The following is a 72,089-nucleotide window of genomic DNA, read 5'->3' as shown; positions in this document are numbered from 1 at the left end:
AGTCACTGTTTAAAACCCAGACCGGACCGGCCGGTCCAACTAGGAACCGGCCTCAACTCTGGTCTGGGTTAATATAAAACCTGATATTAATTCAAAACCCGTGTTAGACCGCTAGCGGCCTGGATGAATAATGTCAACCGACCGGGCTGGTAAACCTCGTTACTCATTCAAAATCTCAAAATCCCTAAAACCTCTTGAATTTTTGCGCTAAAGTCTAAACTCCACATAGTCTTTGAAATCAACGACGAGACGACACCCTCACTCGAAATCAAATCACTTAAGTTAGATTTCACTGGCCATTACCATTAAGTCAACGATGATTCCATTCGAAGTGAAGGTATTTCTTCCTAGTTCCTTCCTTTGTTTCATGTTTCAGTTTTGCAATTTTTTTCTCAGATCTGAAACTTCTTGTGAAATTTGTTTTTCAATTAGAATTTGTTGTAGTTTTAGCTTATTTAGGAAGGGAAGTACCCTATAAAGAAAGAGAGAACACTTGGTTGGATACTTGGACTGGCACGATTTCATCCAACATTAAAAACAGACTTCAATTATTTTGGCTTTTCGTTTTTTTCCAAGCTTATGCGAGCTCTCATTTTTTTGCAAGATTCAGTGAGGATCCAAAGTTGATGACAAGGTGAGTTTCATTTCCAGGGAAAAATGTCGATCGATCAGAGTGCAAGGCGAACTCTCATTTTTTGTAAGATATTTTCGATTCTATTCAAGAATTCCTGCAATGCTTAAACCAATTATTAATCTATCTCAAGAATATTAAATTCATTTTGTATTAAATTTTCATGTGAAACCAGGAAAATAGAAGGAATAATACTTGTGTATTTCTTGAGATATTGATGAAAAAAAAGTACATATATATATACTTGTTACCCTACTCCATGCTTGTAAACATAATAAACTATAATAATCTAATCTCCTATTCTACAGATTCTTTCCTATTCTACCGATTCATCCCTATTATACAAATTTATTCTTAAACAACTCAACACTCCCCCTTAAGCTGGAGCATATAAATCATATGCAACAAGCTTGCTACAAATAAAACCAATATGAGAACCCCTGAGAGATTTAGTGAGAATATCCGCTAGTTGGTCATTTGAGCTAACATGACTAGTGGTAATACAATCGGACAAAATTTTCTCTCGAATAAAATGACAATCAATTTCTATATGCTTAGTCCTCTCATGAAACACCGGGTTAGAGGTAATATGGAGAGTAGCTTGATTATTGCAAAGTAACTTCATCTGTGATACTTCTGCAAATTTCAATTCTTGGATTAGTTCCTTCAACCAAATGAGCTCACAAGTTGCTAAGGCCATTGCACGATATTCTGCCTCTGCACTTGATCTAACAACAACATCTTGCCTCCTACTTTTCCAAGATACAAGGTTTGTGATAGGAATCAAATTGGATTTAATAGAACTGCTTTATATGAGGGAACAACACCTCCTTAGAGAATTAGAGAACTGAGTTTGATTGGTTATTTTCTTGCCTTTCAAACTATCTCAGGCTCAATATTTATAGCCTTTCATTTACACCATATTCAAAACTTATTGGAAATACAATTAATACTCATAACATAAATAAAGCTAATCACAAGCCTAAAGATATGCAGATGCTAATTATATCCAAACTAGAGGCTTCTTCTCACGCGTTGACCTTCTCTTTCCAAGCATATCTTGTATCTCATCATTTTGTTGTTGCCTAACATTTCCCTCCAGTTCGAAAGAGACATTGTCCTCAAGGTCAAGTACCACAGCACCATAAACATCGCGTAGTAAAGTCACATCCTCCCAAGAGGAATCTTCTAACGGCAAGCCATGCCACTGAATAAGAAATTGTAACACACAAACACCATTCTGCTAAACATGACGCCTAGCTAGAATAGTTGTAGGTAATATTTGTGGCTGCCCTTCAAACTCCAAAGGAGGCAAAGCCAAAGGTTGAATTGTTGGAGTAGCATGACATGGCTTTAAGAGGGAGACATGAAAAATGGGGTGAATTTTTGAGGTGTCAGGGAGCTCTAAATGGTAAGCAACTTTCCCAATACGCTTAATGACTTTGAAATGCCCATAGAAGCGATAGGATAGCTTGGAATAAGACCCACCCTAAACAGAAAATTGCCGATAAGGCTACAATTTAACATACACAAAATCACCCTGGTTGAACTCTAATTCAATTCAACGCTTGTTAGCTTGTCCAATCATGCGAGATTGAACCTTAATTAAGCAACCTATCACGTTTGATCAACTTCAAATTGACAGCTTCAATAGGCTAACTTCCTGGAGTATAAGGTAATACCAACAGTGGATCCTTGCCATATACCAGTTTGAAAGGGGTAGAACCTGTAGTAGTATGAAATGATGAATTGTAGTAAAAGTTAGCCCAAGGAAGGTATTTGACCCACTTTTTCGGATTATCCATGCAAAAACATCGCAAATATTGTTCCAAAAATCTATTAGTTACTTCCGTTTGTCCATCTATTTGCGGATGATATGCAAAACTGTGTCTGAGGGTCGTACCGCTAAGTGCAAAAATTTCTCGCCAAAATTTACTTAAAAAAAAAGGATCGCGGTCACTCACAATTATCTTTGATAATCCATAAAGTTTATAAATCATGTGGACAAAAAGATGAGCTACTTTAGAAGCCGTGAACCCACTACGTAAGGCGCCAAAATGACCATATTTAGATGAACGGTCAACCACCACAAAGATTGTTGAAGAGTCAGAGGATAAAGGAAGTCTAATAATAAAATCCATGGCTATCTCTTCCTAAATTTGTTGGGGAATTGGGAGCGGTTGTAGCAATCCGGCAAGCATCTTTGTTTATGACTTTGCTTGGTGACAATCGTGACACTCACGTACAAATTGTTTAACATCAGTAGCTAGCCTTGGCAAAAAAAAAAAAAAAAAAAAAAAAAAAAAGACGAAGCCAATTTACTTAAAGTTTTATGCACTCCTCCATGTCCTCCCAAATGTGAGGAATGATACTCTTCCAAAAGTTGGTGGTGAAAATTACCCACTGTTGGGACCACTATATGATTATTAAATAACAACAATCCATTACGAATTTCAAAACCCTTTAACAAAGAAGGATTATCCTTAAGCAACTTAAGTTTTTCACTGCAATAGGTGTCATCTTGTAAAGAAGAGCGAATCTGATTAAAAATTTCCAGGATTGGCATTGACAGGGCAAAAAAAGTGTTAGCCTCAACTGGTGCTTCATTTTCAAATTTGCAGGAAAAAGCATCAGCTGCAACATTCTCTTTTCCAGATTTGTAGCTAATTGTAAAATCATACTGTTAGAGTGTTGGGCTCATACGGTGATGTTTTATTATTAAGTGAGACAACGTTGTTTTGAGCCAAGCAAAGACAAATCCTGTCCATTGGCTGGCTGAGCATCCAATGGTGGAAAATCAGTCTGATAGTCAACAGTATAAAAGCATTGCAACAGTCTTTTCTCAACAGTTGGAAACCCTTCTTTCGTGTTTTTCTCTTTTTTTTTTTGTAAAACGAATAGCCTCCATTAGGGTTTGGGTACAGTCTTGATCTGGAATCTGTAACAGGGTGTTTGAGTGGCTGGTTTGCAGGCCATTTGAGGGTACTAGAGTTTGCAGTGTCTTGGGTGTTAGATCTATTTCTCTAGGGTGTTACGGGTTCTAGAAAGATCTGTGTAAGGGTTTGTTCCTTGATTGAGTTGTGTTTCTGTAATCTAAATCAATATAGTGCAACGAGCTTGCTGGTCTCCCGAGCTCAACGTGGACGTACCTTGCTCATATCCGAGCAAGTGAACCACGGTAAATCTTGTTGTTGTGTGTGTGTGAATCCTTTTGTGATTTTGTGCTTGCTTTCTGGTTGATTTGTTCGAGTAGTTACAACAATACCCAAATAGGTTCACCAAATATTTTTGCTGTTCTAGAGTCTTACAACCTGTGAGAGCAAATGGCAGCTGCTTTGTTGGTCTGTCCAAATGATGAATTTACGTCCCAAAAGGTATTATCGCCAATGAATAACAGCTTTGGTAACCGCACATAATTCCCGAACATAGGCAAAAGCACGCTAGAGTTTTGGAGAAAGCAATTAGATGATCATGCTGCATCAGTAATACGCCTACACCACTACTAGAGGCATCTGTTTCCACTACAAATGGAGCTTAAAAATTTGACGGTGCAAAAATCGAAGTGGTGGTCATGGAGAATTTTAATTTTTCAAATGCCTCATGCGCTTCCGTTGACCAACAAAATTTGTCCTTCTGCAATAAGGTTGTGAGTGGAGTGGCAATACTAGCATATGAGCGACGAATCTGCGGTAATATTCGGTCAACCCCAAGAACCCTCTTAATTGCCGTATGGTGGTGGGTGATGGCCAATCCAACATTGCTTTAATTTTGGAGGGATTGGGCTCAACCCCAGTTGCTGAGACAATGTGGCATAAATAATCAATTTTGCTAGCTCCAAAGATACATTTCTTGCGGCTAGCATAAAATATATTATCCCGCAAGCAACGAAGTACTATGGCGAGATGTTCTGCATGCTCTGACAAAGTCTTGCTATAAATCAAGATGTCATCAAAAAATACAGTGACAAATTATCGCAGGAAAGAACTGAAAATTTGATTCATTGTAGCCTAAAAAGTGGCGGGGGCATTGGAAAGTCTGAACGGCATAATGATGAACTCGTAATGACACTCATGAGTCTGGAAAGCTGTCTTTTCATTGTCAGATTCTTTCATTTGAATCTCGTGATAACTTGATCAAAGATCAATTTTAGAGAAGATTTTTGCACCACACAACTCATCCAAAAGTTCATCCACTATTGGGGTTGGAAATTTATCAGGTATGGTGAGATGACTGAGTACTGATAATCCACACATAAACACCATGAACCCTCATGCTTCTTGACTAAGAGAACCAGAGAAGAGAAAAGACTATGGCTGGGTCGAATGAGCCTAGATGACAACATCTCACGCATTAGTTGTTCCAACTCCCCTTTCTAAAAATGGGGGTATCAGTAAGGACGAACACGAATAGGATCAGAACTAGTCCAAAGGGGAATTTGGTGGTCGATTTGATAGGTAGGAGGAAGAGTAGTGGAAGTCTCAAAAACTGATGTATAACAATCCAAAACTTCATGCAAAGGCGGCGGTAACAATGCAATGTGATCTAGTGGTGAAGTGTCAGACTCAGTCTCAAGATTAAACAATTGAAATGATGCCTCAATGGAGTGCGCATGCTGATAATGCTCCAATTGATGAAGATGAATAGGCTCAATAGTAGTTGGTTAGTGTCCCAATAAAGTCATTGTTTGTCCATTCCATGCAAAAGAAAGTGTTAGCTTCTTATAATCCGTTAACACTGGACCCAATGTAGAAAGTCATTGAGCACCTAATACCATATCAGCACCACGAATAGGGAGAACAAAAAAATCAACTGGGAAATAAAGACCTCCCAAATCCAAGGCCACAACTGAACATAAACCCAAACACTACAAGGTATCTCCATTCCCAATCAGGATAGTGAAATTATGAGAAGCAACTATTGGAATGCCCAAATGAAGTGCAACACGTTCTTGTAAGAAATTATGTGTCGAACTGTCATCAATCAGTACCTCAACAGAGTGACCCAATACTGAACCCAAGAGGTGAATAGTAATCGGATGACGTTGACCCATAAGAGCATGAAGGCTTACTTCGACTACGTCTGGGTAGGCTTCCTTAGTAGTATCTTCAAGTGGCGGAGTCATATCATTGGGATCATCATCATCAGCAACCATTAATAAATAAAATTTTACTTTACAGTGATGTCCAAGGGAGAACTGCTCATCGCAATTGTAACAAAGACCCTTATCCCATCGTTCTTGCATTTGAGCAGCCATGAGGCATCAAATAGGCAAGGAAGGTGAGCGATTTATCATTGTATCTGAAGATCAAGGAATAGCAGGTGGTGTGGGTAACAACGGAGGTAATGATAAAGATCGAGTATTCAGAAAACGAGAACCATCCCCAAACCGCCCTACATTTCCATGAAGAGATTGACATAACTCCTTTAATTTATCTTCTTGTAACCGAGCGAGGCCCATTGCATGTTTTAGGGTTCTTGGAGTAAAAGATTGCACTTCGCGCTTCACTTCAAAACACTATCCCAAAATGAAACAGCTTAGGAGAAAAAAATCAAAGAGCCCGGAACCCTAATTCGATAAGGACTCAAAAGCAGTTATATAATGAACAACCCCACCAGTCTAAGTCAATTTTGAAAGCTCACCTTAATAATCCACAAAATCTAAAGGATCAAAGCAATTCAGCAAAGCTTAAAGAAAAGAGCGCCAAGAACTCAACTGACCATTTGTGTGCATCCACCGATACCAAGATAATGCAAGGCCATCCATATGAAAAGAAGCAATTGTCAAGCGTTGCTTATCATGAGTATTATGATAAGTAAAGAATTGCTCTGCTTTGAATTTCCACCCAAATGGATCAGTTCCATCAAAACGCGACACATCCAATCTAAAGGGTTTAAAATGGGACCCTGTTAGTCATTGATGTTGAAAAGGCAGCGGAAAAACAATAAATTAAAACCAAAAATCAATCACTTTCTACGCAGAAATCCGGGTATAGATCAAATTGCTTACAGGTTAATAAACAGAAAATTTGTATAATATAAATCATAGTAAATAATCCATACAAGGATTAAGAACACATTACCAATGTTTGGAGGCTCTGTAATGACTTCTTTCTACTATCATATTCATATAATATATTAATGAAAACACAAGTATACTTATCAAAATAATTGGGCCCAAAAAATTTTCTTTACTTAATTTATACATTCTTTACATAGTACAGTATCATTTGTACAAAAAGACTCTCAAAACAGTGGATAGTGTAGTCAAGTCTCCCCACTTACCGATGTCCATCCAACCACGTCCTCACCTATGTCGTGCAAAAACATAGAAAACAATGGGGTGAGCACAAAGATGCTCAGTAAGTAATCCTTTACTCCGCTATCCCTGTGTATCACATTTCAATTCTTTCCTTACTCTTGCCACTTTCTCATATTCAATCTCTCTTGTTCTTTCTCTGTTTCTACTGTTCTTTTCTTTCTCTCTATTCTCATCAGCTATGAGAGATAGCATGATAACATGTACGGATGAGATTCATATGCACTAATGCAAGGCAATGCATTTTCTTTCTTTTCTTGTCTTTCTCATTCTTATTCTTTATTCTTTTTCATTCGGTTTTTTTTTTTATTCTATCTTGGTTGATGCATGGATTCGGAACCCTTGACCATGTGAGTGTACTCTCTCTCGTGTATAGCTCTCATCCGCATGTATTCTCACGGCTATACAAATTCTTTTTCTCATTCTCATTCCGCTCTCTCAAGGTGGAGACCGCTCTCTCACAACGGTTTATATGCGGGAAATTTCTACACTCACAAGCTCCCCATTGCACAACCTATTATCTTTTCTCTTCTTTAGCACTTTTTATTCATTTTATTCTCTAGTGCTAGTTCTTTCTTTCTCTTTATTCTAAGAGAATTTATTCTTTTCTTTATCTCTATTCTTAGAATGTTTCTTTCTCATTACTCATATTTCTTTCTTTAATGATTACACATATAAACATAAGCATATGGATGGCTCATGCCTAGAATCTTTCTTATATGCACTCATGAAATGCAAATATCCTATGTTGCATAAAGTAAGGTTCTCTACTTCTACTCATGCTTCTCTTAGGCATTTCATCAAACAATATGTGTGCATACATAAACCCTACTCTCACTATAGTTCTACTTCTTTCTTAACCATCCAAAATTGGAGTTCAACCCCTTCAAATTATCACACATCCTGCAAAGAAAACACACTTCAAATATTCCTCTCAAATTCTTCTAATTCTATCCATACTTCTACCAAAATTTATCAACACAATCCACCCTTCTCATGGTGGAAATTTCTCCATAAATCAACATTAAACTCATTCATAAATCCATCAACTCATTTCAAACATAAAAATCCAAGCATTAATCATATATAAAGCTCTACACATCATTCAATCATGCAAATCACAACTTAGGTGGATTTACTTACCTTATACTCAAGTAGAATCCACTTAAGCTCTCTACTCTTAATGGCTTGATGCTTTCTCTTAAACCTTTAAGTGCTTAGGATCAACTTGTATCAACTTCTAGTCAAAAGTCCTCCAAAAATCCTTGGAAAATTGAATGAAAACTTAAGAGAAATGAAGAATGGAAGAGGCGGTGGAGAAGAATGAATGAAAGAGTTTCTAAAGCTAAACCTTTAATATCTCATATTTTCTCCACCCTTTCCCATTTTACCCTTACTCTTTCTTAGGAATTCCACCTTTGCCCTTTAATTCTTTGCAAATGCACCCCCCATTTAAACTATTCTCCAGAAAATTTCCTTACAATTCACTCCCCACTTTTCCTGCTAATTAGGGGTAGAATGGTCATTTTGCCCCTATGGAAAAATATCTAAAAACTTCATTAACCTTTTCAACTAGACCGTCGCCGCGGCGAAGAACTTTCCATCGCCCCGGTGAAGAATTACAAAACCGACACCACAATTACAAAGCCAGCGTTGCCCCGACAAAGACTAAAATTCAAAGATTCACCAAGCCTCAACCAAAATCAGGGCAAACACTTAACCAAACCAACTCATCCATCCAACTAAGGGTCAACCAACTGAAAATAACACCATGCAAGCTCAAATGAGAACAATTCAATAAACATTCAAGCAATACAACACAATTTAACTATGTACCTCAAGTGGGGCGTTACAGGCTCCTCCGAACATCTTTGATTTCGGACACAAACACTGTTCACCGATTACTGTTATCGCCTACTGTTCACCACTTACTATTCACGTGATTCTTCGTTAATCGATCCGATGTGGGATCGCACTCACGGACGTCCACACGAAAATAATCCTAAGAACCGACAATTGTTTTGCTAGAACAATTACCGGCATCAAGAATCAAGAACAATCAAAATTGAAAAATTTTCTTCTTCACTTGAAGAAGAAAACATGAGAAAGAGAGAGAGAGAGAGAGAGAACCTTTAGGGTGGCTAGGGTTTTAATTGAATGAAAAAATTCTCATTGTTTTAATTTTAAGTTGCACTTATATAGAGCAACAATTAAAACCCTATTCCACTTAGGAATAGCCATGGGCTCCAACCCTAGTTCACCCTTGCAACCAAACACACCCTTTATGGTATTTTAATTAATTAATTATTATTATAATTAAAATCAATTAATATATATAATAATATATTAACATTTAATGAATAATAATAATTCATTTAAATATATATACATAGATATATTTAAATATAATCTCACTAATTTAATTTTAATATTAAAATTAAATACAGGCAACAACCTCAGCAAATGTAATTGCACTGTGAGATTACCAAAATACCCTTTCATTCTTAAAGATGAAAATACCCTTCTCACAAATTGATTCTTATATTATCTTCTAAGTGTGTGACCCGTAGGCTCCTCATCATATCGGCAGTGTGTAGTATTGCGATTAACACCAATTAATTGTCTCACTACACACAGACCAAGATTGGCCCCTAGCAAGGCATCATGGCCACTCGATATATTTGGATTCAGCGAAACCGTAGCTTGTTAACGGTTTGGTTACCGTGCAATCAAATCCTTTCATCATCTGTTATCTCATCGAGACTGGGGTACAGAAATAGTGTCAACCTCAAATATCCTCGACATGTTTGTATTCAATTACTAGACTAATGACATGAATATTAAATTGGATTGAGCATCAATTCAATCTCACTGTTACCACAGATTTAGTGTCATTGTCATTTACTGAATTACCCAATGAGATAACTTCTCCCGTACCCAGGAGTGATGAATCCTTTGTCGATCCACCATAGTTTTGATACACTTCTCAATGTAGCCAATCACTACTGTATTGATAGCTCTGAATAGAACTACGTTGGGCTAGTGTCAAACTACACCAATTGGTGTACAAGGCGCTTTAGTGATCTCAAGTCTAAGGATCACATGCACCAGCATCCGTTAGAAGATTTTTTTTCTATAGACACTGGGGTTACCATCCATATGAAATCCTCTGGTGGGTTTGTCCAGTGAACTTGCCTCTAGCAAGCACCCATGTGTTACACCAGGTTGTCAGCAAACAACCTTGACAAGTGAGATCAGTCACTGTCTTTCGACAGGGTCGTTCAACACTATGATAGTCTTACTGTATTATTTGTATCCTTGGTCAGAATAATACAGGGGCTACAGACGTTTCTAGAATGGCCACCATATGTGATCATAGGGTTCTCACTATCAAGATTTGAAACACTTGATACCCTCATCACGATTCTACCATCCTAAGGACATATATCATTACATACATGATATAGAAGAATATGCCTTTTATTGACAAATAAGCATTTATTACAGAGTCAATTTTATAATAATTGATTGGCTCTAAGGCACCTACTCTAACAGACCCATAACCTTGAGATCGCGAAGACAAGCTGTCAGAAGTGTCCTCCCCACCTAACTGATCGTTTTCCCTACTTTTAAGCCATCGATCTTGCTCCGACTTGCCATCAATATTGGCTAATTTCATTGAAATCGCTTAAAGGAGTTCACTAAATTCAGTCAATTGTGCCACTTGAGCCTCAATTTGGGCTCCTTGTTTGGCCATTTGGTCATCAAGAATCTTGAATCGGGTACCCTCTGCCATGGAAATGAAAGAAAGCACCAAATGATAGGAATCAAATTGGATTTAATAGAACTGCTTTATATGAGAGAACAACACCTCCTTAGAGAATTGGAGAATTGAGAAGAGAATTTGATTGATTATTTTCTTGCCTTTCAAACTATTTCAAGCTCAATATTTATATCCTGCCATTTACACCATATTCAAAACTTATTGGAAATACAATTAATACTCATAACATAAATAAAGCTAATCACAAGCCTAAACATATATGGATGCTAATTATAATCCTTGATCCAAACTGGAGGCTTCTTCTCATGCATTGACCTTGTCTTTTCAGGCATATCTCGTATCCCATCACTTTGTTGTTGCCTAACAATTTCCCCCAACAAGAACACAAAAAACCTGAAGTGGAACGTCTATCAGGTGGAGAACCTACCCAATCAACATCAGAATACTCGACAATCTATGTATGACCTCTGTTTTCATATAACAAACCTTTGTCAGGTGCACCTTTGATATGCCTTAGAATTCGAACAACTACATCCCAATGACTATCACATGGAGACTGTAGGAATTGACTAACAACACTGACAGAGAAGGATATATCAAGTCGTGTGATAGTGAGATAATTAAGCTTACCCACCAGTCTTTAGTATTTTCCAAGGTCATCAAGAGGTTTTCCCTGTCTAGGTGAGAGCTTTAAATTAGGATCCATAGGAGAGTCTATCGGTCTACAATCTGACATCCCTGTTTCTTCTAGAATATCCAGTGCATACTCTCTTTGAGAGATAACAATACCAGAGCTGGATTGAGCAACTTCTATGCCAAGGAAGTATCTAAGTAACCCCAAATCTTTGGTTTGAAAGTGGCTGAACAAGTGTTTCTTTAACTTTTCAATACCATTTTATCACTTCCTATAGTGACAATATCATCGACATAGACAACCAGATAGATGCATTGCTCTAGTGATGTATGTTTATAGAAAACTGAATGATCAAACTCCCACTACACCATGCCAAATTCTTGGATGACAGTATTGAAACGTCTAAACCAGACACGAGGAGACTATTTCAAGCCATATAATGAGCGACGAAGTTTACATACTAAGGCAAACTCCCCCTGAGCAACAAAGCTAAGCGGTTGCTCCATATAGATTTCTTCTTGAAGCTCAACAAGAAGAAATGCATTCTTAATGTCCAATTGGTATAGAGGTCACTGTCGGATGGCATCTACAAATAAGAACAAGGGGACAGAAGACATCATAGCCACAGGGGAAAATGTGTCATAATAATCTAACTCATAAGTTTGAGTGTACCCTTTGGCTACCAAACGAGCCTTTAATTGATTAGCCTAGCCCTCCAGACCAATTTTAATAGTATAAATCCAACGACAACCAACAGTCGACTTACATGGAGGCAAAGGAACCAATTCCCAAGCGTTATTATTATCAAGAGCGGTCATCTCTTCCCATTGCCTGACGCCATCCAAGGTCAGTTAATGCCTCATGAACATTGGAAGGAACGAAAATGGATGAAAGTGTGGACACAAAAGCAAAATATGGTGAAGATAAGTGATGATAACTAAGGAAATTATAGATCGGATGAGGGTTGTGAGTGGACCACATACCTTTACGAATGGCAATGGGAAACATTAGGGACAATGTCAGTTCCTATAAGAGGAACAAGAGCACCATCTGCCAAGAGGAGACTCTCCCGTAGGTGAAGAACAATGTGGTACAGGGACAAACTTAGGCAATTGACCAAGAAGGGGAGCAATGTAAGGGACAGGAAGGACCTCAGTTATAGAGTCACGTTCTGGTGGAGATGAAGAGAAGAAGGGAGAAGACTAAAAAAACGTAACATCAGTAGATATGAAATATCGATGTGTTGTGGGAAAGTAACACTTACAACCTTTTTGAAGATGCAAGTAACCTAGGAAAATACATTTGGTAGACTTAGCAGATAGTTTATCTTGACTAGAGGAGAAGACATGGACAAAATAGTGCAACCAAAGACATGGGGAGGAAGAGAGAATAAAGTCTGGTCAGGGAACAAAATAAAATGAGGTACCTTGTTTTGTAGGACAAAAGAAGGTATCTGATTAATCAAGAAACAAGCAGTCAGCACAACATTTGCCTAAAACTGGAAAGGAACCTGATTGTGTAAAAGCAAAGTGTAGGTAGTTTCAATGAGATGTCTATTCTTACGCTCAACAACCCCATTTGCTTGTGGGATATAAGCACAAGATGACTAATGGAGGGTTCCTTGGGAGGACATGAATTTTGTAAAGGGGGCAGAAAAGTATTCACAAGCATTATCACTCCACAACACATGAATAACAGTATTAAATTGTGTCTTAATTTCAACACAAAAAGATTCAAATATGGAAAATAATTCAGAACGAGTTTTTATTAAAAATAACCAAGTGCAACGAGAATAATCGTCAATAAATGTAACAAAATACTGAAAACCCAAAATAGACGAAACACGATAAGGACCCCACACATTTGAATGAACTAACTCAAAATGGGACGCAGCCTGTTTATTGACACGCTTGGGAAATTAACTACAAGAATGTTTCCCAAGTTGACATGACTCACAACTTAAAGACAATAAATTAGATAGACTTGGAATCATCTTTTGAAGCTTCAATAAACTGGGATGACCAAAACGATTATGAAAGAGAACAGAAGATTAAGAAATAGTGCATGCTATAGGGAGAGAAGGTAAATTGAGATGGTAGAGGCCCTGTGACTCATGTCCTATGCCAATCATTTGTCCCGTGTCTCAGTCTTGTATAACAACAGAAGCATTGTCAAAAGTGATAGAACAATTTAAAGACCATATAAGTTTACTGACAAACATAAGATTAAAAGGACAATTAGGAACATAAAGAACAAAGTCTAAGGCCAAGGTAGGAAGTGGGCTTTAACAACTGTTTTGGACCCATTAACCATAGTAACAGATGGCAGAGATGTAGCATTAGTGAGATGAGAAAGTAAATAAGGGTTACCAGAAATATGATCAAAGGCACCAAAATCAAGTACCCAAAGCCTTATAGAGGAAGGTTGAGTGAGGCATGCAATTGAATAACTCGAGTGAGCTATGGAGGCAATAGATGAGGAAGATTGCTTATTTGCTTGATACGTGAGATATTCTTCATAATCAGCACCAATGAGAGTCAACGATGGCTTATTGTGTCCTTTAGAAGATTCTAAAGAAAGATTAGAGTGAGCAGCCTAAACAACATTGGCGGCCCGAGTAGGCGGCCATGCAATTTGTAGCATTTCTCCCTGGTATGCCCCCATCGATTACAATAACTACACTTGGGTCAACCTCCCCTGCCACCATGGTCTCCCTGCTCTTTTCTTAAGTATTTTGAGACTGAGAAGCCAGAACTAAAGAGTCAACAAAGGGAGATCTTGTCACAACACTAGGAGAGGAGACACAAAGTAATCGAGTGAACACTTCAGCAAGAGAAGGCATAGTAGCACTAGCCAAAATCTAATCTCGTACTAGAGTAAAATTAGGGCTGATAGCAGTAAGGGTCAGAACCATGAAAAACTTATATCATCATGCTAGATCTTCTACTATAGACTCACATGTGGTAACAATAAGTTAAATTTTGCCTTAAGAGAGGCCATCCTACAAAGAAATTCTAACATGCTTAGATCCTACTGTTTTAGATTAACCAAGTTGGACACAACAAAATATAACCGTTGGATATCATTAGTATAAAGTAATCTAGCATGACTACACACCTCAACACAAGTTCTGTAAGTTTTATAAATAGGATGAAGTTGAGGGTCAATTGTCTACCGTAATGGACTACATAACAAAGCATCAGCTTTAACCCAAGTAGAATTATTTGTTTTTACATCTACAACCTTAGTGGTCAAATGATCCTCTTAGGCCTTGTCCCATACACCAAAATTCAACAGAGGTAGCCCAAGAGGTATAATTAGCACTCCCCATTAGGGGTGGAAAAAAAAAAACTGAAAACCAGACTGAACCGAAAAACCAGACCAAAAATTCGGTTTTTTTTTTTTTTTCGGTTTCGCTTTGCCATATTTTGTAAACCGAATATTCGGTTTGGTTTTGGTTTTTTGAAATAACAAAAATGGTTAACTGAACCGGGTTTTTAAACCGGTTTAATGAATAAAAAAGTAATTTTATATTTTTCAATTTTTAAAAAATTTATCCCTAGGTCTTCACTAATGCGCATTTTCCAAAATTCAATTTTTTAAAAAATAATTTTATATTTTGCGCATTTTTAAAAAATTTATCCCTAGGTCTTCACTACTGTAATTTTTATTAATACTTGATGTACATTAAAATTATATGAATTCAAATTATTCAATTACAATAAATATAACTTTAATTCAAGTTTTTAAAAAAAAAAAAAAGAACCTGGAAAAAAAAAGGGCCAAAGTGGAGGGTTGACCGAATTGGGCGAACAAATGAAGCCCATATATTTAACCAGTTTAAAACCGGTTAACCGAACCGAATTTTTGGTTCGGTTGTAAACCGGTTTATAACCAAAACCAAACCAGTTTCGGTTCAATTTTTTTTTAAACCGAAAATCGGTTCGGTTCAAGATACCGGTTAACCGGTTTTTTCCACCCTTATCTTACTCCCTATTAATTTATCAGTTGTGATTGGAGGGAGAGATAAAAAGGAGAAAGAACCTGATTTAGAGCTAGATCTGTCCAAAGATGCCATTGTGAGATAAAGGAAACAAATCTGAATAGAAAATGGTGATAGTGACGGAACAACAATAGAATAGTAACGTTGACGGAACAGTAATAGTGATGATGTCGGACGGCAATGGAACTTTAGGGGTTTTACTTGCCTGTGTCGTCTGAGTTCACTGGTGCTGGCGGTGAGATCTCACGCTCGCTAGAGACGGATATCAGAGAAGGAAGCTACCGAGAAAAGGATCGACACGTGGAGGCACATGTAGCGACGAATGGTAAAGGGCTTCTGGGGCTTGCGACGAGAGAGAGATGAGCAGATTGGTGTTGTCAGATCTTTGATCCAACACCAGAAGCAGGAAAGTCTAAGCTTCATCGAAAAATGGACACCGAAAAATACACAGTTTAAAAATTCTGATTTCCCAGCTCTGATACCATGTGAAACCAGGAAAATAGAAGGAATAATACTTGTGTATTTCTTGAGATATTGATGAAACAAAAAAAGTACATCTATATATACTTGTTACACTACTCTATAATTGTAAACATAATAAACTATAATAATCTAATTTCCTATTCTACTAATTCATCCCTATTATACAAAGTTATTCCTTCTACAACTCAACAATTCATAGAGTCATTTGGAGTTGATCTTAGCAAATTTTAAGGATTTTAAGAAAGAATTTAATACACATACCTATATTATCTATGCTAGCGTGTTGTTCATCCCTCTTTCTTTGATAGCATTAGAAATGTCGTCAACATTGGCACATCTCACTGCTTTATAGTCCAGTGAGTCCATTGTGTCTTTACTTGTTTCCTTTTTCTTATCATTACTCTGAAGTCTAAACCTATTTTCTCAACATGTCCCAGTCAATTGCAATCTTTTAAGCAACATCAACCTTCACTCTTTTTTTATTTCGAAATACTGGGATTTATCTCACCAATCACCATATGCATTAGAAAGGAGTAAATGACATATTCCCACACGAGGTTTGGCAAAATTCTAAGTTGGTACCCTTGGTTGCATTTATTCCAAATTCCTACCCTTAAAGTGATGGAAATTATTTTAATATAGCAATAAAAGGGTAAATTGGTGATTTGCAGGAGGTGGCGCACTTTAGCAGATCGTCGCTTCTAACAGTACTCTGGCGCACGTTGTGGCAGCCCCGGATTCGGCACACAGCCCCGGCGACCCCACTCATCTGAAACTGTCCCCCCCCTTAAGGGATTTCTTTCGCCTCCCACACCACTCGAAACCGGGACCAAGGGGCTATAGTCCAACCGGGAGCATGGTGTGTACCATCAGGCTAGCTGGCCTGATGGTACACACCATGCTCCCGGTTGGACTATAGCCCCTTGGTCCCGGTTTCGAGTGGTGTGGGAGGCGAAAGAAATCCCTTAAGGGGGGGAAAGTGTCAGTGAGTGGGGTCGCCGGGGCTGTGTGCCGAATGGGCTGCCACAATAAAAAGGCGCTTTTTATTGTGGCAGCCCCGGATTCGGCAACAGCCCGGCGACCACATCATGAAACTGTCCCCCCCCCTTAAGGGATTCTTTCGCCTCCCGTGGTTCGATCCCATTCCCCAAGGGGCTATAGGTGAATGAGCAATACACGAGTACCATCAGGCTAGATGGCATGTGTCACACACATGCTCCCGGTTGGACTTTAGCCCCTTGGTCCGGTTTCGAGTGGTGTGGGAGGCGAAAGAAATCCCTTAAGGGGGGGGACAGGCCTAGTGAGTGGGGTCCGGGGCTGTGTGCCGAATCCGGGGCTGCCACAATAAAAGGCGCCTTTTTATTGTGGCAGCCCCGGATTCGGCACACAGCCCGGCGACCCACTCACTAGGAACTGTCCCCCCTTAAGGGTTTCTCGCCTCCCACACCACTCGAAACCGGGACCAAGGGGCTATAGTCCAACCGGGAGCAGGTGTGTACCATCAGGCCAGCTGGCCTGATGGTACACACCATGCTCCCGGTTGACTATAGCCCCTTGGTCCCGGTTTGAGTGGTGTGGGAGGGAAAGAAATCCTTAAGGGGGGGGACAGTTCCTAGGAGTGGGGTCGCGGGGCTGTGTGCCGAATCCGGGGCCGATGGTACACACCATGCTCCGGTTGGACTATAGCCCCTTGGTCCGGTTTCGAGTGGTGTGGGAGGCGAAAGAAATCCCTTAAGGGGGGGGACAGTTTCAGATGAGTGGGTCGCGGGGCTGTGTGCCGAATCCGGGGCTGCCACAATAAAAAGGCGCCTTTTATTGTGGCAGCCCGGATTCGGACACAGCCCGGGACCCCATCATGAAACTGTCCCCCCCCTTAAGGGATTTCTTCGCCTCCCCGTGGTTCGATCCCATTCCCCAAGGGGTATAGGTGAATGAGCAATCCCACGAGTACCATCAGGCAGCTGGCCTGATGGTACCGTGGGATTGCATTCACCTATAGCCCCTTGGGGAATGGGATCGAAACACGGGGGAGGCGAAAGAAATCCCTTAGGGGGGGGACAGTTTCAGATGAGTGGGGTCGCCGGGGTGTGGCCGAATCCGGGCGCCACACACGTTAGCAGACGTCACCTCGACATTTTTCTCCCTTTTTCGGCGATTCTTCCACCCAAAATCACCCTTATTCCACCATTTGAACCCCCACCCTCCCCTCTACAAAATCTTACCCTTCACAGTCCCTCATCATCAACAACTGTCAACCATGACAACCGCATCGTGCGACTATTTTTTGCCAGTTTTGGCCTTTTGAGTGGTGGAAACCCCAACCACCACCACCGTTTGACTCCTCGCATCCCCCCTTACAAAACCCCTAACTTTCCTGGCCACAACAGCTCACCGTTTGCCGGCCAAGACAGCTCCAAAAATGCGATGAACACAAACCTTTTAGCTGACAAACGGCGCTAAATGGTTACTGGGGACATAGAGGTTTGTAGAGTTGGAGACGCTAGTTGCAATGGTGGTGTCCAATTAGATTTTTACTGCCAGAATCTGGCGAAGAATAGCGAAACCCTAAACCTAATGGCGTCAGCAATCGGAGGGGCCAATGAATCAGGAACCAGGGGTTTGGACGATGGAGTATGGGGAGGTGATGGAGGTGGCAGGGGGTTCAACATCGTCGAAAAACCCAGATCGGGCAAAAACCGAGAGGGTGCACAATCATTGAGGGTGTTATTTAAGTAATTTGAAAACAAGATGGTTAATGTTATAATTCTACTAATCGGTTAATAAGTAATTTCTATTTATTTGTTAAGGCTATTATGGTAATAACACCCTTGTGAACCTAAAAATTGTTAACAGTATTACTTTAAGGGTGGGAATCTGGAATAAATACAATTAGGGGTACCAACTGAAAATTTTGCCAAACTTCGAGTGGGGATATGTCGTTTACTCCATTAGAAAGTACTTGCTCCTGGCTAACAAATATTTTGTTTGTGGCATTGATTGCTTGCTTATTTTGCATGTGTGCCCACTGATGGCATTTCTTTTGGAATTGTTAATCCGAATTGATTTAATTGTTTAATGGTGAGAGTTGATTAGTATAGTTTGAATGTTGTATATATTTGACAGCAGTGATTTAATTTAAATTTATAATGAAAATGATGACAAAAGGATTATTTAATATCTGCAGTGATGTTGAAATAACAATCAATACACCAGCTTTAATTTATGGGTATTAAAATACCATATGACAAAAAACAGCTAAAAAACTTGAAACATGGCATCCCATGTAATAGGGGAACTAGAGAGAAAAAATGTAAAATTAATCTGTTGGGTTAACACACTTGGACAGAGTATGTTTTTATTTTATACAAATGTATAATAATATCTTTACATACTGAAGTTATTGTTGCCTGTTGAGTATACATCTAAAGTTTCTTTTCCTTGTGTGAGCATGGTTTTTATGTGGGTTCAGATTTTCAGTCCGAGAAGAACTATTTGACAAAGCTTTCAAGTTATGAAATTAAAAAAGAATTGGAGACTATACAGAAACACTTGCAACAAATGATTTTGTTATTAATTATTATGTGGCCACCTTTTTAATTTTGTTATTTAATGTGTATGAGATGCATGATATTGGATTGTTATTGAATGACGTCGTGGAGTTTTAAATTTTCAGGTTTATAATTTTTGTTGCATTGTTGATGTCAGCAGATAACATTACGATCCAACTGATTGGACCCCCCCCCCTCCCCCCCCCCCATAGTCGACTCGGGACTTGGTCAACTGACCGGGTCACCCCTTGGGTTGGGTTTTAAAACAGTGATTGAGACTGAGCAAAACTACAATTATATCAAATCATATTCTAATTACAAAATAATATAATTTAGTATTACCAAATATTACTTCCAATCTTTGCTTGAGCTTTTCTTTTATAGGTTTGTTAGGGTTCATTGTGACAATAAAAATGCATGCAGCACATGGCTTCCATGCAACTGTCATTAATCAAAGACCTGATACATGAACTTCTAGCCCAAGGCTCTGCTTTCGTGCAGCTGTGTCATTAATCGAAGACCTAGTACATGAACTTATAGCCCAAGGCTTACACTCCATTTATAGTCTCAGAACTTTACTCTCGAATGACCTATCTGATTTCATGGGACCCTTATCTATGGCCTTTTACCTTGTTGTTATCATTGTTTTAAAACCCGGACTGGACCGCCTGGTCTAACTAGGACTCGATGGCCTCTTCAGTCTGGTTTAGGTTCTAGGAGGATTTCTACTATATTTCAAATTTATAGGGACTAATTTGTACTTTTTAGTAGGGGTATTCAAAAGAACTGATTGGAACTAGAACCGGCGAGTATCTGGGGTTTGGTTCCGATTCCTATCCGGAACCGACCGTCAACGGGTAGGTTCCGGTTCCAAATTTTTGGAACCGTCACTGTGCAGTTTTGGTTCTAGTTCCCACAGTCAGGAACCAGAACCGAAACCGGAACTAGGACCAGGACGAGACTAATATGAAATAAAATTAAAGAGTGGGGGGTTTCGTAAAAACTTTTTTAGAAAAAGTAATGTGAATACATTTATATTTATATTTCATAACATTTAAAGTAAGTTGGCTTGGCTTTTGAGAATCTACCTTCACAAAGTAATGGAGTTTGTAATTTTATTTTTGTTAACAAGTGCCAGGTGAGGGAGTATTTGTAAGTTTTTAAGGGTTTTTTTGCCATTTTAAAAACTTTTAGAGGGTAATTGTAATTTTACAAGGTACCCAGAACCGAAACTAGAACCATTGTTACAAGTTCTAGTTCTGGGTACCCAAGAACTGGAACCGTCGGTTCTGGTTCCAATTCTGATTCCAAATTTCAAGAAATCGTTAGTTCCGGTTCCAGTTCCGGTTCTTTCAAAAAATGCAAGATACCTAAAACCGAACACCCCTACTTTTTAGAGATGTTTTTGCAATATTTCAAAACTTTAGAGACAATCTTTTAATTTATTTACGCATTTTTTAAATAAATAAAATTTTTAAGGACTAACTTGTAATTTTTAAGGGTATTTTTGCAATATTCAAAACTTTAGCGAAAATCTTGTAACTTAATTAGATATTTTTTAAATAAATTAAAATTTTAGGGGTATTTATAATAACCTAAAATTTAAGGGACGGTATTATAATTTTTTTTAAATATTTTTGCTACTGACATCACCAATCCAATCGGTTGGATCGATCAACCTATGACCCAATCACCTACAAGTCTGGTTTTAAAACAATGGTTGCCATATTACCCCTCTACAATCATTAAAAACAGGTTACAACACCATCCAATAATATGATCTTGACAATAAAACATAAGATTTCATCCAAGTACAATTAATTTGCATTATTCAAATAACTAATACAAATTGAGGGAACAATATTATTTGTAACCATTATAAAAATTAATGAAAAGAACAAATGGAAAATTTTCTTATTTAAAGAGCACAAGAATAACACATTTTATTTCATAAAAACAAAGGAAGGGGATTGATGTAAGTTACACATTTAGGCATTACGTGTCAAATCTCCCTAGCATTCAGCAAGCAAAATAAATAGTTCCTCGTCAGTAATTGCTCCCATCTCCATTGCCCTTTCCAGTGCACTTAGTCCCCCACCATCTTTTATTGATGGACGAGCACCTCTGGATAGTACACAAATCAGAATATTAGGTTTAAAATCTACCAGCGAAATGCAACTGTATTGATTATATGCAAATTAATTGTTCAATTTAGGAAATAGGAATTATTATAAGCTATTTACCTTCTAAGAAGGAGCTTTGCAAATGGATTATTCCCTGTGGAGATACAATGGTGCAAAGCAGTTCTTCCATGGAAATCGCGCAAATTTATGTTGGCACCAAATTGTATCAGAAGTTCAAGCATCACAGGATTGCCAAAATGACATGCCAGATGCAATAATGAACAACCTTGAAGACAAATCCCTGGATCATTGGCATCGGTGATTCTTTGACAAACTGCAGGATCATAATTTTTCCTTTTCGCTTTCTGGCCATCAAATTCTGATTCTTCTGCATCATCGACATGGTGATATAAATCTACACCAACCACATCATCATAGGTGGTATTGATGATATCCACCTCCGATGTCACAATAAGGTGATATACTTCTTGCAAATTTTGAGCCTTAACTGCTTCCCAGATGCTTGTGGCTTGAGATTGATTTTGAGACGCAGTTTTATCTTTGATGACTAGCAATTTCTCTACATACTGGTTAAGAAAAGTAAGCTTTAAATTTAACATCACAGCCTCTCAGAAGATGCAGTTGGTAAAGACTATTTTAAAACTGCACAAGGATTAAAAATGAACAATGCATATAATAATAGTATGTAGACTTGTATATCAACAGGGGATCACAATGCATCTTGAAGGCAAACCGGCATAAGTAATATTTTTATAGGAACAGACAGAAGTAATATTATGAGAGTAATTTCTTCCCAAATAACATGAATGAAAAATAATCTAACATGTCAACCTACAGCTTGATTTATAAAATTAAATACATGACAAAAGTAATATGCTCGAACAAATAGCCATTGAAGATACAAAGGGTATACAATTTTGAAAGGAGATAATTGCTTCTATAATCACATCGCTCATCTTTGTACACTTTGGCCCACTATCAATGTATATATTCATTCTCATATCCCATACCTTCACTTTATCTAAATTGGAATCAAAACTTTAATTTTGAAAGGAATTTGCACCAGTGCGATACATAAGATTACTTATAGCTAATGGAGTTCACGGAGAATTTGAGATTTTGATGGGATAAGGGAATATAGAAAAATAAAGAGGACGAAGGCTTCAACCAACTATTCTTGCAAGTTTATTTTTGACAGGATAGATAATTTCCCTGTTGGATACTTCCAATTTTTTTAAAGATGATATAGAAGGATAAGTTCCTCCAAAAATCTATCTTTATAGGGGCCCATAAATGCCCCAGAAGTGAATCAAGAAAGTACATAGTTATACGTCTTTTATCCTTCTTGGTATATGATGTGTAGAAAAGTTGAAGAAACCTCTAATCATTTTTTATTTTATTATAATGAGAGAGAGAGAAGAGCAAGGGCTAATAACCATTATACACACATCTAAATAAAATACTCCTATTTCTGTCCTTTAGAAGCCTTTGGAATTAGTATGGTGTTTCAAGAGCCATAGATTCTATTGCCATTTTCAGCAGACAATGTTGCAACTGTTGTGTCAGAATCATTTTGTTACAGAACTTATTACTCTGTGGCACACCTAATCCACAAAAATAACTGGACAAGAGACAATATTAAAAAAATAAAAAAAGTATGCAATTGTTAAACATGGTTCCTATAGGAGGTCCAGTGTTAATCTGAACACATATCTGAATGCATCAACACTTGTTTGAGAATGAATACATTTGAATCAACGAAGAGACTAATCTGTTTGGAGTGCTCCAGATTTCATTTCTGCCATATAACCAAAACGAGGCTAAAAGCATCAATTCCCATAGAACCGTTTTATCCCATCTAAATAGTCAAATGTCCTCTATTGACCAACCTTTTTGTTTCTCACGAAGATCAGTTTGGGGTTATTATTTAACAAACCAACCAAAGCTTGGACTTATCGAGCTCAGAGATTTGTAAACCAGCAGGTCATTTATTTTCAAAAATATCAGTTGAATATGGATGTAGATACACAGATTTAATATTTCATGTGTCCAATTTCTAAGTACACGAAAGTGCTAAAGGGCCATGATAGTGTAATGTGAAGTAGATTCTATAAAAGATGATTACCAAAAAACATCCAAATCATAGCCAAAAACAAATGCTAAATCTAATCAATAAGAAACTCGTCTTTTTCATGAGTTATATGAATTTCACCACTAATGGCAAGAGTAATGTGTGTTTACATACACAATGCAAAAAATGGATCAAATTGAGTACCTTTGCATAAATGTACTGCTCCTTGTAGCCAATAATGTCTTTAGGAGACGGTTTCCTAATTGATGTGATACTAGCATTTGATTTGTCCTTTCTGCACAGGGTTATATTCAACAGAAATTATAGAATTTATAGCTACTGAACATAACAGTTAGGAAAAGTTAAAGAAAGCTTAATCAGAAAATAAATCATAATTCAACAACTTCAAGCCTTTTATTTTCTCAACAAAGTTTCACTCTCTTTAATAACTTGAAAACAAGTTAAAAAATTTATTTATGTCTAACGAAGAGCAGCAAAATTTAGAGTCACAAAGTACAAATAAGAATTTGGTACATTTTGTTAACTCTTTGAATTATATTTAAAATGGTTGAACTATTGTAACTACAATTTTTGAATTAAAATCTTGACATAAATTCATGACCATTCATCAAAAACAATCTAATGTCTAAAAAGTTGTTGAATTGGCATAAAAAACTACCTCTTGAGTACTTTCACTAAATTGAGGAATCATAATAGATGGATGGTAATCAATTCAAGTCAAGATTTTTATTAAAAAAATTCTCATGTTATTTTACATAAAATCCAGTAAACGAACTAGAGGTCCAATCCAATGGGACAACCTAAATAATTCCACTAAGAGAACCCAAAACTGTAAAGGTCATGTATGCAAAAAGTCTAACCCAGAACATTATAAGACCCCTTCCTAGTTTTGGTTCATGAACATATGGTTCTTTTTTCCTTAGAAGCTTTAAATGATGAAAAAGGTGAATTCTGTCCAACAGATTATTAACGTCTCAATCCCTTTTTCTTTTAAAAGCATGGATCCTAAATTATCCTGAACAAAGCCATAACTCATTAGATAAGATTCTGACTATTTAGGTGACTACTTGCTGTAAACTTATCTCCATCTTAGATGTTAAAGAATAGGATCACAGATCATGCCACGTCAGTAGGAAACTGAAAATGGCTGAAAACCACATTGGTGTTTTGGTTCATTCCTAATAGGGCCTAAATCTGTAACTCCACATGATCATAGCTTTCTTTGGCAACAGAATATATAATTTCCTTCTCCATTTGCAGGCATTAGCTCTTCGTGCAATCAAATGTGTAGAGAAATTAACAGTTTTCAGAATGTTAAGCTAATATTGGGCTTAGTTGAGATTATTTGACATGGTGGGAGTCTCACAAAATCCACAAGATGCTTCTTGAAGATGTATGGGGCCTTCCGAAATATCAGTTTATTAATTAATGTGTTCTCTTTCTGTTTTTATCATATGTAAGCTTTAAATTGGATTCAATAGCAGACTGATCAAAGCATTAATCAGAAGAGGAACTTTTTGGCAAGGACGAAATATACCTAAGGATACACTAAGGCCCTGTTTGTTTATGCTCTCATTTTCCGTTTTCCATTTTTTTTTTTTCCTCCGCAAAATGTGCGATAAGTGTTCACATATGAATTTTTTGTTTTTACTTTCACAAAACACAGAATTTAGAAGAAAAAGAGAGAAAATTCCAATAAAATATTCAATTTTTCTATTTTCTCCTCATCTTCTCTCTCATCTCTCATAAAACAAAAACTTCAGTTTCAAATCAATATTTTAAAAATTGCAAACGGAAATAAAACACACATTTTTGAGACAAGCTCTCCGAGACAAACAAAGTGATAATTTGAATAAGTTTTATCGGTCTTGTAGGTGATAAATTTCGTATTTTTCAATCCCTTCTTTTTGTTTTCAGATAAACATACTGAATGCATTTTTGTTTTTCGTGTTTTCAAATACTATTTTTAGACAAACATGTCAAACACGTTTTCATTTTTCGCATTTTACAATCATTTTCAATATTTTCAAAAAACAGAATTAAAATACAAAATTCATAAAAGAGCACACCCTTAGTATTCCTCAACAGAAATCTTAAAGGTACTCAATGTTTAGGAAGACGAGCAATTGAATGCCATATCAAGTTCACGAGTAGATTTTATCCATTTCACAAATGTTGGTTTAATAACTGGTAAGTCAAAGGTAAATTCTTCCCAGTCATCTAGGGCCATGGGATGGGAAGAATCTTTTAAAGTTAAAACACCCAAACAGGAAATAGAAGGAACTATCACATGTTTGTTTCGCTAAGAAAATTCTGGCAAAGTATACTAGCAATTGGATTAAGTGATGGGTAAAATGTCTATAGTTTAAGTGCATAGGATCCCTAAAAAGGCAACTAAAGTTTAGGATCATTCCTAGTCTCACTGGGACAATGCAATGGTCACACCAATAATGAGTATTTCACATCCATCCCCCACTCCCTCCCAAACCCAATAAAAAAAAAAAAAAAACTGAAGAGAGAGAGAGAAAGATATGTACAGCATTAACAATCACAACTATATTTACCAAAAAAAAATTGTAACAAACAATGAACTTAACTAAAAAATGTTACCTTCCATCATCACGTAGGTGCAATCCCTCCCATATGGAGTTGCAATAAGCATTGCCCAAAGCACCAAACAAGTCCAAGATTGTAGATTCCCAGACCTTGACATCCAGCGTTAAAGATCTAACCTGTCATTGTATTGTGAGGTAAATAATTGAAGGCAATTAGAATCGACTGAATATCATGATATCTAGACATCTACTGGTGCTACCATCAAGTTCACAATTTGGCAAGCAAAAAAGTGCAATATAAACCATAATCTTTTCTTCAAATTGTTGCCATAGTAATTGCATTATTTTTTCATCAATAGTTTAGACACAAGTTTACTTCTTATTTATATGACAAGAAACAGAAATAATTCATTGTAGAAATTGATATGATTTTGTTGGTTTTCCCACCGTTGCTATTGAGCAGTGATGGTTTAAATATTATTTACTGTTTTGTCAGTGATGTGTCTGTTGGATGCATTTTATACTCCAAAAGTAAGAGAAATTGCAGCTGATTAAATAAGTAAGAGAAATTGCAGTTGATTAAATTGGAACTTATGAAGGCTCCAATTATCCTAAGAAAGTAGAGAAATTACAGACAGGTGGTCAAGGGACTGTAGTTGAAGCAACGGAATATTTACATTTAAGAAAGAAAATAGTTCATATAAAACTACCCAAATAACCTTTAACTGTCAATTTAAAGAGTTAGGATAATGGTAGGGGTGCTCAAGGACAACACACACACACATATATAGTGGTGAAAAAAATAAGCACATTTGATAATTAAAAAATTGGACAACAAACGAGAGAATCCGTCACCTAGTACTTCCTGATACATTCTATCATGACTCCAGCTTTAAGTTATAATTTACGGAGTTTGGAAAGTTAAGTAACGAATATTCATATACAAAAGTAACTATTTCAGAGACTTTTTTAACTTGGAGATTTAATCACTCAAACTTTAAAATATGCACACCTTTGAAATATGAACACCAAGATTCCGATGAACACCAGAGCATTCGATGCACAATAATATACCAAGATTAAGGGAAGCCCAATCAGGTTCAGGAGCACTGCACTCTGCACAAATATCATTTCCAGGAATCTGTCTAAGGATCACAGAAACACTCTTGTGCTCATTGGCTTTCATGTCATTCTCTAAACTATGAGGACTGTAGGTTGATATAACATCATAAGCACCACCGGCATAATCATTCTTGTCTAGATGTTTTGTTCTAGGATATGGCTGCAAAAGATACATGCTCTTGTTATCACAAACTTAATAATATCGTGTTAGAGAAGAACTTAATGCTGGGTTATACAAAAACAAGGATTCAACCTGCAGCAGGAAATCAGAGTTCAAAATGGATGCAATAACTCCTGTAATTTTGTTTACCCAGTCCATCCTGTCTGCTTCCTTTTCAGCCTGACAAACAAGGTGGGGACAGTTTAGCATAAACATTCGAAGAATGCCTGAAATTTTTGAAATTTACTAAAGAAAACTACAGTTTTAAAATAGGAAATGAAAAGCAATCAACCTTATGCTCCCAAAATTAATAATTCTATCCAGCCTGGATCGTCTATAGCAAAAATATGAGGACAATAATAGCAACTTGCTATCATTCAAAACATTGGACCAATTATTTACGGGCACCAAGAAAATATGTGATTAGAATCCAATGGTGGGGATTGGAAGAGGTGGGGATTGAAGGTGGTTTTATGGTGGTTTGTGCTATGGAGTTGAATGGGGTTTTATTGAAACGTTTCAACCAACTGTCAAGATATTGTTAAATTTTATCTCTTACCGACCTCAAATACAAGGGCCAAAGCGCGTCCCCTCTTGATTCAAACCCAGGACTTCACCTTTGTAATTGGTACTCTTGATTCCAAGAATGAAGTCCTAGGTTAAAATCATGAGGGACAACTCCGAGCCCCAATATTTAATAGGTGGGTAAGAGATAAATTCACGATATCTTGATAGTAGACTAGAATGTTACATTTATTCTTTGTTTGATTGGAACTGTTGAATGGGTGTATGGTTGTTGATGGTAAGGATTGGATGGGTTGGTAGGGATTGAAGGTGTTTTTATGGTGGTGGGGACTGATGGTCGTGGTGGAGTTTGTGGTGTTGGGTTCAGGTGGTGGGATGTGTTGGGTTCGAGTGGCAGGTTTGGGTGGAGGTAGGGTATAGTCGCTGTGCATGGGAACCCTAGGGCATTGAGGTTATTTTACCCCTTCTCATTAAAACTAACGAAACTGACAAACGGTAAGGGGTTTGCATAATTCCTGGTACCTGAGGGGATTTTAAGTAATAATCCCATTAAAAAGAATGAGAAGCTTTTGGTATCCATTGAAAAAAGAAACTTATCTTCAAAGCAATTGTTTTTTATTCGTAGTAAAAAATAATGAAAATATTTCATATCATATTTGAAAGAAAACAAATTAAAAACGAATTGGAAATGAATAAAAAATAATAATAATAAACCTTTACCTCAAATTGGCTATAGATGTGGATTTCCTACAGAATTAGAATTGGCTATATAATCTGTTTTAATTATATATATATAAGCCAAATCGGAACAGCAAACATGCTGTCAAGTGATTATTGTCTTCAGCTCACTATCTAACCTCTAGTAGTTAGGACAAATGTTATGCAAGTTGATCACAGGCAATGCGCAAAACAAAGACTTATAATTTAGCATCATAATTAAATATCAACACTGAGTAAGATAGATCACCTGCAATGTGTATGTTTTTATTGGAGAAATTATTCTGAAGCAAAGCCGTAGATCTGTATCCTCTGCATCCATCTTTATTGCTGAAGTTCGAAGATCAACAGTACGGCAACCCAGTGTTTCTTCACCAAGTGATGATGTCCTAGTGTGCCTTGAACGGAATCTACTAAATACACCACCATTGTTTTCAACTGAGACAGTATAATAATGGTGAGAACCCTGCAGAGAAAAGGATAAATGTAAAATCAGTAGTTCATCTTGACAATTCTCTCACCATCTAGATATCGGATAAAAACAAAAAGTAAAAAGATCAAGTAGTAATACATAGACATTAGAACAAACACTGCAATATCCCAAAATAGAAACTTTGTATCATATATATTCTTATCTAGGAAATAAGTTTACTTTAAATGATCCTTGGAAGAAGGTGAAGAAAAAAAATTACTCCAGTGAAGCACAAAAAGCCTTGAGGAAAAAAAATTACGACTGTTAAGACAAAAAATAATGAGAAAGAAGGTGAAAATATATTGATGAAGCTATGTTACTAACATAGGATTACTTAGATCCCATTGAAACAATATAGTATACCGTGGCTTTGATACCCTTATTTCTGTAATAATACAAAGTCCCTTGACTATTGAGCACAAAGAACCTTCTTTTCCAATCCCCCCTCAAATTTGAGGAGCGCTTTAAAAGATACCCTTGCTTGATTGTCCGGACCTACATAATAAGAAAATTAGCTGGCTTCTCTAGTAGTAGTCAATGATGTAGAAAGACACTGAACCATTGTAAAATAATGCAATTCTGAAATTCATATTAGTCAGTAGAAAGAGAGAGTGAGAGAAGTTAAATTATTATGTATATTAAAGAAAGTTCATGCCCAGAAACGATGCAGATGACTGAGAAATGTTGTTAATATACCTAGAAAAAAACTACAAAACCAAATTACTTACCTCACCTTTGACACTGGACTGCATTATTGCTTCTATGTTTTTGCAAGAGTTTATACCACCAACATGAATGCCATCAGAACTTGCCGAAGGCTCCATGTGAACAGAAGCTTGCAAGTTGTCTAACTCAGCTTGAGTCCTGAATTCCTGGATCCGTTTTGCCAGGTTATCTTGTTCAATATTAGCTGATTCTTTAGATTGTTGTGCATATGTTAATACCTGTAACACAGAAAGTAGACTAGCTATTAACCAAAAAAACAAATTCCAGAATAAATGTAAGTTTGATTTGCATAAACTTAATGACACCTATGGAGAGAGAACGATTAATCTGTTCTCTAATACAAAACAGAACTTTTCATCGTATCAAAAATATTATAAGAAAATAAGAATCAAGTCCATCCATACAACAAAAAAATAAAAAATGAAAAGAAATTGACCAAATTAACCACATGTTAAAAATTAATTTTGAAATATAACCCATCCCAAAATTTCTTGTATGACCTAGTCACACGTTAACCTCACTAATAAATACTCATCTTCAACAACACCATCCTTTTTTATATGATATGGAAAATTATACTAATTTNAAGCCAAATCGGAACAGCAAACATGCTGTCAAGTGATTATTGTCTTCAGCTCACTATCTAACCTCTAGTAGTTAGGACAAATGTTATGCAAGTTGATCACAGGCAATGCGCAAAACAAAGACTTATAATTTAGCATCATAATTAAATATCAACACTGAGTAAGATAGATCACCTGCAATGTGTATTGTTTTATTGGAGAAATTATTCTGAAGCAAAGTCGTAGATCTGTATCCTCTGCATCCATCTTTATTGCTGAAGTTCGAAGATCAACAGTACGGCAACCCAGTGTTTCTTCACCAAGTGATGATGTCCTAGTGTGCCTTGAACGGAATCTACTAAATACACCACCATTGTTTTCAACTGAGGCAGTATAATAATGGTGAGAACCCTGCAGAGAAAAGGATAAATGTAAAATCAGTAGTTCATCTTGACAATTCTCTCACCATCTAGATATCGGATAAAAACAAAAAGTAAAAAGATCAAGTAGTAATACATAGACATTAGAACAAACACTGCAATATCCCAAAATAGAAACTTTGTATCATATATATTCTTATCTAGGAAATAAGTTTACTTTAAATGATCCTTGGAAGAAGGTGAAGAAAAAAAATTACTCCAGTGAAGCACAAAAAGCCTTGAGGAAAAAAAATTACGACTGTTAAGACAAAAAATAATGAGAAAGAAGGTGAAAATATATTGATGAAGCTATGTTACTAACATAGGATTACTTAGATCCCATTGAAACAATATAGTATACCGTGGCTTTGATACCCTTATTTCTGTAATAATACAAAGTCCCTTGACTATTGAGCACAAAGAACCTTCTTTTCCAATCCCCCCTCAAATTTGAGGAGCGCTTTAAAAGATACCCTTGCTTGATTGTCCGGACCTACATAATAAGAAAATTAGCTGGCTTCTCTAGTAGTAGTCAATGATGTAGAAAGACACTGAACCATTGTAAAATAATGCAATTCTGAAATTCATATTAGTCAGTAGAAAGAGAGAGTGAGAGAAGTTAAATTATTATGTATATTAAAGAAAGTTCATGCCCAGAAACGATGCAGATGACTGAGAAATGTTGTTAATATACCTAGAAAAAAACTACAAAACCAAATTACTTACCTCACCTTTGACACTGGACTGCATTATTGCTTCTATGTTTTTGCAAGAGTTTATACCACCAACATGAATGCCATCAGAACTTGCCGAAGGCTCCATGTGAACAGAAGCTTGCAAGTTGTCTAACTCAGCTTGAGTCCTGAATTCCTGGATCCGTTTTGCCAGGTTATCTTGTTCAATATTAGCTGATTCTTTAGATTGTTGTGCATATGTTAATACCTGTAACACAGAAAGTAGACTAGCTATTAACCAAAAAAACAAATTCCAGAATAAATGTAAGTTTAATTTGCATAAACTTAATGACACCTATGGAGAGAGAACGATTAATCTGTTCTCTAATACAAAACAGAACTTTTCTTCGTATCAAAAATATTATAAGAAAATAAGAATAACGTCCATCCATACAACAAAAAAATAAAAAATAAAAAGAAATTGACCAAATTAACCACATGTTAAAAATTAATTTTGAAATATAACCCATCCCAAAATTTCTTGTATGACCTAGTAACAAGTTAACCTCACTAATAAATACTCATCTTCAACAACACCATCCTTTTTTATATGATATGGAAAATTATACTAACTTAAAGAGAGGAGTACAAAAGGAAATTACATATCCACTATGGTGTCAAATCCCCATTTTGGTAGGGAGGCAAAAGCTGTTCAACAAAATATACTCAAAAAATTTCAATATGCAATACAAAAAGACAGATTAGTTATATGAAGTACATGCAATGCAACCCCCAAAAAAGAACGAATATTAGACATTTCAAATCCTAAGATCATATGCCATGAAAATCCCAGCATTTTCAAATAAATCCAAAAGAATTGAAAATCAGATTGAAGTTCGTCAGCTCACTGGCTGCTAGCACCATTGAGTGCCTTTATGCACTGTCATGCAATTGTTAACCATGACATGTGATTGAATTTTATTAATTGAAAAAGAAGAGATTTTTGTCCTACCACGTAAAAGATGCCTAGATCATGGAATAGATTTTTGAGTTACTTTCAAAAGCGCCTCAAATTAACACCAATTTACTTTGTTGAGAGATTTATGAAAATGAAACGACAGATGAGAAAACGAATTGTATTAATGTGAGAAAAAAATTATACAAAGAATCGATTAGGTAGCCATTGCAAATTCTAACAAAGGTGGATGATAATGAAATAAGTGTCTTGGAACTCTCTTAAAATTGAAGTGCATAGGGATGCACAAACTGCACTATGGTTCATCTACCATATATAAGTTAAGGTCACACCAGACATTTCGATGTTGTCAGGCTTACAGCTGGATAGAGTATACAAAATCAATAATATAATAACAGAAAGAAAGAAAAAGTAACTCATGGTTCTACCTGGTGTATATATGGTTCTATTTTGCTCAACAAGTCGTATCCCTAGATCATTTAAAAAACAAAAAATATAAATCAACAAGTTAAGAGGTCAAATGTATAGAAAATAGGGGGAAAACAAACAAACAAACAAACAAACCAGCTTGAAATATCTGAGATGCGCATCCATAATTGCACTTATAGATTCCAAGAACTCATACTTCTTTTTCGCTTCTATATTCATGAGTGCACTTACCTGCATTCCTTAAAGCCACAGAGAAAATATCATAAGAAAGTAAGGGGACATTAATAATTCAGGAAGAAAGCAAACAAAACTGAAAAACGTAGTATACATACTAAATTGAAGCGGCTTCTCTCAAAAGCTGACTTTGAGTTCTGTAAATCCTATCAATCGTAAGAAAGGAATGAGATCTCCTTTATCATGAACAGAAGTATTGCTTGCTTTCAAAATTGTCATGGAAAAAGAATGAAAAAATAAAAGGATAGAAAAAAATCAACCATTTCATATGAGAAAAAAGAAAGAAAAAACATCAACCATTTCATATGAGAACGGTGCCTAAATGCCACACATGATAGAAAAATAAAATTTCATATTGTTTGCTCAAACACAAGTTTCCTTTCTGTTCTTTTCTTTCTTCTTTCTTTCTTTCTTATTTTTTTTTTAATTTTATTTTTTTCTAATGAAAAGCTAAAGTATATTGATTTAAAAAAAAAAAAAAAAAGTGAATGCACAAAAATGGTGATTTAGAGGTCATCTTTATAAAAAGAATTGTACACCAGCAGCAAGAAAGAACCAGAGAAACAAGACAAACAGTATAGGCCTCTACAGAAACCAATAGCACACAATAAAAAATTAATTAGTTGCTGCCTCGAAATCATGCTGGATGAAAAGCATTGAAGTGTAGCTTCTGACTCACAATGATCAATGATGTTAGATGAGAAGCATTGAATTATCTCAGAAATCATTTGACACTGAAGCACAAAAGAAAGCAAGAGACTCTTTATCCAATAAAAATAAATGGTCAACCCTCTAGCCTTTTCAACAATCCTTCATCCTTCCAGTTAAATAACCCAAATTATCTTTCTGCAAAAAAGTACTGACAACAAAAGAGGATCTCCCATTGATCTGACCCTTTTCTTTTGAAACACCTTGAAAATTATGATTTCATGATGCACTTAATACATTCATGGGTGATGAAAGTAATGCTGCTGTTGTTGCTATTACTGGAAATCAGGGGCGAATGGAATGGTGGAAAACAAAAAATAAGGACTCTTTTTGGCACAGTTACTGTCACAAGCCGAGAAACACCAAAGAAAAATGTTGGCAACTTCCTGGGAAACCTCGAAATGCTTTTGGAAGAGGGAATGGAGACAAAGGAGGAAATATTTGCACTTCCTACGTACCAACAGAGAAGTCAATTGGTTAATATCTTAACCAAGGGACTTGCAACTCACATGTTTCAAATGATTACAAGCAAGCTGGGAATGAAAAACATCTTTTCACCAGTTTGAGGGGGAATGTTGAAAAATCTATTCAGGAAATCTGGCGGATACAGCTGGTAGAATCAGATTATACAGCTTGCCATTGGCAATGAAATCTTGTTATATAATTAGGAGTTTCCTTTTCTTGCATGGTTGAAGACTTTTTGTAATTAATGTGTTGATTTCCTTTTATTTATCCTAGGTTGAAACGAGGGTAGTATCCTTTTCTATTCACTTGAACACTCTATACATTATGTGATATAACATATTTTGAAATAGAATAAAAATCATTTCGGCCATTAATTTTCAAAAAATCATTTCATGTAATTATAAAAATCCTAGCTAAAATTGGTTTAGGGGTGCTTGCTTATCAGAAAGGGAGTGCAAAACATATGAATAAGTTTTCTACTGAATGCAGGTACCTACTTAGGAATATAAAGATACCATCTAAACAGCTTATTAAAAAAAACCTATGGTAAAGGAAATTGAACTATCCCATAGCTAAGAACCTATGCTATTCTGTTTCGTTGCCCTAAGTTTTTAAGCCCCTATTTGTGTCAATTAGTATCGAAAGCTGGTATTTTACAGCAAAATTTAATTAATAGAACAGTAACAATCAATTACACTTAATGCATTAGACATGCAGAATTCAAATGTTGAACCATGAAGACCAATGATCCCAACTCCTGTTTGGATAATGTTTGTCCCAAAACTTAACAAGGAAACAATCATAGCATACACATTAAGCCCACTCAAGCTACAAACACAGTTACATACTGTCAATCAACATTAAAATGATATAATAAAATAGAAGGAAGAACTCAAGCCACAAAAAGAGTAATAATAAACACGCAGCTCCAGCTCAGTAAAACATAATAGAAGTAAACTGCAAAAAATTTTAAAAAACTTACCTCTTCTAGTTCTGCTACAACATCATCTCGTGTACTCTTTTTCAATGACACAAACTTTTCCCGTGCCTAGACATGAATAATGTTGAACAGCAAATAAAAAATGCTCATACAATCAGAAAAAACAAATATGCTCTGATAAAATAATGATATAAGTCCAAAAATCTACAGCACCAAATATATAATTATTTTCATGTAATTACTAGGAATTCAACAATTCAGTGTTCTATCTATATTCACCACCATTTTTTTTTTTTGCACAAGAAGATATCTTCATTAACGTCTAGCACCCTATATTATGGCTCCACAAACTTGCTATGAAATGTGTAATGCACAATAAAGTAATAGGAAGTCGTCAAATTGCTAAAAAATGAAAAATGCAGTCATGGATAGGTACTTTCTTTAATTACTCTTACCTTCACCCAACTATTATAAGAATAGCGGTTAACCCTTCTAATGCATTGTATGTTTAGAATACATCTTCATCTAGCAATGAACACAAGAGCTCGTTACACATATTTTATGACAAAACCTGATGCAATCATTAAAATATTGGGAATGAAATTTAACTAATAAGATAGCCAAACAGTCAAATTAGAAAATATGAATAGGAGTTTTGAAACAAAATTTAACCCTGATTTTTGTAAGACAACAGAAAATGAAATCTTGGACATATGTTAGGGCTGTAAATGCATTATAGGAAGATCAAAAATTTTCCACAATATTGTAGTAGACTAGTGCTTACAAGAAGGGCAATTGTCAACCATGAAATCAGATTTTCAGCAAATTAAATATCAGTATTTTCTCTAGAGTCTTAATTTATAACTGGTTTGATTTTTCCTTGATTTCTCCACACGAAATCTTGGCTCCAATGGTGTCTGGAGTAATTTCAGTTCCTAGTCTTTTGAATCCAGTAGACTATACAATTTTTTTCCCCTCTATATGCATCACAACCATACCAAGAAATAATAAAATACAATAGCAAAAAATAAAATGTCTAGATTTCACTGAAGAAATATAACTTTTAGCATTTTCAGACCTGATCGTAAGCATGTCTAGATTTGTCAAAGCGTCGGCGAGATTCCTGCAAAAGCATATCAGAAAAAGTTATAAGAATTGTCCCAAGAAATAACTGTAATACTACTAAAGAAATCTAAAAGCGTAGGAGTAATCTATCTAATTTCTCACATTAAATCATTCTATAGCAAATCAAAATACAAAGAAAAGTATCATTTAATAAGAGCTCTAGAACTGCACCAAATTAAAAAGAAAAAGCCTGTAAAGTACATGCACTTCTCTTCATAAGGACATATAATAATACCCACGTAGGTAATGTGCCACAACAGCTATTGTGAAACAGAAAACTACCTTTGCATCTTGTAGATCAACGTTCACAAAGTGCATCAGCCGATCAACTAACACATGCTCAACCTACAACAGGTAATTTGCCACAAGTCAATAACAAAGTCAAACAACTAAATTAAATCATTTATAATGGCAAGAGAAGAAGGGCCTTTTTCCTTTGAATGTAATTAGACAATTGCTATATTGGCCATTTATTCTAATTTTAATATTGGCCACTTACATTCATGTAGAGTTTGAGACATAGATTTCAAACATTCATAGATACATCTGAAGTTACTCATTTAATTTTTAATTGGGTGCAATTGGCCTACAAGAATGTTGATTGGGATTTCTTGGACAAAACTTTTAGGAGAAAAATGGATGAGGGCTTCTTAAAAACTATCAATTTCTCTTTCTAAACCATAGACCTAGAAGTGAGACTAAGAGTTCAAGAGGGCTTAGATAAGGTGACCCTCTCTCCCCATTGCTATTCAATTTAGTGGTTGATAATTTTAGCAAACTTGTTGATAGAGCTAAAGATGTTAATTTAGTGGAGGGTTTTGTTTCACTGTCACTTGAAATTAGTTGATCACACTATCTTTTTCCAATCAGGTGACGATGCAAAAGTTTATCAACCTTCTTAAAGCAATACACCTGTTCTTTGCTATTTCTGGTTTGAAACTCAGTTTAAAGACACATGTTCTCCCAAACATAAATTTGCAAGAGACAAAACTCATTATTTTTGCATCTTCTACTGGCTTTGATGGGAGGTTGGCCTGTGAAATATCTTGATTAAATTTTAGAGGAAATAATATAGCATTGATCTTTTGGAATCCAATCTTAGAGAAGGTGGAGAAGAGGCTAGCTGGCAGGAAGAAAGCTTATATGGCAGAAGGAAAGCTTAGATGGAAAGAGGAAAGCTTGCTTGTCTAAAGAAGGGACATGTACTCTTATCCTATCTATTTTGTCTAGCCTTCATACCTTTTCTATGTTCGTATATTAGAAGCCTACTTTTGTTGCTAAAAGGTTAGAAAACGCCATAGAGACTTTCTCTGGTCGGGTTTTTAGAAGGAAAATAAGTTTCCCAATTGAAATATTGTGGATAACTTTTGAGGATCTTCTAGCCATGAATAGTAGTGTCCTCTTTACCAATTAATTGGTCTAATGCCATAGAGTGAACTTCTTATTAATTTAATTTTATGAACCTCGCTTGTGCAAGGGAAAATATGAATTAAGAGTAGGATTTTTTGTGCCTTGAACCTGAGACCGTAAAGATGGCTAAGGAGACTGCCTATAAAATTATAGTTAATGACAAGAAAACTTAAAATAGAGATGCCAGGTAAAGGAAAAAATAGCTACACATGACAAGTAATCACAAATTTTCCATCCCACGAAATGTGTCTTTCTACATGGCACCAAGGATGGTATGTGAGCAAATTATTCCCTTCTTACTTTAATAAAAAGTAATTTTTTGAAATAAATGAAAGATACAGGGTTAGGAGGCTAGATTACTTAGGATGTTTTCCTGTAAAGCATTCTTTAATTGGTTGATTGGTGATAATTCTTGGGCTAAATTTCAGCCTAGAGAGTTTATTTGGAAATCCAAATGTCCTAAAGTTCAACTTTTGTCTTGGTCGGTTGTTCATGCAAAGATTAGTATTCTTGAAGCTACCTAATCTAGGTGGTTTGGGATTTCTTTATGTTCAAATTAGTATGTCATGTGTAAAAAAGAGTCAGAAGGCTTAACCATTTGTTTCTTCATAGTTCTGCAGCTTTAAAGTTATGGTTCCAAAGTTTTAGAAGCTCATGTAGATTAGGTTATTCCAAAGTGATGAAGCTTTGGTCCTGTGGAGATGTATTTTGGAAGCATTCTATGACATTTAGATAGAAAGAAATACAAGAATTTTTTAAGAAGATAGAAATGATGACTAAGATATGCCATGGGAAAGAGTTCATATTCTTGCTTTTCTGTGGGCATCAGTTACAAAGCTATTAAAGGGTTTTTTTTTTTTTGGGTTTCTTTATCCAAAGGGATTGGGCAATTGTAATGTACTAAATTTCTAATAACCTATTTGAGAGTTGTCTTCTAAAGAAATTATTTATTCATTGTTTTTCTTTTAGTTAGTGAATTTTTGGTTCACTTCTTGGAATCTAGGTTTTATTTTTAATAAAAAAACTTATAAACTTATCAAAAGACAATAATGGTAAGTGATGATCATGCCAAGTAGGATGATACATAACTTTTGATTAGAAATTATGGAACTGTTTGTGATGGGCAGCAACATTTGCAGGTAAAATGTGGGCATTCCTAGAAACTTCTTTAATTGATCAATGTTATTATATAAAGTTGTAACCATGTTTCAAAAAGGAAAAAAGAAAAAAGAGAGAGAGAGAGAGAGAGAGAGAGAAAGCACGAAAAGAAACCAATATCAGATCATTCAATGAAATATTAGCAATTAAGAAATTCAACTCGTAATTCTATATTAATGATTTTCTACAAGAACAAAACCAAGCCAGTTTGGATGAGTCATACTTAAAAGGAGCTTAAAGAACGATATGCTTCATAGACTACCCCTTACATGAATAAGAAACCCACACAGATTCCAATTTAAGCACTCACTTGGGAACGAAGAAGCTCTTTATATGTAACAAGCTCGCGAAATGCATTGATAAACTTGGATATAACTGGACCTGGGGAATTGAACCACATAAGAAGCAAATTACTTCATAACATATCCATATGGTGATAATAAACTCAAAAACAAACACAAGGTAGAATCTTCTATCTCTCATCATTATCTTATGTAAAACTCTTTTCAAACATGACCGATGACTTAAAGATGATAGATAACTTGAAATTCGAATGCACCACCATTTCTTTTCTATCTATGTTATGATATAACGTATAAAGAAGATATGTTATAAAAACATATGCAAAAAAACGTACTTGTAAAACAAAAAAGGAAATTCCATCAAAGCAAGAAGATATAGATACCTAAGAGAAGTAATCTTAGGACCAACATCCTAAACCTTGTTTGATAGAAGCTCAACACTATCAAAATGTAGGACCAAAAATAGAATAGAAACAAATTAAATAAAGAGAAGACGAGGAAGAAAAGAAAAAATAGAAACAAATTAAATAAAGACAAGACGAGGGAGGAAAGAACAAAAGTTTGAAGGGGAAGGAATAGAAACAAAGATAAGAGAATAAAATGATTATGAAAGACTAAAGTTTTTGTCTCTCTCAAAATCAAGTTTAACCTTGTCCTAAAAAATACCTAAAGACTTATTTGTAAAGTCCTGCCAAAATAAAAAAAAAATTAAACTCAAATGTAAAAGCAAATCTGACTCCACCAGGAAACCAAATCCTACTGAAACGAGCTCTAAATATCCCTGAAACACTAATGATAAATCTTTTAGTCTTATTCTCAAACAAAAATACCCTAAATCCATTGTTTTTTATCCCTTACTAAACAAATTCACTAAAGTAAATGCAAGGGAAATAACATTGAATCACTCAATGCTCCCTCCAAAACCTACTCTATCAACTATTCATTTTCAGGCTAAACCACCATAAAAGGCATAACATGGCAAATGTCAAAAAATGGATAAATAATGAATCAGGTCTCCCAACCAACCAAACAACAGAGTAAGAGATTGCTTACTGTCTAACCATCTTTAAAGCATTTACTCTTGTAACAGACTCATAAGAGTTTTTTATTTTAATTAGATTCTTAGTCGTAATATGACAAGGATCAAAATGTTCTGATAACAAATACAAGACAACCAATAACCCATCACACCAGCTAGTCCTAAATTTTGGCATATACAATAGAAAATAGAGGAGCACAGATTCAAAGGAACTATTGCCCGTTTCAATTTTTTTATAAGAAACAGAAGCTACAATTCTATTAACTGAAATATTAGTATATCTTAGCTCAAGTGAACCATAGGAACGTTGGAAGGAAAAAAGAAAAAGGTGATATATCTAAATCAAACACAAAAAGCATATTAAAATACATAGTAGGCAATATTAAAAAAAAATCCTTAAAATCGTTTGTAACTAAAGTCCACAATAACTATAACAGGAGCTTTAGATAAAGAAAGTTTGGTTGGAATGGTTTGTCAACTGCTGGGGTTGAATATTAATATAAGATTTCTTGACCTAGTTACAAAAACATGAATATTATATTTCACTATTCACTAATAGAAATTTTAAAATGCTAATATCATCAAGAACCAACGATCAGTTATCACACTTAGTGGAATTTGAAGACATAGAAGACTCAACAAACCTCCCATGGATACACTAACTGGATCATCTTTTCCACCACCAAATGCCTCTAAGGAATCTGCAAAGGTTGTGTCCCCATTACATGCTATTCCAAGAGCTTCCCTATAAAAAAAATAAATAAAAAATTGTACAATTTCATCCTTATGTCGCTAATGTGAATAAAGACATGAAAAAAGCAAATTGAAAAGTCACAGGTTATTCCTTAGACAAAATCTAACAAAAGTTGTATTCATTCTAATATACACATAAGTGATAATTTAATCATGTATGTCCAAGTTGAAGATTGTATAGGCATCATAATACAGGGCTCACTCTCCTACTTAGGATGGTATGAGACTTAGAGATTCATAGAAATAAGTGGTTGGCATATATCAATACGTTCATCAAGTGCTAACTTTATATAATGGTTGTTTTTTCCAAAAGCTTTAACATTGAGATTCTGAAATTTGGAATGAGAACAATACTGAGGGCATTGGGAGTCTTGTCCAAAAAATGATTTTGTGTTTTTAAATTCAAGAACAAAAATAAAAGAAATGAGAAAGATAAATTTGTTTGATAACTTTTCTAAAGTTTCTGAAAAACAAAATAAAAAATCATTTTCTAATTTTTGTAAAGGAAATAGGAAAACACTTAATGAGTTGTTTTCACTATTTTCATAAATTCATTTACAGAAAGCATTTCTGAGTTATTTGATATTTTTATTGTTTAATTAAAAGTAATTATAATTCCACTCATACAAATCTGGAACCTAGCATGAATGAAACAATGAAAAAAGAGAAAAAAAAAAATCCATAAAAAGATACACATAATTTTTTAAAGTAATGCTACACTTACAAAGTTTATATCGAACTTTGTATCTCAAGTCAAGTGGCAGCTAATATGTAATGATTATATCATTCATCATATATCCCATCATAACTATGATATTGGTAAATCAGTTGTCACATCACTTGGGATTCTAAGTAATGCTACTCTTAAAAAGTTTATATCCAAACATTGTATCCCATTAGATGGTAAATGATTTGTCATAGTTATATCACTCACAACAACATCTAAATCATTAATGAGGAGTTCAGTAATTAAATGCCATCACTAGACATAATAAGTTAGAATACCAGAGAACTTCCAAAGTGTGGCATCAAAACAATTTAGTTGTCTTCCAGGAGATCATTCAGCAACCATAACAGTGAAATAGTAAAACATAAAAATTAAAAAAAAAAATAAAAAGGATTTTCACGTACGTAAACTTTTTGCAGCCTTTGTAAAGTGTTTGGCAACGATCTTTCAGCTCATCAGCTGTCTCTTCCAGAGAAAATAACTGCCCATAAACAGAAAACACGTGAATAAGATAAAGCACAATCCCTACCCCTACCTCAACTTTAGTAACACTCATACTATTAAATCAACCAGTTAAAAACATACTTAGTCGATTGACATGATATTACACCAATTACTAACATTAAATAGGAAAGCGAGCTCAAACTGTGTCATTCCTCACAAAAATAATCAAAATTCGATTATATATTCAGTAGATTTTCAATAAGAAGTGAAATAATTCAATCTAATCAGCGCATTTCACCTGCTTTTGAAACATTGGAGAATCCTCAAGCTTGATGAAGGTAGCCATTCTGGACACCAAAAAACAACTCCCTCTCTCAGATCGAGGAAAAGTAACGAAGTGGAGGGTCAGGCAGATCGGAACCGAATCGTGAGTCCTGATGTTGAAGCAAAACCTCGAGACAACAGGAACAAAATCATAAGCAGGGTGGGCTAGTCGACATTGACCTAACTCGCCATCTAATTTCGAATCTCCAGCCTCCAGGACAGGTTGTTGTGGATTTCAAACAGCTGGAAGCGGGTCTGAAGCTTAGCTCTTCTGTCCAGATGCAATTTTGGTTTTTAAAATGAAAAAATAATTTCCACTTCTATATCTGTTTATTGACATAAAAAGGAAAAGAAAAAAGATATAGGCAGAAATAGGGTATATAACCGGTCCTTCCGAAGCGAAGCGGTAGTATTTTATATATATATATATATATATATTTTATATAATATTATATAACAGGATATAATTAATTAAAATTTTAATTTTAATTTTAAATTAATTAATCATATCTTATCACATAATATTATATAAAAATATATATATATATAATATTAGTTAGAGAATAAGTAATCAATAATACTAACGGTTACACCATTTTTTCACTTCATTCTTTTATATCATGACGTGACAGATGATATACAATGTCACCTCACATACCATGTCATATAACTGCCACGTCACTTATCGTTTTAAGAAAAGAAAAAAAAAATTTGCAAACTCCTAAATTTCAAATTTCCCATTTGCACTAAAACCCACATTCCAAATCAATTTCAGTTTATTATAAAGCAGAAACCCTAAAATTCTTCCACACTTTTGTTTCAATTTTTGAAACCCTAGCCACCACAATCTCCAACCTCAGCCGACCACCACAGGCGCACCAGTTTGCCGCCATCTAACTCTATTATCTGGCGATTAAGAGTCACTGGTAGGTTACTGTAACCATAACTCATCTCTCCTGCGCGATCCCAGTGGCATCTCTTGGGTTATCCAAATTCCCTTCATTTTCACAGGTTATTACTTTTTAAAGCTGAAGTTGTTTATCCTTTTGTTTTGCTCTTCGGAAACAGTGATTACACTAAAAATAAGTGTTAATGATTTATTGTGATGAGTGCCAGATTACTGCTATGCATCGGCGAGTTGCATTGTTAATGATTTATATATGTTTATACATCATATGCTCAGTAGAAATTCCAGTTCTGGTACCTGAATGCTACGTGGTCATTTTTTGGGCATTTTATATATTTTAGCATCAAAAGAATGAAATTAGAGCAGTTTCGGAGAAGTGGACAAAATTAAAAGGATTGAAGTTGCATCATTGTTTGAATCCCCTATATTTTGTTCTTTATGCATGGATGCATTTGTTTTTAACATTTTATAGGCAATCTGTTTACTTTGAAATTTTTTCAAAAAAATGTCATACATTTTGTTTAGTTTGAAATTTTATAAAAAAATGTTATACATTTTCTCATGTTGGATGAAGATTCTCCCCTTCGCTGTAGTACTATGCTGCTGGTCAAGCTTTGATGTTTTATTTTTTTTTCCTTTTTGGTAATATTTATTTGTTATAAATCTGCTTCTTTTTCCCTTATTTTCAGCTATTGCATACCTCAATTGCCGATAACTTTTCGAGGAGGATGTGATTTGGTATTGTAGATGAGATGGACTGGATAAAAACGGAATGGTGAACTTCAAGGAATTTCTGTTTGCATTCACTACAGAGCTGCATATATCTGTGTGTATTACATTATCTCTAATTGTTGTGTCGTTACCATGTTTCTCTGACATAACTGCCAATTTAGCAAGGTACAATTGGTTTGGCTACGGATGAATATCTGTTTGGTGTTGTTCTTGGAGGAGTTGTGTAAGTGGCCTCATGATTGTGTTCTTTTTTTTGAGGTGATGTGCATATTACACACAGCTGTGGCTTCATCATCACTGTCAAGGCCTGTTGGTAAGATATTCTTTGGTGATACAATGGGGAATTAAGATGCAATGATGGAATAGTAGTATATACACATTCTTGGAAGGTTTTTGGCCTGAATATCTGACTGGAAATGTTAACAGACTCAGTTTGCATGTTTTTTTTTTACCCTGTATTATCTAATGATTATGGATTCAGTAGCTTGGATGATAATGTGGTTTTTTCCTACACCTGGTTTTATTTGTCGTTGAGAGATTTCCATACATTTGGTTTAGTATTAATGTATTATAGCCTCTCCCTCTATGAATTATGTGCGTTTACTTGATGGGGCGTAAAACTTTAAACTTGTTACAAGCATCATGATTTTGCAGTATGTTTAACAAGATGTACTTACAATTTGGTCTTGCCTTTTTATGTACATGGTAAAGATGTATAGATAACTTGTTTTGTTGATTCATTGTTGGAGCGTCAGTAATCAACATCTTCTTCTTGTTGTATATGTGTGCCATTTTTTGTTTTTGGTTTTTTTGGTTTTGTCGATCTGAAATTTGAGTTGTTAAAGAATACGATGTCATAATTCGTAAATTTGTAGGGTCATTTGCTAGCATTGTTGATAATTTTAGTTGTAGTTCTGTTACTGAAATTGAAATGCACATTAAGTGATTGGTTTTTGTAAACGAAGTTTAGGGTTTACGGTTTGGATGTAGGTTGGTTTCTGTATAAGGCTTGTCAATGTGTTATTTAATTACATATGTTCTGCAGGTTGGACGGGGAACATGTTGTATTGGGTAAGGTCATTCAAGGCATGGACACTGTGTATGCATTATGCAATTGAAGGCAGAGCTGGAACATACAGCGGAAAACCAAGAAGAAAGGTCCCAATTGCTAACTCAGGAGAGAAACCCAAGAGCAAGTGGGATGAGGAAAGATGAGCCTCCTTTGGACAGTTTTAGATAATTGATTCACCTTTTTTTTCTCATTGTATTATGTTCATGAAATTTAATAAAATCTTGACTAAGATCCAACAGTCATAGGTGCCTCTTGGAAATACTTTATTTGGCCTTTTGTATCCAATAACTGTTCTTATTATATGCAATGAGCTTGACTAAGCTTAGTTATTGTGTTTCTTCTCTGGTTGCACTTGTTTTCGGTGGTGATGTTGAGGGGAGTTTGCTGGAAGTTTGGTGGTGTGGCGCTGGGGCTTTTTCTGCAGATTTTTGTTGCTTCAGTGTTGCATTTGTGCTGGAAAATTAAAAAATTCCATGAAAAATGCAGTTTATGCAGTTTTTTTTCCCTTCTCTGTTGTTTCATCAAGATTGGAAAACTGCATGAAAAATGCAGTTCATGTAGTTTAGTGGAACAAAAGATATGATGTTCATCCAATTATGTCATGGACAATTACAAATGGTTAACTTTTTTGTCATTACAATGAAAATGAAAAATACATCCAACAGGGCATTTCCATTAAATAGTAGAAGGAGAATGTTGCATATAAAGAAAATATATTTAATTAAATTATACAGAACTTGTACAGAACATGTGTCTTAACTATGTTTTTGAATGAGTTGGGTTATGAAAACTTGTACACAAGCGACATTACAACATGAAGAGTGTGAAGTGATGAACTGGCTGTTTTAAAAAAATTAATTTTTAAAACCAATTTTATCCAAATTGCAATTGCTCTTGCTTGCATCCTCCTACCAAGTACCGACAGCGACCTCCAATGGTTTCGCATGCTGAATATCTACAACATGGGGAGAAAATAATAATTAATGAACCAATTTAATTATGTTATATGGTTTGCTGGTGGACCTTACCATTCAGGTTAATCATGAAAATAAAATATAAAAGAAATTTGAAAGAGGCAATGAAGGAAAGGGAAAGTCACCTTGTTACTGCAATGGTGCCATGACTAAGTTCTTTAGTTTGTTCTCTTCTGATCAGATTAAACACTCAGAGCCTGCAGCCACGCCCCAAATATCAACCAAAAAATGTGAAAGAAAGACATATTAACACCATTAACAAAGTTCCCAGTTCAAGATAAAAATATCAAGCCAAATATAGAGACGATACCTTGTTCTTAGTGGTTATCCAGCAATAAGTTCCCTTATTATGCAAAGACTTTAGTCTTACTATATTTTGGATGCCTAAGAACACAAAAGAACATTTAACATATAATTAACAGTTAACTAGCACATATTTACAATGACATATGCAACTAAGCACAAACGAAATATCATTAGAAATACTCTCCAAATACTACATTTTTATACAAAGATGGGATTATTTTGGGCACTAAAGTTTGATGAAGCTTAATTTTCATATTCCATACCCAAAACCATTGAATCATAAATTACTTTTCTTCTGATCAGAAAAACATTCAAACTTTCTTATGTTCTAAAAGTTCCCCAGCATCAAAATAAAGTTATGCAAGTAAAACACTACAGAATCAGCTTCAAAATCAAATATATAACAGTTGAAACAATGGCTCCGTTTGGTTCACAATTTTGTGTTTTTGGGAAAAGTTTTTTGAAAAAAGTTAAAAAAAGAGTTGAATTGGGCGGGTATTACGATGTATGATTTACAAATTGATAAAATACCCCCTATGTTTGTTTTTTTACAAAACACCCCTTATAATAAAACATTAAAAGTTAACAAAAACACCCCCAATCCACCCTCAAATACAGACAGCCGGCCACCACCGCCGGAGGGTGGTCGGAGTCGCCGTAACAAAAACATTAAAAATATTTAGGGGTATTTAATTGAATTAACAAATTTCGGGGGTTTAAAAAATGTTGAATAAAGTTGAATAATATTGTGAGTTTTTTGGTATTTTACTGTTTAACTTTTTTGGGAATACTAAAAGTAGTATTCCCAAAATTCAACCAAACGAAGCCAATACTTTTTAAAGTTCCCAAGATAAAAAATACCTTGGCTTCGTTTGGTTGGATTTTGGGAATACTACTTTTAGTATTCCCAAAAAAGTTAAACAGTACAATACCCAAAAACTCATAATATTATTCAACTTTATTCAACTTTTTTTAAACCTCCTAAATTTATTAATTTAATTAAATACCCCTAAATATTTTTAATGTTTTTGTTACAGAGACTCCGACCACCCTCCGACGGTGGTGGTCGGCTGTCCGTATTTGAGGGTGGGTTTGAGGTGTTTTTGTTAACTTTTAATGTTTTATTATAGGGGGTGTTTTGTAAAAAAATAAACATTGAGGATATTTTATTAATTTGTAAATCTTACATCGTAATACCCGTCCAATTCAACTTTTTTTTAATTTTTTTCAAAAAACTTTTCCCAAAAACCCAAAATTTTGAACCAAACAAAGCCCTTATATTTAGTGTCAATTATTTTTAGAGTTAACAATTGAGTGATCCGTTTTCGAATAATCTGCATCAAAAAAACAAACACAAATTTAACATGGAACGCATACACAATCAAACACTTGCTTCAGTGAAAATGAAGAGAGAAATCTAAAGATTACCAGATTCATGGTCTCGTGGGATCAAAATAAATACTCCCAAAATGACAGCTAAAATTAGTGCTCCTCAACTGAAACCAAATCTCAAATCCGCTACTTCCTCTGTTTCAACATATTCAAAATATAAAAACAAATTAAAAAATTAAAAAAAAATTAAATGGAGCTGATTTCAATTATTTGTACATCACTTTTACTTTACTTTCTTTGCCCTTTCCTTTATGTCAACATTTTAAATAAAAGAATTGAAAAACATTTAAATCACTGTTTCCGAAGAGCAAAACAAAAGGATAAACAACTTCAGCTTTAAAAGTAATAACCTACCAGTGACTCTTAACCGCCAGATAATAGAGTTAGATGGTAGCAAACTGGTGCGGCTGTGGTGGTCGCCGTGGGGACGGGCTGAGGTTGGAGATTGTGGTGGCTTGGGTTTCAAAAATTGAAAGGAAATTGTGGAAGAATTTTAGGGTTTCTGTTTTAGAATAAACTGAAATTGATTTGGGATGTGGGTTTTAGCGCAAATGGGAAATTTGAAATTTAGGAGTTCGCAATTTTTTTTTTTTTTTGGGGGTAAAAGCGTAGGGATAAGTGACGTGGTAATTGGGTGAGGTGGCAGATAAGATGGTATTATCATGTCATCTGTCACGTCATAGTATAAGAGAATGATATAAAAAAATGGTGTAACAGATATATGAGGGGCTTTGAGAGGCCTTACTTAAATTTTATGGCTTAAATATGGTTTTTTATTTTCCTAAGGTAAATTTAGTACTAAATATACAATTCGATTATTAGTTATGTAATGATCTATAATTAATTAATTTATGAAAGTCTCTCTTAGTAAAGTCAACAGAGGTGAGCATGGGTAGCGGATAGAATCAGAATCGAATTAGAATTGGAACCGATACTATGCAGATTTGGTTTCGGTTCCTATATGTACAGAACTGGAACCGAAACCTGGGATGAGAACCGGAAATGGGTACCCAATATAGAACCTGCTTAGAACCGAGGGCGAGTACCCGGAATGGAATTTGTCTTGGAACTGAGGTCGGATATCCAGTATAGAACTTGTATTAGAATCGGGATTGAAAGAAATATATGTAAAGAATGTGGGGTCTATATAATTTTACATATTAAAAAAAATTAAAATGGGATTGACAGGTGTTTTAATGTTATATAAAGAATATATATATATTAAAAAAAAAATTCCTATTTGTGCATTTAGTTTTGAACATGGTGAAAATTGGGACAAATAGCCTTTGTTTCGCACTTTCTTACTTGAATATTAATGTAACCTCAAGAAGTCTGAATAGCTTGTTTCTGCATTTTTTATTATGTTATCATGGAAAGTGTAAGGAGAAGTAACAATGGGTTGTTGCTCAGAAAGATTAAACAGTGATAATACATAATATTTTGATGTGTTGCTCATGCAAAATCATGGTTCTTCAATGCTGGTGAACTTGGTTTTGATTAAATTACAAACAAGACTGTTATTATATCTTTTCTAGATCTGCAAAATATCCTTAAATTATGGTTATACACTGTGAAGCTATCTTTTGTCATATACATTTTCAACATTGTCTTGATTTTCTTTTTGAATTATTGCATGTGAAGTTACTTTGGGATGTTGACTTAATCTCAAACTGCTACTATGTTTAATTTAATGGTATTTATATATAAATCAGAAAGTCTTAACTTCTAACTTTAGCAAGCATGAGACTTTTTTCAATTCATGTACCTTTATTTATTTTTTTGTTAAAACAAATAATTCTAGTAATATGTATCTTTTTACATTTCTAAGATGAATCTGATTGTTTAAGACTTAATATATATGGTTTGAATATAAATATCTTGTTTATGGTGAATAAGAGATGGAGAACAATGTACATCCATATACAGTACTTGATTCATTCATGATGCAACTTCCCCAATAAAAAATTGTTGATTTTTCTTTTACCCTTTTGTTGCCTTTTAAATGATTGTTCTATATTTAATTTTCCTTATAATTGATTTTGGTGCTTGGTTTTCAAGCTGGTCACTGGAAGGTGTATGGAAGTAATAGGAAGAGACCATTTTACGTATGGTATTTTTGAATTAAAATGATGTGGAATGGGAGGCTTATAGTTTTAGTTCGTCTAAATTATGCATTTTTGTATTATCCCGTGTAATTGTTTTAAATTCTTTCGTCATTATGGGGGATTACACAGCAACGAGCCCCTTTGTTGGGACTAGCTGTATTTATGCATGTTGGAAGTTTATTTTCAGGTTTTAAATTAGTACATTTTGTTAAAAAAAAAAAATAGATCACTTGTCCAACCTTTCACTTATTTCTGTTTTGAATGCATTCTTGTATCATGTTCTGTTTCTGTAAATTTGTTAACCCAAGCTATTATATTTTTGTTAAAAATTCGATGCAAGGATCTTGAGTTTCTAAACTAGAACTGGAACTTGTCCAGGTCTGGTTTTGGTTCCTACATGTGTAGGAATCGAAACCTGGCATGAGAACCGAAAGCGGGTACCTGGTATGGAACCTGCTTAGAATAGAGGGCGGGTACCCGGAATGGACCCTACCTTGCTACCGAGGTCTAGTACCCGGTATGGAACCTGTATTGGAACCGGGATTAAAATAAAATATCTGTAAAGAATTGGAGGTCTATCGTAATTAATTATATATATATTACATACAAAAAATTTTAATATATTATAATTTAAAATTTTGAATAATTAAGTGTATTTTTTTTTTAAATTAGGAGCTAATTAAAAGTGTTTTAATGTTATTAAAAGAATTATTTTGTAAATTAAATAGTATATTTGACTGAATAATATTTAGTTATTTACTTCAATTATCAAGTTTCAAGTATATTTATAGTAAATTAGTAATTAATTAATTACATATGATAAATTGATAAACATTAGTACATTACTAGTTAAATTATTACTTAATTAATTATAAGTTTACAACATTATATTATAAACATTAGTAATTTACTACATTAATACATTACTTAATTAAATTATTGTAAATTTAATTAATTATAACATTATATTATAAACATTAATAATTCATTACATTAGTATATTATTTAATTAAATGATTAGAAATTTAATTAATTATGATATTACATTATTGATTTATATAATGATTACTTAATTAAGTGTATAACATTACATTATAATTAAATGATTACTTAATTAATTATAACATTAGTAATTTACTATATTAATTTTATGTAAATTGTGATGAATTGATTGAATTCAAGTGTTGCCTAGAGATTAAAGGATCTATGAGTCACATTGGACATAAATGAATGAGTAATCAAAAGTTGAAAACTACTAAATGCAGGTTTTCTTAATTCATTAAGGGTGTATTTATAAACATTTAAAGTATTTTTTGTTATTTTTTAAACTAATAGGAGGGTAATTGAATTTTTATAGGGTACCCAAGTAAGGAACTGGAACTTGCCTTTCAAGTTCTGGTTTTAGGAATTTAAGAACCGAAACCGACTACAAACCGATAGGTTCCAGTTCCAATTCCTGTTCTGCCAAAAATTACAGAGTACCCAAAACCGCTCACCCCTATTAGAGACTATTTATCATGTTTCAAGCAGGCCACAAGAGTGTGAATGGTCAACGACCAACCATATATCAATCTACACATTGCAACCATAGGAAGTTACACAATTGTGCATTATTTGATAATGAACTTATACCACAATGATCTCTAATAACTGGTTATTATTTACACAAATTATCGATTTACACAAGTTTTTTTTTAAATGTGCTGACATCATCATGCTATGTAATGACGTCACTGGTTCAACAGGCGATTGGACCGGTTGAACCGTGACCCAGGCAGCAGAATGGGTTGCCCTTTGGTCCGGGTTTTAAAACAGTGCTTGTACCATGTTCTGTTTTCTATAAATTTGTTAACCTAAGCTATTATAGTTTTGTTAAAAATTCGAGGCAAGGATCTTGAGTTTCTGAACTAGAACCGGAACTTGTCCAGGTCTGGTTCTGGTTCCTACATATGTAGGAATCGAAACCGGGGATGAGAACCAAAAGCGGGTACCCGGTATGGAACCTGCTTGGAACCGAGGGCGGGTACTCGGAATGGAACCTACCGTGCAACCGAGGTCTAGTACCCGATATGGAACCTGTATTGGAACTGAGATTAAAATGAAATATCTGTAAAGAATTGGAGGTCTATCGTAATTAATTATATATATATATATTTTACATACAAAAAACTTAATATATTATAATATTAAAATTTTGAATAATTAAGTGTATAATTGAAATTAGGATCTAATTAAAAGTGTTTTAATATTATTAAAATAATTATTTTTGAATTAAATAGTATATTTGACTGAATAATATTTAGTTATTTACTTCAATTGTCAAGTTCCAAGTATATTTATAGTAAATTAATAATTAATTAATTGTATATGATAAATCAATAAACATTAGTACATTACTAGTTAAATTATTACTTAATTAATTATAAGTTTACAACATTATATTATAAACATTAGTACATTATTAGTTAAATTATTACTTAATTAATTATAAACATTAGTAATATATTACATTAATACATTACTTAATTAAATGATTATAAATTTAATTAATTATGACATTATATTATAGTTAAATAATTATTTAATTAATTATAACATTATATTATAAACATTAATAATTCATTACATTAGTATATTATTTAATTAAATGATTAGAAATTTAATTAATTATGACATTGCATTATAGATTTATATAACGATTACTTAATTAAGTGTATAACATTACATTATAATTAAATGATTACTAAATTTATTATAACGTTAGTAACTTACTATATTAATTTTATGTGAATTGTGATGAATTGATTGAATTCAAGTGTTGCCTAGAGATTAAATGATCTATGAGTCACATTGGACACAAATGAATGAGTAATCAAAAGTTGAAAACTACTAAATGCAGGTTTTCTTAATTTGTTAAGGGTGTATTTGTAAATATTTAAAGTATTTTTTATTATTTTTTAAATTAATAGGGGGTAATTGAATTTTTACAGGGTATCCAGGTAAGGAATTGGAACCTGCATTTCAGGTTCTGGTTTTAGGAATTTAAGAACCAGAACCGACAGGTTCCAGTTCCAGTTCCAATTCTTATTCCCTCAAAAATTACAGAGTACCTGAAACTGCTCACCCCTGTTAGAGACTATTTATCATGTTTCAGGCAAGCCACAAGAGCGTGAATGGTCAACGACCAACTATATATCAATCTACACATTGACAACCATAGGAAGTTACACAATTGTGCATTATTTGATAATGAACTTATACCACAATGACAAATCATTGTCTTCTTGTTCAATACGTCAACAATGTGGAGTAATAACATTGATGGCCATGAATTCCAAAACAATAACCTAAGTTTTAATATCTTAATTTAATAACACTATTTAATCATAGATAATTATTTTAAAACAGTAAGCTATAAGGGTAAAATATAAAATTTTAAACAAGGGCAAATTAGTCATTTAACCCATTCCGATTTCCGATTACTCTTAAAAGGAGCAAAAACTGAATGTGATGTTGAGAAGCCTTTGGCTAGGACAAGACTTGTGACATTGTTGTTCAGTACATTACATGATAATATCAATGTTGCCATCCAATAAATTCATTATAGAAAAAACTATTTAATTGAGTTTATATAATACAACACAATGTAAATTTCCCAACTCCAAAGGATAATTGTTTGTGATGTGGCACAACCTCTATACAAATTCAATTATTGCAAATCTGATATGTAGATTCTAGAAAACAATATTTTTTACCAACGTATACTTGAGAATTATTTGTTAGCAAAAACTTAAGACTATGATGGCTTAGAAAGGACAATATCCTCTTGAGCCAAGAACTTTTCCACCACTATGATAGGAAGTCGACCAAAAGGGTTAGATGTGCAATGAAGGTAAACCTTATGAAAGCTTATGATTCTGTAAGATGGGATTTTGTTATTACAGCTCTAGAGCTTCTCAGGTTTCCTTTGAAGTTTATTAGGTGGGTAGAGGAGTGCATCAAAACTCCTAAATACTCCATAGCCATTAATGGGGAATTAACCGGATTCTTTAGCGGTTCTAGAAGGCTTAGGCATAGACTTGAAGAAATTTTGGATCGCTTTAACAACATCATGACCTACAATATCCCAAGCTTTTTTAAAGAAAAAAGCTTCATAACCATCTGGCCCTGGTGCTTTGTCTTTACTCATTCCAAACATGGTCTCTTGAATCTCTTCTTTGGAAACCTCACTAATCATGGAGTTGGCCTCCTCTTCCAAAATAACAGGGGTGATAAGTTCTTCCACGCTCTCACATTTATCTTCGAAAAGATTTGAGTAGAAAGACACAAACTCCTCTTTGATTCTATCTTGATCACTAGTAACTGAATCTTCCCCAATTTCCAAGGACACAATCTTATTTCTATTTCTCCATCCAGCAATCAATTTAAAGAAGTAAGAAGTGTTAGGCATCCCCTTCCCGTAACCATTTAACCCTAGACTTTTGCTTGGCTAATGATTCTTCGGCTTTTGAAAGCTTGACCATCTTTTCCACCTTAAATTTCTTCTCTTGTTAAAAAGCACCATCAAGCGGATCCACAACAAGCCTTTCTTGGACTTGGGCTCGATCATCTCTAGCAGATTTCACTCTTTTCGAAATGCTCTAGAACTCCTTTCTATTTAGTCTTTTAAGCTCAACCTTCAACGCTTTTAGGTTAGAGACCAGCCTGTACATGGGGTTACCCTCCACCTCCAAACTCCACACTCTCTCCACCATATGTAAAAATCCTCATGCTCCACCCAAAAGTTGAAAAACTTGAAATGGGATTTCTTACCTTGAAAGTTTAGCCCACTATCAACCACCATTAGGCAATGGTCCGATATGCTCGGAGTAAGGAAGGATGCAAAAGAGTTGGGAAACCTGCTGCTCCAATGCTCATTACACATCACCCGATCAAGTTTACACCAAATCCTCTTATTGAGCTCTCCTCTGTTATTCCAATTGAAGAATGACCCAATGACATTAAGATCATCAATATTAGCTTCCTTACACATGTCATTAAACTCTTCACATTGTGAATTCCATTGATTAGAACCTCCCTTCTTTTTCCCCACAAATCTAACCGCATTAAAGTCACCCATAATAACCTATGACTCATGGTGGCTAACATTGGCATGGTGAATAAGCTCCTTCCATAGCTCTTTCATTTCCCCCACACTATTCATCCCATAGACAATAGAACAAAAGAGCATGTAATTATCTTTCAAAATTCTAACCTTACAAAGAATTGCTTGAGCTGAAGTTTGGATAACCTGCACATGCAAAATATCTCCATCCCAACCCACCCAAATTCTCCCCCTTTCACAAAAACAATAGTTCTTAACCATAGCCCAATTGCGGAACACCATTTTCCTAACAACATCCATATTATTCTCCTTAACCCTAGTCTCCAAAACAGCACATAAACTTAAATTATTGCTACTAATAAGATTCCTTGCCTCTTTTTGTTTAATGGGGGAATTAAGCTCCCTAACATTCCACGCGGCAACTTTAATCATGGCTATGAGGTAGCTTCGGTGGAGTTCTCGCCTTCTTCGCTAGTTTCTTCCTTTTATTCTTAGAAAGACTTCATTTTTCCTTCTCCAATTTTTCATTTTCATCCACGCGAACCAGGTTCCCAAACGGTTGACAAATTGGAGAGTTAGTTCCCATGTCACTGTCCTCAAACGTATTCAAGAAAACAAACTTGGTAGTTGGAGTTCTCTGCTCTCTATCCTCATTGGCATTCGCAGCTTCCTCCCCTAAAACCGCTCTACCACACTCTGTTTCACTTTCCAGCCCTTCCTCAATACCATTCCCGCTCTTCCTCTCCTTCCTATCGGCAACATCTCTCTTTTCCTCACCCTCTTCGGATAGCACCACAAATTGGTTCACACTCTTACAAGGTTTAGGGGCCTCACCTTCCTTCTTTCCCTCTACCCTTTGCTGACTTATTTCTCGAGAGACACTCATATTCTTCTTATTAGCAACTTGTCTCCATTCTTGCACATGAAAAGAAGTCGGCTTTTTGGATAACAATGGTCCGGTTTCCTTAGGAGCCCAATGACAGTTTCTTTGGACATGCCCAAACGTTTTGCACCAAGCACAGGTAAATGGCTTCCATGCATACTCCACCTTAACTAATGCAATCTCACCACTCGGCATCTCTAGCTCAAATTCCTCCTTAAACTCTGCCGAAAAATCCATATCAACGCACACTTTAGCAAATTCAAGCCTTTCACCCGATTCGGTAATATTGTCCATATAAAGAGGGGTGCCTATTACACTTAGACCTGGCAAAACGGGTGGGTAGGCCGGGTACAGTCCGGGTCAAACGGGTACAGGTCCTTATACGGGTCGAGATATATGGGTCCAAAATGTTAGACCCGTGCCCTACCCTATACGGGTACGGGTGGACCCATTTTTTCTCTCTCCAAATTTTAGTTTTTTTTACCCCTAATAGTTTTCAATTATGACAGTTACACCCCCAAAATTCCTACAGTTTTAATTTTTTACATTTACACCCTCTAAATCAACTACTCTAAATTCAATTCAATTTAGAATATAAACAAATAGGAATCAAAATAAACAAATAACACATAAACAAACAAACAATAACATATAATACAAAACTACAAATACCAATCAAAATAAACAAATACAAAATCACTAATACACAATTACACATAACATAAACAAACAAAATAAGTCAATAAACTATAAATACCAACTAAAATAAACAAATACATAATCCAATATTCAACAAAAAAAATTCTTAGGACAGCAAATGTTCATCCTACAATGGGAGTGATAGAGTCTCAAAAAACTTACGTGTATTATTTAAGACAAAGTTGAATAGACAACCAAATCCAAGTCATCAAATTTTTGGTGTGTCCAAGCGCAAAATGTTTCTAGCTATAAAGGTAATACCACTACGTTTAATTCTAAAAATAAGCATAAAACAAAAATTACAATGCAAAACTGAATAACTACACAAATTTTAATATCCCCAGCAAGTGTGGAGGTCCAAACTTGAGTCTCAGGAGTTGGCAACGAACTGCTCATGAACATCATGATGTTGGCTTCCTTCACCAGAGGTTGTAGCTTCCTCATCAGTTACCGGACTATCTGTGCTTCCTTCCTCGGTTTGTGTTTGTTTGCTTGAACCTCCATACATCTATCTTCTGAGTTCCCTACGGGCTACCCTCTTGGCAAGTTTCAGGTCTTTAAAACCCTGTTCAAACTTGGCTTCATCTTCTGGTGAAAAGAATACTACCTCTATCTTCCCAAGCTCTTCATGCAACTTCTCAATCTTGCTCTTCCAGAAAAGACCCATTTCTGTATCCATCTTATGGTAAGGAGTCTTCAGCAGATACTCATCAATGCCCCCTGCCTTATCTATGCAGCGAAGAGCATGGGTAGTGACTTTGACTCTAATGTGGTGGTCTAATATGTAACTAAAGAGCTGCTTCTCCTGGACATTGGGCTTCTAGCACCTCCTTGACCTATCATCAACATCACATATAAAGTCTTTGAAAATGATACTCTTCTTCGTTGGCAAATTTAATGCAGATACTATTCCTTCAAATCAATCTAATCATAAAAGCAATGCACATATTCAACCTCCTATGGTATAATGTCTCATCCCGACAGTGTAGTTTAAACTTATAAGCATTTTAATAAGAATGCATGAGTCAACTTCTACCTTGAAAAACAACTTTTTGGCACATATTCTTCATTTGCTCAAAAGAAATTCATATCACAATAAACCATTAAACCTGACGACTACACTGGAAATTTGAAAGTTCAAGAATTCTCATATGCGGACGTCTCCAATACTTATTTAAATCCAAACTCAACTCTCAACAGAAAGAGTTAACAGAAACTGCAAAATTTTTAGTTCACTTTAAACATGTAAAGGTTCAAAATTATAGCTCACAAACGTTCAAATTCGTACTAGTAAGATTCAATATTTGAGAATGGTAAATGTCACAATTTCAACTAACATAATCAATTCATAATCCAAATCACAACACTTAAAATAACATTAGCTCAGCATGATCACTAATTCCAGTAAACAAAAGCGGAACTTAGCTTATGTATATAAACTATCTAGAGTCTTGGAGCTTAGCGGTGGATTTCTTCTCGACGCCGAGGATGACGATATCGGTTCCACGTACTCCAACTGCGGCGTTCCCCTTACGGACGACTTCCAAAGCGTATTCCACCTGGAAAAGAAAACACAAAATCTGTCAAAAAAACAAAAACAAACACATAAAATTAGGGGTTAGGGATTCATTACTATTAATCAAAGATGGAGACACTGAGATAGAGAGTTGAACTTCAGATGAAGAAGAATGATGAGAGATTGAGATGCGGCCGCGATAAAGTTACTGAGAATCAGAGAGTGAGAGATCAGAGATGAGATGAGAGTGAGAGATCAGAGATGTGAGAGATCAAAGATGAGAGATGAGATGAGAGTGAGAGATCAGAGATGTGAGAGATCAGAGATGAGATGAGAGTGAGAGGCGTGACTACTGCGTGAATGGTTGAATGCGTGATAAAATTAGGGGTTACTGTTAGGGATTCAAAATTCATTAGTGCAAATACGGGTGCCCGCGGGTTCACCCGTATAAACCCTGTGTATTTGGGCCGGGTACGGGTACGGGTCTAAAAAAACGAGTTTAATAAATTGGACCCGTACCCTATATTTTTTACCTAGGTACGGTCCAACTCGCGGGTCCAGACCCATTTTGTCAAGTCTAATTACACTTGCTATATGGCTTAAACCCTTGGGGGTCCATAACTCAAGAGGGATACCGTTGAATTTCGCCCATATGGGTACCCTAGTAATCCCATTCATGCCCAATGACAAATTAGGAATCCATAACTTCAAAAAGAAACACTGCCCTTCTATGAACCATGGACCACCCTCTAGCACATCCATTTTAGTAACCTCATCGCCCATATGAATTGACCCCCACAGCTCCAAAATGACTCCAATTTCTATCAACATAACTCTTTACTTGGTAAAACGACAATTTCTTCATAAGGAAAAACCCGACTAGACAATTACTCTATTTGTCTATTTTTAAAGCCGCAATTTCAATAGGGATTGAAATTCTAAACTTACTACCTTCCTTGCTCATATTTGGTTTGACGTATTCAAGGGAAATATCAGACCTCTTTGAGACAAGAACACTTGTCCAAACTCCTTTTTCCTCCCTTTTCACCTGTTTTTCATCACCGCAACCATTTGGCTTCTCAATTCTATTCACTCCATCCACCACTTTGCTTGGGAGAGGGGGGTAATCCTTAGAAATCTCATCAACCTTCGCTGCCACATTTCCATAAAATCTCCCTTTTTTATTAGAGCAACTCCCTAGCTTCAGATTGAACTCACCTTTAGCCAATAGCACATCATTCCGGCCTAATTTTTCTATAGCGATAGGTGCCCCTATAACCTCACGGCCCTTATCCACACCATGGCAAATTGTGTCCTTCCCATTTTCACCTACCCTAGAAGAAACTCAGTTAACCTCCAAAGCACTCTTGGATTCAGCACAAACAACTCCTCTATCCACCAAATAATTTCACTTTCTTCAAATTCGGAATTCCTTCCATTAATAGGTTTCACCAGTCGGGCTTGGACATACTCTCTATTAGAAATGACGACCCCTTTCAAGACTCTAGTAGGCATCAAAGGACCATTCCTAACACTTTCAATTTTCTTTTCCACAATGTTTGAATGCTGCTCACTCAAACCAGAGCTTTTCTCACATTCAACAGCCCCCATGGGAGGCAAGGAAGAGAGGTGGCAAAAAAGTTGAATTTTTTTTTTTTTAATTTTTACTCACCTGATGATGTGGCACCTAGGGTGACGTGGCACACGTGGCAGGATGACAGATGACAAGGCAACGAGGTGGCATGACAAGTGTAAGGATAAGGTGATGTGAAAATTTGTTAGACAAAGGATAAAGACAATCACAATAACCAATAGGAAGAGATGAGGTTGAAAATAAAATCACTTATGGAACTTGCTATTAACTAGTCCAAAGGCCAGTCACAAGGAAATGGATAAAGAAAAATCTACCAAGCCAATAGGAGAAGAGGAGAATCTTAGCCAAAGATAAAAAGGGAAAAAATTCAAACAAACAACCACACTCACATTCCAGAAAAGGAAACCAAGACCAGCCACACCAGATAAAACTCCGGCCAACAAGATAAACCAAACTTCGGCAACACAACTATAAGCACTGACCAACAAGATAAACCAAACTCCGACAGCACAACTACAAGCTCTGGTGACAAGCACAACCAACCCTAAAGCAACACCCTAGCAACAACTACAAGCAACGACGTCTAACTCTCCTAAACAAAACCAAAAAGCATCAGCTCAGCAGGAAGAAACTCCGATCAAGCAAACCCAACTTCGGCCAACAACACTCCCAACACCAACCTACACCACAAAATCACACCCAAACCTACCAGACTTTCCTCCCCAAAACACACCCACTCCAAACAGTTGCAACAACCTCTCACAAGGCAACCTTCAACCACCCAAACTCAAGATCACAACACCAAACAAACCAGAAGCGTCCAACCACTCAAGCATCAACAAAACTGACCAGAAAAACTCAGAAGAAAAACAAACAGAAAAAAGAGAAGAAAGTGATGAGGTTGAAGAAGGTGGTGGGTTAGATGAGAAGGAGAGGTGGAGAGACACAGGGCTCATCTTTGTTCTTGATAAAACCGAATTCTTTTACAGCTTCATCAAAACGAATGTTCCAGCTTCTTGAAGCTTGCTTCAGTCTATAAATGGATCTCTGCAACTTGCATACCCTATCAACTTGCCCATCAAGAATGAAACCATCGGGTTGTGTTATATACACATCTTCTTCAAGGTTTCTGTTCAAGAAAGATGTTTTGACATCCATTTACCAAATCTCATAATCATGATATGCAACAATCGCAAGCATAATCCGAATGGATTTAATCATGGCAACCGGCGAAAATGTTTCTTCATAGTCAATACCATGAATTTGTTTGAAACCTTCAGCAACTAGTCGTGCCTTATAAGTATGCACCTTGCCATCCATGCCAGTCTTATTCTTGAAGACCCATTTACACCCTATGGATTTTACCCTTTCAGGTGGTTCCACCAAAGACCATACTTGGTTCTAGTACATGGAGTCCATCTCAGATTTCATGGTTTCAAGCCATTTAATAGAATCTGGATCCGATATAGCATCTTCGTAGGTTCTGGGTTCATCATCTTGGTAGACTAGCATGTCACCATGTTGAGTCACGAGATAACCATATCTCTCGGGCTCATGGCATACTCTCTTAGGTCTACGTAGCTCCTGTGCTACTTGAGGTGGTTCACTTTGATCCACGGGTTATGGAGTAACCTCCTCCTAATGTTCAACCACTTCTTGTGGCACATCATCTCGTCCTTCGTCTAGTATATTTTGAGGTTTTAAAACTTCATCGAGTTCTACTTTTCTCCCACTAGTACTTTTTAGAAAAAAATCAATTTCTAAGAAGACACCAGAACGAGTAAAAAAAAATTTGCGATCTTTTGGGTGGTAGAAATAATATCATTTGGTCTCCTTTAGATACCCTACAAATATATATTTACAGGATTTTGGGCCCGGCTTGTTCGAAGTCAATTTCTTAACATAAGCTTCGCAATCCCAAATCCTTAGATAAGACAAGTTGGGCTTTCGCCCACTCCATAGTTCATATGGAGTTTTATCTACAGACTTTAATGGCACACTGTTCAAAACGTGAGTTGCAGTCTCCAAAGTATAACTCCAGAATGATGCAAGTAGATCACTAAAACTCATTATAGACCTAACCATATCAAGTAAGGTCTTATTCCTCTTTTTGGACACTCCATTGTGTTGGAGTGTATACGGAATGGTGAGTTGTGATACTATCCCACATTCCTTCAAGTATTCAGAAAACCCTGAGTTTAAGTACTCACCTCCTCGATCCGACCGAAGAGCTTTAATACTTTTGCCCAACATATTTTATACTTCATTCCTGAATTCTTTGAATTTATCAAAGGCTTTAAATTTATGTCTCATAAGGTAGACATAACTATATCTACTGAAATCATCAGTAAATGTGATGAAGTATGAATATTCACCTTTGGCTTCAACTGTGAATACATCACTATAGATGATACCTAACAATTTAGTAACCCTTTCACCTTGTCCTGTGAAAGGAGACTTGATCATCTTGCTTAACAGGTATGACTTGCATACCTCAAATGACTGAAAGTCAAAAGGGTCTAAAACTCTATCCCTTTGAAGTTTTGCAATGCGGGTCTTATTAACATGACCCAATCTACAGTGTCAGAGGTTTGTCTGGTTTTGATCGCTATGTTTAGTTTTCTTGGTTTCAATATTGAGAATATCTTTATTGTTTAAATCAAGAACATATAGCTCGTTATATAACCTTGCAATTCCAAATAGAATACAATTCAATATAAAGGACAATAATCTATTAGATATCTCAAAATGTTACCCTATGTTATCCAAAACGGATACCGAAATAATATTTCTAGAAATAGAAGGTACGTAATAACAGTTATGTAGTTCCAACAACAAGCTCGTAGGCAAAGATAAACAGTAAGTCCCTACAGCCAATACAGCCACATGTGCTCCATTTCCAACTCGTAGGTCCACCTCTCCCTTGGCGAGCATTCTACTCTGCCTTAGTCCCTGCACATCAGTATAAATGTGAGTACCACATTCTGTGTCAATGACTCAAGATGTTGAGGAAGAGAAGTTAATCTCAATCATAAATATACCCGAAGTCGAAGCATCTGACTTCTTCCTGCTTGCGAGGAAAGCCTTGCAATGTTTCCTCTAATGGTCAGGCTTGCCACAATAGAAGCAGACTACTTTCCCGCCCTTCCCTATGCCACTCTCAGGCCCAAGAGCACCATGTCCTTTGGGCTTGGGCTTGGGATTGGCCTTGGCCTTTCCCTTGCCCTTGCTCTTACCTTTACCCTTTCCTTTACTGGCAGCTACTAGTAAAATAGGCTTGAACTTCTTTAAGTCCTGCTCTATAATTCTCAGCATGTTCAAAAGCTCTGACAGGGTTTTCACCATAGTATTCATATTGAAGTTTATTATGAACGGTGTATAAGAGTCAAGCAAAGATTGCAAAATTAAATCCATTTGTAATTCTACATCCAACTCAAATCCCAAAGTCTCAAGCCTTTCTATGTGCTCGATCATCTTGAACACATGAGGGCCAACTTGGGTTCCTTTAGTCAGGCGACTTCCAAACAGTGCTTTTGACACCTTGCACCTCTCATGTCGAGCATTCCCTTCGTAAAATTCCTTGAGATGTAGAATAATGGCAGGAACGTCCATATTCGCATGCTGCTTTTGCAGCACTAGTGTCATCAATGCTAACATCAAGCATTGAACGCCATTAGCACCATTAAAGAACTTTTGATAAGTGTCATTTACTTCTTGAGTGACATCAGGATCAGGCTCAGCCATGTATGGCTTTCAAGGATATACAATTTCTTTTTCGACTTGAATATAATCTGAAGATTACGATACAAGTCTGAGAAATTGGATCCATCCAACCTGTTTTCTTTCTCAATTATTGATCGCAGGTTCATAATACTCATTTTGGTGAATCTACAATTGCAGAAAAGAAAAAATCATTATAAAGTTCATTATTATTTAATATAGTCTTTTATTAAATGACGCTCCCACTATTTTCCTCAAGTCAATAGCCCTCACTATTAACTCGGGAAAACCCGTTAACTTTCCTAGTGGACTGAGATCTCATCTGACCCATTTAAACCTTCATTTTGGCTAACAAGTTAAAATGGATTGATTAGATAGACTAACAAACTTAATCTACACCAATTGATAACTCCCACTATCAAGTATCAACCTCTAATGTGAAGAAGCCAACAAGCCAATCACACAATCCAATGGCCTAACTATCGTTCTCAAGTGTGATTCTCAGTATCAGTAGAGTGGACACTACATGTTAGGGGTGTTCAAAAAAATGCAAAAACCGAACCGAACTGAAAAAACGATTCGAAAAATTCAAAAAACCGGATTTTCGATTTGGTTGGAAAAAATAAAAAACGGTTAACCGAAACCGATTTTTTGAATCGATTATATATATATATTAAATAAAAAAAATAATACTTTTAATGTATTGTTAGTAGTAGTCAATAGATATATATAAATGTTTAATTTTTATTTGGATATATATTGTTTACATTTACAATTTAATTTAGGAAAAAATAAAAAAAAAGTTTTATAAAAAAAAAAAAAAAAACCGGTTAACCGAAAAACCAGTTTTTCCTCCAAACCAGTTCGGTCTCGGTTCGAGAATTTTTCTGAACTGAAAAATCGGTTCGGTTCAAAAAAGCAGTTAACTTGTTCAGTTAACCGCTTTTGAACACCCCTACTATATGTCACCGCGTACACACAATGTGTGTATTTTTCTACTATGCCTATGATGTGTTTATCAATCTTCACTTTGGCGAACAAGCAAAACTATCCTTTTAAGTTAATCCATCACCATTAAGAAAAACTCCAATGAATTTTAACATCCCACTGGTAGAAGTCTACCATTCGCTTTTGGCGAACAAGGTTCCAACAAACAGTAGTTTGATTAAAACCATGGTGATGGAAGGCATACGTGACTTAATATACTTTAATTGAGGGGTTATTATTTAATATCTCACCAGATTATTATCTTTGTTAGAATGACATTGTTTGACATGTTATTTAACATTCAACCTTAATATGCATTCTAAACAAAATATTTAAACATGCCGGTACATGGCCCAACTAAAACCGATTTCCTCAAGCCTAGAGAAATCGGTAGATCACCTAGGGGTCCTGTAATAAAATCTTGAGTTTTTAAGTATGATTATCTCTTCTTTGATCCGTCTTCAAGTACATTACAAAAACATCATTCTAAATTTACAGTGAGAATAATTATACAAAATTCTTTACATCAATAAATTTAGAACCTCGATTTACATTCGAGGGAAATGAGATGAAAAAAGAATGTACACCGAGAAGGTGAGAAATGCAGGACACGCAGACCCTATTTAATAAATTACAATCATACATACCAAAAATTTTTAAAACATTCACCATAGGTCTAAAGCTTATGTACCGGGCACCATGCAATATACAAACAAGTACATGACATACATTTAAAAAACAATCAATTTTTTGAATTGAGTGGGTTAATTATTATTACCCCTTGACAATTTACAAATTTCATTTGGTCTAAAAGTTTTAAAACTTTTCACTTTGGCCCCTGCACACTCGAAAGTATGCTCGTTGCGACGATGGATTAGATCGTCGCAGCGTGCACTGATTTGCGTTGCATACATGCACCACGTGTGATCATCGCGACGAGTGCTGTTTTTCGTCAGCGCGCACCTTAGACTGCGATTGTCGCGACGATGATATTCAATCAGCGATCACGCTAAGGACGATCGTCACGACGATGAGTTATATCGCCACGGCAAGCGTTGATTTTTCAATCAGCAAGTACGCCAAACAACGATCGCCGTGTATATCATCGCGGCGAGCGTACACTGATTTGTAACATCTTATCAGTTCAACCAGCCACCAAAAATACGCCAAACAGATTTTGCAATCAATCTAAACTTCTGATTTCAACAAAAATTCATATCCCATTATACCAAACTTGCAGATCATCAACAAATTAAGTTAATCATTTAAATTGATTTCTTAAAACATGTTTTCAAGGCAGATTTTGTGCAGATTCATCAAGGCAACATGTTGTCAATCAAATTCTTATAATCAACCATACATTAAACTGTAAAATTTGGTATCCTAGGCTCTGATATCACTATTAGGAAACGATCAAGTCATGACAGCAGAAAACAAAAATTATATATAACATAGATTGTTCCTTAGAACCAAGATCAGAGCATAAATTTTTAGTTTATACATTAAATCAGAATCTACAGAAAAAATTAGTTTAGAGTTAAAAAATCATAAGCACGTTTGGAGGCTCCTCCAACTTGTCTCTGAATGGGTTTCGCTATCGATCTAAGAGTAGGGTCGAACAAACGATAATCCACATGAAAATAATCCAAAGAGTTAAAGAGAGATTTGCTAGATCCTTTCTTCAGCCTTAAGAACCAAGAACAAGAATCAAATGTAATATTTGATTCAACCCAAATATAAACTGGCATGGGAAGAGAGAAAAGGGGGCTGGAGTTTTTTAATTAAATGTGATTGAATGAATTCTTATTTTATTTCACAAAAGCTTGCACTTATATAATGCACACAATGCCCTATTCCATCATAGAATAGGCTTAGGCACCAACCCAAACAACCCCTATGTCCAAACAGCCTCATTTATATATTTTTATTATTATTATTATTATTATTATTATTATTATTATTATTATTATTATTATTTCAATTTAATTCAATTAATATATGTAAAATATATTAACATTTAACCAGTGTTCTGAAAATCAGACTGGACCGTTCGGTCGAACCAGTTCGACTGGGAGCTGGCGGTATCTCCGGTCCGGTATCTTCTAAACACCAGCATTTTCAGTTAAACCGGATTGAGCTGCGGTTGGACCGTCAGAATAGTGTCGAGTTGCGGTTGTTGCGGTCCAATCGCAACTCAATCGCGCCGAATTCAGGCATCGTTCGACGGAGAAAACACCACCATTCGACTTGACGACATCTCCACGATAAAACTCATCCATTTTCAGTGACCGTCGTCCAACCTTCGTCGCTCGCCGTCCACCTAAAGTTCACGCTCGCCGTCGAACTTCCTTCTTGATTTCAACAATTTTCGATGCCGATGGAACTCCTTAACACCACCATCAGATTCGTCGAAACCTATACATCAAAAGCCCCATGATTCCAAACTTCGATTGGCCGTCGATCGTCGCTGCAGCCACCACTCACCAGTCTCTTCGCGCGATAGGGGTGTTTTAGACAGATTTCAAACCTTAAGGGAGTATTATAAGGGTGTTTTTGGTGAATTTCAAACATTTAGGGACTAAAAATAATTTTATAGGATATGGTCCAACCGACCGATCCAACCGGTCAAATCAGAAATTGGACCCTTGACCGGGTTATACTCTAGTCCGGTTTTCGGAACATTGCATTTAACAATAACAATAATTCATTTAAATATATACGTACACATATTTAAATATAATTTCACTTATTTAATTTTAATATCAAATTAAATAAAGATTACAACCTCAACAAATTTAATTACATTGTGAGATTACCAAAATACCATTTTGCCTAAAAAGACGAAAACGCCCTTCTTATAAACTGGTTCTTAAATTATTTTCTATGTGTGTGACCCATATGCTCCTTATCATACCGGTAGTGCGTAGTATCGCGATTAACACCAATTAATCGTCTCACTATACACAAACCAAGATTAGCCCCTAGCAATGCATCATGGCCACTCGATAGATTCGGATTCAGCGAAGCAACTACCTGTCAACGATATGGTTACCGTACAATCCAATCATTTCATCATCTGTTATCTCATCGAGACCGAGGCACATAAATAGTGTCAACTTCAATTACTCTCAATATGTATGTATTCAGTTACTGGACCAATAACCGAAATTATAAACTGGATAGAGCAACAACTTAATCCCATCGTGACCACAGTTTTAGTGTCATTACCATTTACTGAATTGCGTCGTGAGATTACTTCCTCCGTACCCGGGAGTGATGAATCCTCTATCAATCCACCATAGTCTTGATACATTCCTTGATGCAACCAATCACTCCCGTATTGACAGCTCTGAATAGAACTGCATTGGGCTAGTGTCAAACGACACCAATTGGTGCACAAGGCACTCCGGTGATCTCAAGTCTAAGGATCACATACACCACCGTTCGTTAGAGGATTTATTCCATAAACACTAGAGTTACCATCCATATGAAATCCTCTGGTGGATCAGTCCAGTGAACTTACCTACAGCAAGCACCTACGTGTTGCACCAAATTGTCACCAAACAACCTCGACAAATGAGATAAGTCACTACCTTTCAACATAGTTGTTCAACACTATGATAACCTTATCGTATTATCTGTGCCCTTATTTCATAATAATACTGGGACTACGAACGTTTCTAGAATAGCCACCATATGTGCTCATAGGGTTCTCACTATCAAGATTTGAAACACTTGATACCCTCGTCACGTCACGATTCTACCATTCTAAGGACATATATCAATACATACAATAATGATTTACGCGATATAGAATAAAATGTCATTTTTATTGATCAATGAACATTATTACAAAGAGTTAATTCTACAATAATTGATTGGTTCTAAGGTACCCACTCTAACACTTTTTCATGAGCTTCAGTAATGTCTTCAAAGATTAATACAGTCATCAGAAAATTAAGAGTTTCTAGTAGGCAAAGAATTGGGCTCAGACCATTACAAAAGAAAGTGTTAAGAGATCAATTACCGAAATGGAAATCTGATCCGTTGAGAAATGAACAAAATTGGGCGATTAGATTTAAAAAGAAAAAGAAGATAACCTCATGTTGTGAATCTTCAAGAAGATAACCCACGGATGACTCCTGTGGCTTTTCATATGCCAAGCAACACAGTTCTACACATTTTTTGTAATTAGATTTTTCATGTTACATGCAGGTTGGAGCAATAGAGGAGGCTGTGAAGTACGAAAAGACTGAATTAGCAAAATTTTTTGGGTTGGCTCGATTTGCTGATTTGATTCAGGTATGAGAGAAGTCTTTTGGCAGTAAGTACAATGTTGCTTGCTTAAGTGAAAGCTCTCCATCACTGAAAGCCAAAAGCTACAATAATTATGTAATATTACCAAAGATTTAGGGTTTCCTAACTAACTAAAACAAGGGCCTATGAAAACATTTTAACTTTTTTTTTTTAAGCCACGAAAATGTTTATTAAAGTAGAATTGATTCATAAAGAGGTGGAATAGCAATCCACAAAATAAAAGACCTGGGAGTTCAGAAATTAAGAGACTCTAGTAGCCCAATCCTTTTTGAGTGAAGAAAAAAGAGACCCTTAAAATTACTTTATAACCTAAAAATGACCAAAAATGTGATCGTGAGCGTAACATAAATCTGGATAAACATGAATGCGTTTGATTCATTATTTTGGATAGGATTTTGGGGATAGTATTGGATAGTTGGATAGGATTATGATTACGAGAATAAGATTTACAGAATATGTGCTTGGTAGAGTATTTTGACCTTGATATTTGTGTTGAATATTTGATTAATATATTTTTTTATAAATGATTTATTAATATAATATTTTGTTTAGTTTTGTTAAAATAATGTATTATTATATATATAACTTATCTTGGTGGTTCACGGTGGATATTAGTGTGGGACAGATCTTGGTGGTGGGTGGTTCACAATGGCTTTTAGTGTGGGACAGATCTGGTGGTGGGTGGTTCACGGTGAATATTAGTGTGGGATAGATCTGCTGCTGTGGGTGGTTCACTGTGAATATTGTTTGGGTGGTGCAGGTGGAGAAGAAGTTGGATGTGCTTTGTTTGGTATTTATGGGTGGAGCAGAAGTTGGCTGTGTTATGTTTGGTATTTGCAGGTGGAGAAGAAGTTGGGTGGATGAAGAAGAAGTTTGTAAACGTGGTGAAGCACTGATGCAGTGAAAAAGATGAGAAAATGAAAAAAAAAAATGAGAAAGAGAAAAAAAAAGATGCAAAAAGTCAAACGATCAAATACATGATGCAATGAAGAAGATGAGAAAGGTTTTTGCAGGTGGAGAAGAAGTTGGGTGGAAGAAGAAGAAGTTTGTAAACGTGGTGAAACACTGATACAGTGAAAAAGATGAGAAAATTAAAAAAAAAAATGAGAAAGAGAAAAAAAAAGCTGCAAAAAATCAAACGATCAAATACGTGATGCAGTGAAGAAGATTAGAAAATGAAAAAAAAAAAAAAAAAGTGGAGCAGAAGCTACAAAAATTCTTAAGGGTCAAATATATGTCAGAATCGTTTTTTCAGGATTCTGTTGTGAGAATAATAAGCTAAACACTATTCAAATAATTGGTTTCAGAATATGAAAATAAATAATGAACAAAACACGGCCCATGTATGTCTAACAAGTTTTCAAATATGATATAGACACATTTTAAAGAAATATCATAAACTTTTTTCTATATTAATTCAGATGAAAAGAGAATTCGAGGCATCAAGGAATGCATTGAGATAAAGCCAAAATCTGAAACTATTCCTTGCTAATAAAATAAAAAAAAATAAAAAAATAAAAACTCTACAATGAAACTATTTGGTTGGTTTTCTGCAAAATGAAGTCACTAAGAAACACATTAAGGAAGAAAATTATAACCGTACTAACTCAATAAACTTCTGACAGTGAACAGAAAACAATTAGAAGATTTATCATCATGCAAAAAGCAAAATTCACTGTTATAATTTGGATAAATTAAGTATTGTTCTTTCGGAAGGCACTAGTCTTCCAGTTTCACTAATAATCAGTCTTAGGAGAATAACATAGCAAAGCACAGAAACTTGTTATCTAACACTAGTACCAGTTGTGGATTTTTTAGAACAAGAAAACAGGTAGAGGGAAGAATTTCATTGCAAAAGCCATTGAACATGATTCAAAACCATGATCTCAAAGACTTGGGACGCTTCTCTTCCCAAATCAATAAATAACAAATCCACCTGCAGCACTAGGTCAAATTTAAATCAAGAAAATGGGCACTGTAACATCCTATTAGCATATGCACATATCCTAGAACAAAGGATGCTAATGCACAAAATAGCTCAGCACAATGACAGAGACAATCTGATCCCCCAACATGCTCAGAATTTCTTCCTAACTTAGCCCTGAAAAATCACAAGACCTTGGCCTGGAGAATATAACATGCTATAATATTCTAGTAAGGCCAATAATTATGAACAAATTTTCACCAAGAACCTGACATGAAAATCCAATAATCAAAGCAGGGTTTGACCAATTAAATCCTGAATGCCACATACTAATGACAAACCAAGACAGTCACAATGTGAAAGGAAAAGAACTGAGGCCGTGGAATCCTCCTCTTCAATGTTATAAACAAATGTTATGCTGCTATAAAAAGACAAAACAGATAAAAATGGAATCAGGTCAGAGATGTGCCTTATTAATTCACATGCAACTGCAGCAATTCATTTTAGCAAATACTCGGAATTTCAGAAAATCTACCTGGACAATCCATGGGTACCAATTGCGCAATTTACAAATGCAGCATCGATGTCACCACTCCTGATTAGCTTCATTCACAAAAAATGAGTTAACCAAATCTACATCAATAGGCGACTAAACTGATGTAGTCTAACACAGGGCAGATAACAAAAATAATCATCAGAAACAAAATTTAATAGCATCAACCTAAATTGGAGAAAATAATTGTGAAGGAGATGAGCAAAATACCTTGGATATCATATAAGAGCTTTCTAAAATTAATTAGGCAAAAAGATTAATCACAAGATTGTGTGGAGGTTTGACTCTAGAAACAGAGAAAAATAATTACTAAAGATGAGATACATTTGGAAGTCTCGCATAGTTCATAGATATAGCAATCAGTATCAAGGAGGTGATCATAAACTCTTTAAATATAATATACATAGATATACTCCGAATTGCCAACATCGCTGCATCAATAAGACTTTAATTTGCCCTGTTAAAATAATACCTTTCCACTAGACAAACTGCATTAATTTCTTCACTTAAACATCGATTTTTTAGGGCAATTTTCAAAATAATTTAAGACTTCCAACACTTAAATGTCAAATAATTTGATTCAAGATTGGTCCATAGTTTCAAACAGAAGTTTATAATAGCTACACCACTGATTGCTCTTAGAAATTTATTTTCCATCTTTAGCAACTAAGAAACCATTCTACAATTTGATTTCTCATATCT

At 35.4% G+C, this 72,089-nt stretch overlaps 1 protein-coding gene across 1 annotated transcript; it reads right to left on the bottom strand.

Moving 5' to 3' along the window:
- Window positions 1-21,195: 21,195 nt before the first annotated feature.
- On the bottom strand, window positions 21,196-42,682 carry LOC116126793 (ADP-ribosylation factor GTPase-activating protein AGD4-like). Its single transcript, XM_031412472.1, has 19 exons — window positions 42,577-42,682; window positions 42,239-42,315; window positions 40,999-41,099; window positions 39,324-39,394; window positions 36,728-36,790; window positions 36,399-36,443; window positions 35,363-35,428; window positions 33,306-33,353; window positions 33,109-33,204; window positions 32,973-33,014; window positions 31,621-31,836; window positions 31,256-31,387; window positions 28,965-29,180; window positions 27,566-27,652; window positions 27,203-27,472; window positions 26,246-26,367; window positions 23,819-23,909; window positions 21,643-22,109; window positions 21,196-21,523 (listed from the first exon to the last, which is right to left on the bottom strand). Exons 1-19 carry the CDS (start codon window positions 42,622-42,624, stop codon window positions 21,412-21,414), a joined length of 2,370 nt encoding a protein of 789 aa, XP_031268332.1. The 5' UTR covers window positions 42,625-42,682; the 3' UTR covers window positions 21,196-21,411.
- Window positions 42,683-72,089: the final 29,407 nt, after the last annotated feature.

The sequence above is a fragment of the Pistacia vera genome, unplaced genomic scaffold (genome assembly GCF_008641045.1).
Source record: "Pistacia vera cultivar Batoury unplaced genomic scaffold, PisVer_v2 Contig184, whole genome shotgun sequence".
Lineage (NCBI taxonomy): Eukaryota > Viridiplantae > Streptophyta > Magnoliopsida > Sapindales > Anacardiaceae > Pistacia > Pistacia vera.
This window is presented reverse-complemented; position numbering and strand designations above follow the sequence as displayed.

Coding starts and splice junctions, on each gene's coding strand:
- LOC116126793 (XM_031412472.1), bottom strand. CDS start 42,624: ATGGCTACCTTCATCAAGCTTGAGGATTCTCCAATGTTTCAAAAGCAG. Junction 39,395..40,998: donor AGTTAGTGTATCCATGGGAG/GTTTGTTGAGTC, acceptor TCAATTCCCCAG/GTCCAGTTATATCCAAGTTT. Junction 33,015..33,108: donor ATCTCAGATATTTCAAGCTG/GTTTGTTTGTTT, acceptor TAAATGATCTAG/GGATACGACTTGTTGAGCAA.